The sequence below is a fragment of the Oncorhynchus gorbuscha genome, linkage group LG10 (genome assembly GCF_021184085.1).
Source record: "Oncorhynchus gorbuscha isolate QuinsamMale2020 ecotype Even-year linkage group LG10, OgorEven_v1.0, whole genome shotgun sequence".
NCBI lineage: Eukaryota > Metazoa > Chordata > Actinopteri > Salmoniformes > Salmonidae > Oncorhynchus > Oncorhynchus gorbuscha.
In genome coordinates this window covers 9942822-10011927 of record NC_060182.1, presented here as the reverse complement: position 1 = coordinate 10011927, position 69106 = coordinate 9942822, and the positions used below count along the sequence as shown (strand labels likewise).

The 69106-nt window shown below is 44.5% G+C and overlaps 3 protein-coding genes across 3 annotated transcripts; 2 read left to right on the top strand and 1 right to left on the bottom strand.

The window, feature by feature from the left end:
• The first annotated feature begins 34957 nt into the window (after window positions 1-34957).
• Window positions 34958-39586, top strand: LOC124045526 (troponin C, skeletal muscle-like). The gene is made up of 6 exons (XM_046364873.1): window positions 34958-35094; window positions 37446-37500; window positions 37744-37887; window positions 38006-38120; window positions 38347-38483; window positions 39270-39586. Exons 1-6 carry the CDS (start codon window positions 35092-35094, stop codon window positions 39299-39301), a joined length of 486 nt encoding a protein of 161 aa, XP_046220829.1. The 5' UTR covers window positions 34958-35091; the 3' UTR covers window positions 39302-39586.
• Window positions 39587-43595: 4009 nt separating this feature from the next.
• Window positions 43596-45957, top strand: LOC124045527 (troponin C, skeletal muscle-like). Its single transcript, XM_046364875.1, has 6 exons — window positions 43596-43705; window positions 44483-44534; window positions 44633-44776; window positions 44973-45087; window positions 45201-45337; window positions 45495-45957. Exons 1-6 carry the CDS (start codon window positions 43703-43705, stop codon window positions 45524-45526), a joined length of 483 nt encoding a protein of 160 aa, XP_046220831.1. The 5' UTR covers window positions 43596-43702; the 3' UTR covers window positions 45527-45957.
• A 466-nt stretch (window positions 45958-46423) lies between these two features.
• Window positions 46424-48132, bottom strand: LOC124045528 (transcription initiation factor TFIID subunit 13-like). The gene has a single exon (XM_046364876.1). The coding sequence runs from the start codon at window positions 47859-47861 to the stop codon at window positions 47487-47489; it is 375 nt and encodes a 124-aa protein (XP_046220832.1). The 5' UTR covers window positions 47862-48132; the 3' UTR covers window positions 46424-47486.
• Window positions 48133-69106: the final 20974 nt, after the last annotated feature.

The window sequence follows — 69106 nt, the reverse complement described above, 5'->3', positions numbered from 1 at the left end:
ATGCCGTGGAGAACCTGGCCGCTCAGGTTTCCGACCTCTCTGGACAGTTCCAGAGTCTACGCCTCGTGCCACCTGTTACTCCTCTGGCCTGCCGAGCCTCCAGAACCCAGGGTTAATAACCCACCTTGCTACTCCGAAGCAGCCCCACTGAGTGCCGCTCCTTTTCTCACGCAGTGTGAGATTGTGTTCTCTCTCCAACCCAACACATACTCTAGAGAGAGCCGGCTGCTTACGCCATTTCACTCCTTACTGGCCGGGTCGAGAATGGGGCACAGCTATCTGGGAGGCAAGGGCTGATTGCTCTAACAAATTCCAGAACTTTAAAGAGGAGATGATTCGGTTTTTGACCGTTCAGTTTTGGTGAGGGAGGCTTCTAGGCCCTGGCTTCCTTATGCCAAGGTGAACGGTCCATAACGGATTATTCCATTGAGTTTCAGTGACTCTTGCTGCCTCTAGTGAGTGGAACGAGCCGGCGCTGCTCGCTCGTTTTCTGAGGGACTCACGAGCGGTTAAGGATGTTCTTTCCCGGGAGGTTCCTTCAGATGTGGACTCTTTGATTGCTCTCGCCATCATAGAACGACGGGTAGATCTTCGTCACCGGGCTCGTGGAAGAGAGCTCGCATCAACGGTGTTTCCCTGCTCCGCATCGCAACCATCTCCCTCCTCTGGCTTTGAGACTGAGCCCATGCAGCTGGGAGGATTCGCATCTCGAATAAGGAGAGGGAACAGAGGGATTACCAACCGCCTGTGCCTCTATTGCGGAGTTGCTGGACATTTTGTTATTTCATGTCCAGTAAGAGGCCAGAGCCCATCAGTAAGCGGAGGGCTACTGGTGAGCGCTACTACTCAGGTCCCTTCATCTAGATCTTGTACTACTATGTCGGTCCATCGCTGGACCGGTTCGGTGCACTACATGCAGTGCTTTGATTGACTCTGGGGCTGAGGGTTGTTTCATGACGAAGCATGGGCTCGGAAACATAACATTCCTTTCAGACCGTTAGACAGGCCTACGCCCATGTTTGCCTTAGATGGTAGTCATCTTCCCAGTATCAAGTTTGAGACACTACCTTTAACTCTCACAGTATCTGGTAACCACAGTGAGACTATGTCTTTTTGATTTTCCGTTCACCGTTTACACCTGTTGTTTTGGGTCACCCCTGGCTTGTATGTCATAATCCTTCTATTAATTGGTCTAGTAATTCTATCCTATCCTGGAACGTTTCTTGTCATGTGAAGTGTTTAATGTCTGCCATCCCTCCCATTTCTTCTGTCCCTACTTCTCAGGAGGAACCTGGCGATTTGACAGGAGTGCCGGAGGAATATCATGATCTGCGCACGGTCTTCAGTCGGTCCCGAGCCAACTCCCTTCCTCCTCACCGGTCGTATGATTGTAGTATTGATCTCCTTCCGGGGACCACTCCTCCTCGAGGTAGACTATACTCTCTGTCGGCTCCCGAACGTAAGGCTCTCGAGGATTATTTGTCTGTGTCTCTTGACGCCGGCACCATAGTGCCTTCTTCCTCTCCGGCCGGGGCGGGGTTCTTTTGTTAAGAAGAAGGACGGTACTCTGCGCCCTGCGTGGATTATCGAGGCTGAATGACATAACGGTTAAGAATCGTTATCCGCTTCCCCTTATGTCATCAGCCTTCGAGATTCTGCAGGGAGCCAGGTGTTTACTAAGTTGGACCTTCGTAACGCTTACCATCTCGTGCGCATCAGAGAGGGGACGAGTGGAAAACGGCGTTTAATACTCCGTTAGGGCATTTTTGAGTACCGGGTTCTGCCGTTCGGTTCCGCCAATGCGCCAGCTGTTTTTCAGGCATTAGTTAATGATGTTCTGAGAGACATGCTGAACATTTTTGTTTTTGTCTATCTTGACGATATCCTGATTTTTCTCCGTCACTGAGATTCATGTTCAGCACGTTCGACGTGTTCTACAGCGCCTTTAGAGAATTGTCTCTACGTAAAGGCTGAGAAGTGCTCTTTTCATGTCTCCTCCGTTACTTTTCTCGGTTCTGTTATTTCCGCTGAAGGCATTCAGATGGATTCCGCTAAGGTCCAAGCTGTCAGTGATTGGCCCGTTCCAAGGTCACGTGTCGAGTTGCAGCGCTTTTTAGGTTTCGCTAATTTCTATCGGCGTTTCATTCGTAATTTCGGTCAAGTTGCTGCCCCTCTCCCAGCTCTTACTTCTGTCAAGACGTGTTTTAAGTGGTCCGGTTCCGCCCAGGAGCTTTTGATCTTCTAAAAGAACGTTTACGTCCGCTCCTATCCTCGTTACTCCTGACGTCACTAGACAATTCATTGTCGAGGTTGGCCTTCAGGAGGTAGGCGTGGGAGCCATTCTATCCCAGCGCTTCCAGTCTGACGATAAGGTTCATCCTTGCGCTTATTTTTCTCATCGCCTGTCGCCATCTGAGCGCAACTATGATGTGGGTAACCGTGAACTGCTCGCCATCCGCTTAGCCCTAGGCGAATGGCGACAGTGGTTGGAGGGGCGACTGTTCTTTTTGTCGTTTGGACAGACCATAAGAACCTTGAGTACATCCGTTCTGCCAAACGACTTAATGCCCGCCAGCTCGTTGGGCGTTGTTTTTCGCTCGTTTCGGAGTTTGTGATTTCTTACCGTCCGGGTAGCAAGAACACCAAGCCTGATGCCTTATCCCGTCTGTTTAGTTCTTCTGTGGCTTCTACTGATCCCGAGGGATTCTTCCTTATGGGCGTGTTGTCGGGTTAACAGTCTGGGGAATTGAAAGACAGGTTAAGCAAGCACTCACGCACACTCGTCGCCGCGCTGTCCTAGTAACCTCCTTTTCGTTCCTGTTTCCACTGTCTGGCTGTTCTTCAGTGGGCTCACTCTGCCAAGTTAGCTGGTCATCCCGGTGTTCGAGGCACTCTTGCGTCTATTCGCCAGCGCTTTTGGTGGCCGACTCAGGAGCGTGACACGCGCCCGTTTCAGCTGGCTGCCTGTTCGGACTGCGCGCAGACTAAGTCGGGTAACTCTCCCTCCTGCCGGTCGCCTCAGACCGCTCCCCATTCCTTTCGACCATGGTCTCACATTGCCTTAGACTTCATTACCGGTCTGCCTTTGTCTGCGGGGAAGACTGTGATTCTGACGGTTGTCGATAGGTTCTCTAAGGCGGCACATTTCATTCCCCTCGCTAAACTTCCTTCCGCTAAGGAGACGGCACAAATCATTATTGAGAATGTATTCAGAATTCATGGCCTCCCGTTAGACGCCGTTTCAGACAGAGGTCCGCAATTCACGTCACAGTTTTGGAGGGAGTTCTGTCGTTTGATTGGTGCGTCCGTCAGTCTCTCTTCCGGGTTTCATCCCCAGTCTAACGGTCAAGCAGAGAGGGCCAATCAGACGATTGGTCGCATACTACGCAGCCTTTCTTTCAGAAACCCTGCGTCTTGGGCAGAACAGCTCCCCTGGGCAGAATACGCTCACAATTCGCTTCCTTCGTCTGCTACCGGGTTATCTCCGTTTCAGAGTAGTCTGGGTTACCAGCCTCCTCTGTTCTCATCCCAGCTTGCCGAGTCCAGCGTTCCCTCCGCTCAAGCGTTTGTCCAACGTTGTGAGCGCACCTGGAGGAGGGTGAGGTCTGCACTTTGCCGTTACAGGGCACAGACGGTGAGAGCCGCCAATAAACGCAGGATTAAGAGTCCAAGGTATTGTTGCGGCCAGAGAGTGTGGCTTTCCACTCGCAACCTTCCTCTTACGACAGCTTCTCGTAAGCTGACTCCGCGGTTCATTGGTCCGTTCCGTGTCTCCCAGGTCGTCAATCCTGTCGCTGTGCGACTGCTTCTTCCGCGACATCTTCGTCGCGTCCATCCTGTCTTCCATGTCTCCTGTGTTAAGCCCTTTCTTCGCACCCGTTCGTCTTCCCCCCCCTCCCGTCCTTGTCGAGAGCGCACCTATTTACAAGGTACATAAAATTATGGACATGCGTTCTCGGGACGGGGTCACCAATACCTAGTGGATTGGGAGGGTTACGGTCCTGAGGAGAGAGGAGTTGGGTTCCGATCTCGGGACGTGCTGGACCGTTCGCTCATCGATGATTTCCTCCGTTGCCGCCAGGATTCCTCCTCGAGTGCGCCAGGAGGCGCTCGGTGAGTGGGGGGGTACTGTCATGTTTGTCATTTATTGTCATGTCTTGTCCCTGTGCTCCCCATGCTATTCGTTTCCCTCTGCTGGTCTTGTTTGGTTCTATCCCTCTCTCCCCCTCCCTCTCTCACTCTCTCGCTCTCTCTTCTCTCTGTCGTTCCGTTCCTGCTCCCAGCTGTTCCTATTCCCCTAATCATCATTTAGTCTTCCCACACCTGTTCCCGATCCTTTCCCCTGATTAGATTCCCTATTTATTCCTTTGTAATCCGTTCCTGTTCCGTCGGTTCCTTATATTGTATATTCCATGCTGTGATTGCGTTTCGCCCTGTCCTGTCGTGTTTTTTGCCGTGATTGTGTATCACCCTGTTCTGTCGTGTTTTGTGCCTTCATCAGACGCTGCGTGTGAGCAGGTGTCTCAGTCGACTACGGCCTGCGCCTACCCGGCGACCTGCAGTCTGTGGCCGCTTCTCCAGTTGTTTTCCCCTCTACAATTCTAGAGGATGTCAGTTATTCCGTTTTGAACATTATTAAACTCTGCTTCTGTTAAGTCGCTTTTGGGTCCTCTTTTACCAGCATGACACCCCCTTGAACTTTGCGACCTTTTGCCACATTTCAAGCTTCAAACATAAAGATATAAAACTGTATTTTTTTGTGAAGAATCAACAACAAGTGGGACACAATCATGAAGTGGAACGACATTTATTGGATATTTCAAACTTTTTTAACAAATCAAAAACTGAAAAATTGGGCGTGCAAAATTATTCAGCCCCCTTAAGTTAATACTTTGTAGCGCCACCTTTTGCTGCGATTACAGCTGTAAGTCGCTTGGGGTATGTCTCTATCAGTTTTGCACATCGAGAGACTGAAATTCTTTCCCATTCCTCCTTGCAAAACAGCTCGAGCTCAGTGAGGTTGGATGGAGAGCATTTGTGAACAGCAGTTTTCAGTTCTTTCCACAGATTCTCGATTGGATTCAGGTCTGGACTTTGACTTGACAATTCTAACACCTGGATATGTTTATTTTTTAACCATTCCATTGTAGATTTTGCTTTATGTTTTGGATCATTGTCTTGTTGGAAGACAAATCTCCATCCCAGTCTCAGGTCTTTTTGTTAGGCTGGTGAATGAATTATCAAAAGCGACTTAACGGAAACAGAGTCTTTATTCCAGTTTTAAACAAAAGCGATAATCCTGGATATTATCTAGGTAAAAGCAAAAACAGGAAAACTGAAATCCACTCGTTAGTAGAGAGGAATGACTGGAGACGCGACCACAGACTGCAGGTCGCTTCGGGAAGGCACCGGCCGTAGCTGACATTGACACCTGCTCACACGCAGCATCTGAAGAAGGTAAAACACGACAGGGCGGAACAAGGACACAGAACAGCGAACATCAAGCAAGGATCCGACAAGGACAGAAGCGGAAAACAGAGGGAGAAATAGGGACTCTAATCAGAGGGAAAAATAGGGGACAGGTGTGAAAAGAGTAAATGAGGTAGTTAGGAGAATGAGGAACAGCTGGGAGCAGGAACGGAACGATAGAGAGAGAGAGCGAGAGAGGGAGAGAGGGAGGGGGAGAGAGGGATAGAAAGAGGGAAAGAACCTAATAAGACCAGCAGAGGGAAACGAATAGAAGGGAAGCACAGAGACAAGACATGATAACCAATGACAAAACATGACAGTACCCCCCCACTCACCGAGCGCCTCCTGGCGCACTCGAGGAGGAACCCTGGCGGCAACGGAGGAAATCATCAATCAACGAACGGTCCAGCACATCCCGAGATGGAACCCAACTCCTCTCCTCAGGACCGTAACCCTCCCAATCCACTAAGTACTGGTGACCACGTCCCCGAGAATGCATGTCCATGATCCTACGTACCTTGTAAATAGGTGCGCCCTCGACAAGGACGGGGGGGGAGGGAAGACGAACGGGGGCGCGAAGAAAGGGCTTGACACAGGAGACATGGAAGACAGGATGGACGCGACGAAGATGTCGCGGAAGAAGCAGTCGCACAGCGACAGGATTGACGACCTGGGAGACACGGAACGGACCAATGAACCGCGGAGTCAACTTACGAGAAGCTGTCGTAAGGGGAAGGTTACGAGTGGAAAGCCACACTCTCTGGCCGCGACAATACCTAGGACTCTTAATCCTACGTTTATTGGCGGCTCTCACAGTCTGCGCCCTGTAACGGCAAAGTGCAGACCTCACCCTCCTCCAGGTGCGCTCACAACGTTGGACAAACGCCTGAGCGGAGGGAACGCTGGACTCGGCGAGCTGGGACGAGAACAGAGGAGGCTGGTAACCCAGACTACTCTGAAACGGAGATAGCCCGGTAGCAGACGAAGGAAGCGAGTTGTGAGCGTATTCTGCCCAGGGGAGCTGTTCTGCCCAAGACGCAGGGTTTGTAAAAGAAAGGCTGGCGTAATATGCGACCAATCGTCTGATTGGCCCTTTCTGCTTGACCGTTAGACTGGGGATGAAAACCGTAAGAGAGACTGACGGAAGCACCAATCAAACGACAGAACTCCCTCCAAAACTGTGACGTGAATTGCGGACCTCTGTCTGAAACGGCGTCTAATGGGAGGCCATGAATTCTGAACACATTCTCAATGATGATTTGTGCCGTCTCCTTAGCGGAAGGAAGCTTAGCGAGGGGAATGAAATGTGCCGCCTTAGAGAACCTATCGACAACCGTAAGAATCACAGTCTTCCCCGCAGACGAAGGCAGACCGGTAATAAAGTCTAAGGCGATGTGAGACCAGAGACCATGGTCGAGAAGGAATGGGAAGCGGTCTGAGACGACCGGCAGGAGGAGAGTTACCTGACTTAGTCTGCGCGCAGTCCGAACAAGCAGCCACGAAACGGCGCGTGTCACGCTCCTGAGTAGGCCACCAAAACCGCTGGCGAATAGAAGCAAGCGTACCCCGAACGCCGGGGTGGCCAGCTAATTTGGCAGAGTGAGCCCACTGAAGAACAGCCAGACGAGTAGAGACAGGAACGAAAAGGTTACTAGGACAAGCGCGCGGCGACGCAGTGTGAGTGAGTGCTTGCTTTACCTGTCTCTCAATTCCCCAGACAGTCAACCCGACAACACGCCCTTCAGGGAGAATCCCCTCGGGGTCGGTAGAAGCCACAGAAGAACTAAAGAGACGGGATAAGGCATCAGGCTTGGTGTTCTTATTACCCGGGCGATAAGAAATCACGAACTCGAAACGAGCGAAAAACAACGCCCAATGAGCTTGACGTGCATTAAGTCGTTTGGCAGAACGGATGTACTCAAGGTTCTTATGGTCAGTCCAAACGACAAAAGGAACGGTCGCCCCCTCCAACCACTGTCGCCATTCACCTAGGGCTAAGCGGATGGCGAGCAGTTCGCGGTTACCCACATCATAGTTGCGTTCCGATGGCGACAGGCGATGAGAAAAATAAGCGCAAGGATGGACCTTATCGTCAGAATGGAAGCGCTGGGATAGAATGGCTCCCACGCCCACCTCTGAAGCGTCAACCTCGACAATGAATTGTTTAGTGACGTCAGGAGTAACAAGGATAGGAGCGGATGTAAAACGCTTCTTGAGGAGATCAAAAGCTCCCTGGGCGGAACCGGACCACTTAAAGCACGTCTTGACAGAAGTAAGAGCTGTGAGAGGGGCAGCAACTTGACCGAAATTACGAATGAAACGCCGATAGAAATTAGCGAAACCTAGAAAGCGCTGCAACTCGACACGTGACTTAGGAACGGGCCAATCACTGACAGCCTGGACCTTAGCGGGATCCATCTGAATGCCTTCAGCGGAAATAACAGAACCGAGAAATGTGACAGAGGAGACATGAAAGGCGCACTTCTCAGCCTTCACGTAGAGACAATTCTCTAAAAGGCGCTGGAGTACACGTCGAACGTGCTGAACATGAATCTCGAATGACGGTGAAAAAATCAGGATATCGTCAAGGTAGACGAAAACAAAGATGTTCAGCATGTCTCTCAGTACATCATTAACTAATGCCTGAAAGACAGCTGGAGCATTAGCGAGACCGAACGGCAGAACCCGGTATTCAAAATGCCCTAACGGAGTGTTAAACACCGTTTTCCACTCGTCCCCCTCTCTGATGCGTACGAGATGGTAAGCGTTACGAAGGTCCAACTTAGTAAAGAACCTGGCTCCCTGCAGAATTTCGAAGGCTGACGACATAAGGGGAAGCGGATAACGATTCTTAACCGTTATGTCATTCAGCCCTCGATAATCCACGCAGGGGCGCAGAGTACCGTCCTTCTTCTTAACAAAAAAAAACCCAGCTCCGGCGGGAGAGGAAGAAGGCACCACGGTACCGGCGTCGAGAGAAACAGACAAATAATCCTCGAGAGCCTTACGTTCGGGAGCCGACAGAGAGTATAGTCTAGTATGGTCCCCGGAAGGAGATCAATACAACAATCATACGACCGGTGAGGAGGAAGGGAGTTGGCTCTGGACCGACTGAAGACCGTGCGCAGATCATGATATTCCTCCGGCACTCCTGTCAAATCACCAGGCTCCTCCTGAGAAGAGGGGACAGAAGAAACAGGAGGGATAGCAGACATTAAACACTTCGCATGACAAGAAACGTTCCAGGATAGGATAGAATTACTAGACCAATTAATAGAAGGATTATGACATACTAGCCAGGGATGACCCAAAACAACAGGTGTAAAAGGTGAACGAAAAATCAAAAAGGAAATGGTCTCACTGTGGTTACCAGATACTGTGAGGGTTAAAGGTAGTGTCTCACATCTGATACTGGGGAGAAGACTACCATCTAAGGCGAACATGGGCGTGGGCTTCCCTAACTGTCTGAGAGGAATGTCATGTTTCCGAGCCCATGCTTCGTCCATAAAACAACCCTCAGCCCCAGAGTCTATCAAGGCACTGCAGGAAGCAGCCGAACCGGTCCAGCGTAGATGGACCGACAAAGTAGTACAGGATCTTGATGGAGAGACCTGAGTAGTAGCGCTCACCAGTAGCCCTCCGCTTACTGATGAGCTCTGGCTTTTACTGGACATGAAATTACAAAATGTCCAGCAGAACCGCAATAGAGGCAAAGGCGGTTGGTGATCCTCCGTTCCCTCTCCTTAGTCGAGATGCGAATACCTCCCAGCTGCATGGGCTCAGTCTCTGAGCCGGAGGGAGGAGATGGTTGAGATGCGGAGCAGGGAACACCGTTAACGCGAGCTCTCTTCCACGAGCTCGGTGACGAAGATCTACCCGTCGTTCTATGCGGATGGCGAGTGATATCAAAGAGTCCACGCTGGAAGGAACCTCCCGGGAGAGAATCTCATCTTTAACCTCAGCGTGGAGTCCCTCCAGAAAACGAGCGAGCAACGCCGGCTCGTTCCAGTCACTGGAGGCAGCAAGAGTGCGAAACTCTATAGAGTAATCCGTTATGGATCGATCACCTTGACATAGGGAAGCCAGGGCCCTGGAAGCCTCCTTACCAAAAACTTAACGATCAAAAACCCGTATCATCTCCTCTTTAAAGTTCAGATAATTGTTAGAACACTCAGCCCTTGCCTCCCAGATAGCTGTGCCCCACTCCCGAGCCCGACCAGTAAGGAGTGAAATGACGTAAGCGATCCGAGCTCTCTCTTGAGTATGTGTTGGGTTGGAGAGAGAACACAATATCACACTGGGTGAGAAAGGAGCGGCACTCAGTGGGCTGCCCAGAGTAACATGGTGGGTTATTAACCCTAGGTTCCGGAGACTCGGAAGACCAGGAAGTAGCTGGTGGCACGAGACGAAGACTCTGAAACTGTCCTGAGAGGTCGGAAACCTGAGCGGCCAGGGTCTCAACGGCATGACGAGCAGCAGACAATTCCTGCTCGTGTCTGCCGAGCATAGCTCCCTGGATCTCGACGGCAGTGTTGCGAGAATCCGTAGTCGCTGGGTCCATTCTTGGTCGGATCCTTCTGTTATGCTGGTGAATGAGGACCCAAAAGCGACTTAACGGAAACAGAGTCTTTATTCCAGTTTTAAACAAAAGCGATAATCCTGGATATTATCTAGGTAAAAGCAAAAACAGGAAAACTGAAATCCACTCGTCAGTAGAGAGGAATGACTGGAGACGCGACCACAGACTGCAGGTCGCTTCGGGAAGGCACCGGCGTTAGCTGGCATTGACACCTGCTCACACGCAGCATCTGAAGAAGGTAAAACACGACAGGGCGGAACAAGGACACAGAACAGCGAACATCAAGCAAGGATCCGACAAGGACAGAAGCGGAAAACAGAGGGAGAAATAGGGACTCTAATCAGAGGGAAAAATAGGGGACAGGTGTGAAAAGAGTAAATGAGGTAGTTAGGAGAATGAGGAACAGCTGGGAGCAGGAACGGAACAATAGAGAGAGAGAGCGAGAGAGGGAGAGAGGGAGGGGGAGAGAGGGATAGAAAGAGGGAAAGAACCTAATAAGACCAGCAGAGGGAAACGAATAGAAGGGAAGCACAGAGACAAGACATGATAACCAATGACAAAACATGACACTTTTGCAGACTCCATCAGGTTTTCTTCCAGAATGGTCCTGTATTTGGCTCCATCCAACTTCCCATCAATTTTAACCATCTTCCCTGTCCCTGCTGAAGAAAAGCAGGCCCAAACCATGATGCTGCCACCACCATGTTTGACAGTGGGGATGGTGTGTTCAGGGTGATGAGCTGTGTTGCTTTTTCTTCCACATGTTTGGTGTGTCTCCCAGGTGGCTTGTGGCAATCTTTAAATGACACTTTTTATGGATATCTTTAAGAAATGGCTTTCTTCTTGCCACTCTTCCATAAAGGCCAGATTTGTGCAATATACAACTGATTGTTGTCCTATGGACAGAGTCTCCCACCTCAGCTGTAGATCTCTGCAGTTCATCCAGAGTGATCATGGGCCTCTTGGCTGCATCTCTGATCAGTCTTCTCCTTGTATGAGCTGAAAGTTTAGAGGGATGGCCAGGTCTTGGTAGATTTGCAGTGGTCTGATACTCCTTCCATTTCAATATTATTGCTTGCACAGTGCTCCTTGGGATGTTTAAAGCTTGGGAAATATTTTTGTATCCAAATCCGGCTTTAAACTTCTTCACAACAGTATCTCGGACCTGCCTGGTGTGTTCCTTGTTCTTCATGATGCTCTCTGCGCTTTTAACGGACCTCTGAGACTATCACAGTGCAGGTGCATTTATACGGAGACTTGATTACACACAGGTGGATTGTATTTATCATCATTAGTCATTTAGGTCTACATTGGATCATTCAGAGATCCTCACTGAACTTCTGGAGAGAGTTTGCTGCACTGAAAGCAAAGGGGCTGAATAATTTTGCACGCCCAATTTTTCAGTTTTTGATTTGTAATTTTTTTTTGAAATATCCAATAAATGTCGTTCCACTTCATGATTGTGTCCCACTTGTTGTTAATTCTTCACAAAAAAAATATAGTTTTATATCTTTATGTTTGAAGCCTGAAATGTGGCAAAATATATAATATAATAATAATAATAATATATGCCATTTAGCAGACGCTTTTATCCAAAGCGACTTACAGTCATGTGTGCATACATTCTACGTATGGGTGGTCCTGGGGATCGAACCCACTACCCTGGCGTTACAAGCGCCATGCTCTACCAACTGAGCTACAGAAGGACCAAGGTTGCAAAGTTCAAGGGGGGCCAAATACTTTCGCAAGGCACTGTAAGTGCCAACACAGTTGATTGTAACAGTGTTGATGATTTGCTCTTGAATAGCTATAAATACCCATGTGCTTTGCTAGCACTGATTGGAATATGTTTCGAAATGCCACCGATAACATTGATGAGTGAACCACCTCCGTCACCGGCTTCATTAGAAAATGTATTGGCGATGTTGTGCACGTTTGCTGTTTTCCCAATCAAAAGCCCTGGATTAACATCGAGGTTGGCGCTTAACTAAAAGACAGGGCTACCGCAGACAAGGCTGAGGCTACGGCAGAGGACAGGAATAAGTACAAGAAGTCCAGCTACGACCTCCGCAAAGTCATCAAACAGGCAAAAGGACAATATAGAAGTAAGGTGGAATCATATTACACAGGCTCCGATGGCCACCACATGTAGCAGGGGCTACAGTCCCATTACAAAGGAAGACCCAGCTGTAATCTGCCCAACGACACCAGATGAAGACAATGCATTTTATGCACTCTTTGACAACAACAACATCGTTACAGGTGAGAGGGCCGTCACCAACTCAGAGGTTTGGGTGATCTCGCTCTCTGAGGGGCCCGGCACTGGGTCTTTAATCAGGTCAACATCCGCAAGGCCGCTGGGCCCCACAGTGTTCCAGGGCTCGTTCTCAGAGCAGAACAGCTAGCAGGCGTATTCATGGTAATGTTCAACGTCTGCTTGTCCCAGTCTGTCATCCCCACATGTTTTAAGATGACCACCATCATCACTGTCCCCAAGAACTCTAAGGCTTCATGCCACAATGACTACTGCCCTGTAGCACTCAGTTCTGTAATCATGAAGTGCTTTGAGAGGATGGTTATGGAAAACATTAACTCCATCATCCCAGACCCACTCCAATTTGCATAACGCCACAACAGATGACGCAATCTCGACACTGCCCTCACCCATCGAGATAAGTTTATTTTTTATTTATTTTACCTTTAGGCAAGTCAGTTAAGAACAAATTCTTATTTCCCCCTAGGAACAGTGGGTTAACTGCCTGTTCAGGGGCAGAACGACAGATTTGTACCTTGTCAGGTCGGGGAGTTGAACTTGCAACCTTCCGGTTACTAGTCCAACGCTCTAACCACTAGGCTACCCTGCCGATGTGAGAATGCTGTTCATTCAATACAGCTCAGGGTTCAACATCATTGTCCCCTCGAAGCTCATCATCAAGCTTCAATCATCAACTGGATCCTGGACTTCCTGACGGGCCAACCCCAGGTGGTGAGGGTAGACAATATCACCTCCGCCACGCTGACCCTCAACACGGGGACTCCTCAGGGGTGCGTGCTCAGTCCCATCCTGTACTCCTTGTTCACCCACGAGCAGGTCGAGAGGTCGAGAGCTTCCTCGGTGTACAAATCACTAAAGACTTGAAATAGTCCAAACACACGCACACAGTCATGAAGAAGGCACTACAGCACCCCTTCCCCCTCAGGAGGTTGAAAACGTTTGGCATGAAACCTCAAATCCTCAAAAAGTGATACAGCTGTGCCATTGAAAGCATCTTGACTGGCTGCATCACTGCCTGGTATGGCAATAGCACCGCCCTCCATTGCATTGCGATACAGAGGGTGGTGCGGACAGCCCAGTACATCACTGGGGCTGAGCTCCCTGCCTTCCAGGACATCTGTATCAGGCGGTGTGGTAGGAAAGCCCTGAAAATTGTTAAAGACTCCAACCACCCAAGCTAGAGACTGTTCTCTCTGCTTCCGCACGGCAAGTGGTACCGGTGCATCAAGTCTGGCCCAACAGGCTCTTGAACATCTTCTATCCCCAAGACTGATAAATAGCTAACAAAATACCTACACGGATTATCTGAATAAACCTTGAATCTTTATTGACCTTTTGCACTCTCTCTATACACAGTCACAGGCCCTTACAAACTCACAGGGCCCTACAAACTCACAGTGCCCTACAAACTCACAGGGCCTTACATAGTTATAAGGCCCTACAAACACACAGGACCCTGCAAACTCACAGGGCCTTACACACTCCCAGGGCCCTACAAACTCACAGGACCTTACATAGTCACAGGGCCATACACACTCACAGGGCCCTACACACTCACAGGACCCTAAACACTCACAGAGCCTTACACAGTCACAGGGCCTTGCACAGTCACAGGGCCCCACACACTCACAGGGCCCTACACAGTCACGGGCCCTACACAGTCACAGGGCCTTACACACTCACAGGGCCCTACAAACTCACAGGGCCCTACAAACTCACAGGGCCTTACAAACTCACAGGGCCCTACAAACTCACAGGGCCTTACAAACTCACAGGGCCCTACAAACTCACAGGGCCTTACACACTCACAGGGCCCTACACACGAACACAGGGCCATACACACTCACACACACTCACTCCATCATCTTCTCACTCACACATAATGTGCCCATACATTTATACTGACACAAACACACCCACTCACATACCCACTCAGAGGAAGGCCCTAAAAATTGTCAAAGACCCCGGCCACCCCAGTCATAGACTGCTCTCTCTACTACCGCATGGCAAGCGGCACCGGAGTGCCAAGTCTAGGACAAAAACGCTTCTCAACAGTTTTTACCCCCAAGCCATAAGACTCCTGAACAGGTAATCAAATGGCTACCTGGACTATTTGCATTGTGTGTCCCACCCCCCCCAACCCCTCTTTTATGCTGCTGCTGCTACTCTCTGTTTATCTTATATAAATAGTCACTTTAACTATACTTTCATGTACATACTACCTCAATTGGGCCGACCAACCAGTGCACATTGGCTAACCAGAGTATCTGCATTGTGTCCCACCGCCCACCAACCCCTCTTTTACGCTACTGCTACTCTCTGTTCATCATATATGCATAGTCACTTTAACCATATCTACATGTACATACTACCTCAATCAGCCTGACTAACCGGTGTCTGTGTATAGCCTCGCTACTGTTATAGCCTCGGTACTGTTATAGCCTCGCTACTGTTATAGCCTCTCTACTGTATATAGCCTCACTACTGTATATAGCCTCGCTACTGTTATAGCCTCTCTACTGTATATAGTCTCACTACTGTTATTTTTCACTGTCTTTTTTACTGTTGTTTTATTTCGTTACTTACCTATTGTTCACCTAATACCTTTTTTGCACTATTGGTTAGAGCATTTCACTGTACCTGTGGTATTTCGGCACACGTGACAAATACACTTTGATTTGATTTATACTGACTCCACACACAAACACACTCAAATACAAGCTGCTGCTACTCTGGTCATCTTATATCCTGTTGCCTAGTCCCCCCTATACATATCTACATCCATCACATCACTAGCATCCCTGCACATTGTTAATATGGTATTAACTGACCCTGTATATAGTATTGAACTGACACAGTATATAGTATGGTATCGAACTGACCCTGTATATAGTGTGGTATTAACTGACCCTGTATATAGTATGGTATTAACTGACCCTGTATATAGTATGGTATTAACTAACCCTGTATATAGTATGGTATTGACTGACCCTGTATATAGTATGGTATTAACTGACCCTGTATATAGTATGGTATTAACTATCCCTGTATATAGTATGGTATTAACTGACCCTGTATATAGTATTGAACTGACACTGTATATAGTATGGTATTAACTGACCCTGTATATAGTATGGTATTAACTGACCCTGTATATAGTATGGTATTAACTGACCCTGTATATAGTATGGTATTAACTATCCCTGTATATAGTATGGTAACAACTGAACCTGTATATAGTATTAAACTGACCCTGTATATAGTATGGTATTAACTAACCGTGTATATAGTATGGTATTAACTGACCCTGTATATAGTATGGTATTAACTGACCCTGTATATAGTATGGTATTAACTATCCCTGTATATAGTATGGTATTAACTGACCCTGTATATAGTATGGTACTAACTGACCCTGTATATAGTATGGTATTAACTGACCCTGTATATAGTATGGTATTAACTGACCCTGTATATAGTATGGTATTAACTGACCCTGTATATAGTATGGTACAATAGTGCATCTAAAACCTGTATATAGTATTAACCTGACCCTGTATATAGTATGGTATTAACTGACCCTGTATATAGTATGGTATTAACTGACCCTGTATATAGTATGGTATTAACTGACCCTGTATATAGTATGGTACTAACTGACCCTGTATATGAGAGAACTTGGGAAGGTTGAACACCAGACGGGCTGCGGCGTTCTGGATGAGTTGAAGGTTTTTAATGGCACAGGCAGGAGCCCAGGAGTAGGATCCTGTGTGAGCAGTATGGTATTAACTGACCCTGTATATAGTATGGTACTAACTGACCCTGTATATAGTATGGTATTAACTGACCCTGTATATAGTATTGTATTAACTATACCTGTATATAGTATGGTATTAACTGACCCTGTATATAATATGGTATTAACTGACCCTGTATATAGTATGGTATTAACTGACCCTGTATATAGTATGGTACTAACTGACCCTGTATATAGGATGGTATTAACTGACCCTGTATATAGTATGGTATTAACTAACACCGTATATAGTATGGTATTGACTGACCCTGTATATAGTATGGTATTAACTGACCCTGATTTATATAGTATGGTATTAACTGACCCTGTATATAGGGATATGGTATTAACTGACCCTGTATATAATATGGTATTAACTGACCCTGTATATAGTATGGTATTAACTGACCCTGTATATAATATGGTATTAACTGACCCTGTATATAGTATGGTATTGAACTGACGCTGTATATAGTATGGTATTAAGTTTTCCTCCATTTCTGACCCTGTATATAGTATGGTATTGAACTGAGGTGGCTGTATATAGTATGGTATTTTAACTGACCCTGTATATAGTATGGTATTGAACTGAGCCGCCTGTATATAGTATGGTATTAACTCAGGAGATCCCTGGGAGAAGGTTTGAGCGGAGGGAAGAGATATAGTATTAACTGACCCTGTATATAGTATTGTATTAACTATCCCTGTATATAGTATGGTACTAACTGACCCTGTATATAGTATGGTATTAACTAACCCTGTATATAGTATGGTGGAAAGAAGGAGGCAGAGAGGAAAGAGTTAGACTATCCCTGTATATAGTATGGTATTAACTATCCCTGTATATAGTATGGTATTAACTGACCCTGTATATAGTATGGTATTGACTGACCCTGTATATAGTATGGTATTGACTGACCCTGTATATAGTATTAACCTGACCCTGTATATAGTATGGTATTAACTGACCCTGTATATAGTATGGTATTAACTGACCCTGTATATAGTATGGTACTAACTGACCCTGTATATAGTATGGTATTAACTGACCCTGTATATAGCACGTAGCAAGAATCTTATTGACTAAAATGATTAAAATGATAAAATGATTCATGGTACTACCTGACCCTGTATATAGTATGGTATTAACTGACCCTGTAAATAGTATGGTATTAACTGACCCTGTATATAGTATGGTACTACCTGACCTTGTATATAGTATGGTATTAACTGACCCTGTATATAGTATGGTATTAACTGACCCTGTATATAGTATGGTATTAACTGACCCTGTATATAGTATGGTACTAACTGACCCTGTATATAGTATGGTATTAACTGACCCTGTATATAGTATGGTATTAACTGACCCTGTATATAGTATGGTATTAACTGACCCTGTATATAGTATGGTATTGACTGACCCTGTATATAGTATGGTATTGACTGACCCTGTATATAGTATTAACCTGACCCTGTATATAGTATGGTATTAACTGACCCTGTATATAGTATGGTATTAACTGACCCTGTATATAGTATGGTACTAACTGACCCTGTATATAGTATGGTATTAACTGACCCTGTATATAGTATGGTACTACCTGACCCTGTATATAGTATTAACCTGACCCTGTATATAGTATGGTTTTGAACTGACCCTGTATATAGTATGGTTTTGAACTGACCCTGTATGTAGTATGGTATTAACTGACCCTGTATATAGTATGGTATTAACTGACCCTGTATATAGTATGGTATTAAATGACCCTTAAATGTAATGTAAATGTAACTATCCCTGTATATAGTATGGTATTAACTGACCCTGTATATAGTATGATATTAACCTGACCCTGTATATAGTATGGTATTAACTGACCCTGTATATAGTATGGTATTAACTATCCCTGTATATAGTATGGTATTAACTGACCCTGTATATAGTATGATATTAACCTGACCCTGTATATAGTATGGTATTAACTGACCCTGTATATAGTATGGTATTAACTGACCCTGTATATAGTATGGTATTAACTATATCTGTATATAGTATGGTATTAACTGACACTGTATATAGTATGGTATTAACTATCCCTGTATATAGTATGGTATTAACTGAACCTGTATATCGTATGGTATTAACTGACCCTGTATATAGTATGGTATTAACTATACCTGTATATAGTATGGTATTAACTGACCCTGTATATAGTATGGTATTAACTATCCCTGTATATAGTATTAACCTGACCCTGTATATAGTATGGTATTGAACTGACCCTGTATATAGTATGGTATTAACTATCCCTGTATATAGTATGGTATTAACTGACCCTGTATATAGTATGGTATTAACTATCCCTGTATATAGTATGGTATTAACTGACCCTGTATATAGTATGGTATTAACTGACCCTGTATATAGTATGGTATTGAACTGACCCTGTATATAGTATGGTATTAACTATCCCTGTATATAGTATGGTATTAACTGACCCTGTATATAGTATGGTATTAACTATCCCTGTATATAGTATGGTATTAACTGACCCTGTATATAGTATGGTATTAACCTGACCCTGTATATAGTATGGTTTTAACTGACCCTGTATATAGTATGATATTGACCCTGTATATAGTATGGTTTTGAACTGACCCTGTATATAGTATGGTATTAACTGACCCTGTATATAGTATGGTATTAACTGACCCTGTATATAGTATGGTATTAACTGACCCTGTATGTAGTATGGTATTGAAACCTGACACTGTATATAGTATGGTTTTGAACTGACCCTGTATATAGTATGGTATTAACTGACCCTGTATATAGTATGGTATTAACTGACCCTGTATATAGTATGGTATTAACTATCCCTGTATATAGTATGGTATTAACTATCCCTGTATATAGTATGGTATTAACTGACCCTGTATATAGTATGGTATTGAACTGACCCTGTATGTAGTATGGTTTTGAACTGACCCTGTATATAGTATGGTTTTGAACTGACCCTGTATGTAGTATGGTATTAACTGACCCTGTATATAGTATGGTATTAACTGACCCTGTATATAGTATGGCATTAACTGACCCTGTATATAGTATGGTATTAACTGACCCTGTATATAGTATGGTATTAACTGACCCTGTATATAGTATGGTATTGAACTGACCCTGTATGTAGTATGGTTTTGAACTGACCCTGTATATAGTATGGTTTTGAACTGACCCTGTATGTAGTATGGTATTAACTGACCCTGTATATAGTATGGCATTAACTGACCCTGTATATAGTATGGTATTAACTGACCCTGTATATAGTATGGTATTAACTGACCCTGTATGTAGTATGGCATTAACTGACCCTGTATATAGTATGGTATTGAACTGACCCTGTATATAGTATGGTATTGAACTGACCCTGTATGTAGTATTCTTACTTACTTAGTTATTATGTTCTTCATATGTCTTCTTATTTCGCATGTGTTTTGTCTAGTATTACATTGTCATTGATTATTGCATTGTTGGGTTTTGAGTTTGCAAGAGAAGCATTTTACCCTACTTGCGCATGTGATATTAAAAATGTAAACTCGTTCAATGTTTCTTTGGAATAAAAAATAAAAAGTGATATTTAAACAAGAGTTCAGTTCATGTTTACCTTAAAATGAGGGACAAATGTACATGAATCACTGATCACGTTGTCACGCCCTGGCAATAGAGAGGTTTTTATTCTCTATTTTAGGCCAGGGTGTGACTCGGGTGGGCATTCTAGTTTCTTTAGTTCTATGTTTTCTATTTCTGTTTGTTTGGCCGGTGTAACGGTTCTCTTGTGGTGAAGGAGAGTCGGAACAAAATGCATGCAGCGATCCATGTTTAATAAACAAACGTAAAACACAAATCATTTACAAACACTACAAAACAAAGAACGTAGCGAAAACCGAAACAGCCTATACTAGTGTAAACTAACACAGAGACAGGAACAAGGACACTAAGGACAATCACCCACGAAACACACAAAGAATATGGCTGTCTAAATATGGTTCCCAATCAGGGACAACAATAAACACCTGCCTCTGATTGAAAACCACTTCAGACAGCCATAGACTTAACTAGAACACCCCACTAAGCTACAATCCCAATACCAACACACCACATACAAAAACCCCATGCCACACCCTGGCCTGACCAAATAAATGAAGATAAACACAAACTACCTCGACCAGGGCGTGACAGCCGGGTGTGGTTCTCAATGAGAGGCAGCTGTCTATCGTTGTCTCTGATTGGGAATCATATTAGGCATCTGTTTCCCCACCTGTGTTTTGTGGGTAGTTGTTTTGTGTCTGCACCAGACAGAACTGGTTCGGTTTTTGTTCTACTTTGTTTCAGTGTTCAGTTTGAATAAATGATCATGAACACGCGCTGCGCTTTGGTCCTCTTCTTCAGACGAGTGTTACACACGATAACATAATGAATCATCTTCAAAGCAACAGAAATAACTAGGGCTTTGCAATGATGGTGAAAACCTTTTGGGGTTAAGAGGGTTCAAACCTCCATGTCCCACATGACATGGGGCATTTTAACACACATGACATGGGGCATTTTAACACACATGACATGGGGCATTTTAACACACATGACATGGGGCATTTTAACACACATGACATGGGGCATTTTAACACACATGACATGGGGCATTTTAACACACATGACTTGGGACATTTTAACACACATGATACTTTATCAAGTCTTTATTCATGTAAAAAAAAAAATCTGATTTATAGAATTTCCCATGTGATTTATTTTAAAGGGCATTTCATTTAATGTAACAGGCTTTTTTTAAATGCAGTATTGGTGAACAATTTCAACATATCAAAGGAACGTAAAAAAGCATTCTATTCGTGGAACGATCCAATTCATATAAACGTTTTTTCTCTCTGGGATTTGCGGCAGCACCAATATTGATTTCTTCCAACATTAAAATCGGTAAAGAATGCCTAGATGGCACCTTTTAACCACAAAGGAGATGTTATCAGCATCCATTCAACAGTGACCACTAGAAAAATATATCCATCCCAATCTGTGCCCCAAATTCTCAGTTCGCTAATTGGGTCCAATTCCAAATGAACCTCTGTGTCCTTCCTACAGGACTATTTGTCTCCAGGACTATACCTTGGTGGCTCAGACCAGTCATTGCAATGCAGGGATCAGGCTGGCCCCAGCCTGCTTGCCCTGATGAGGTCATGTTGGCTCAGAGGGTTATGGGTAGGTTAGGTAGGCTACTACCCTGGTTTTACATCACACTTTACATCCTATCCAAATCAGGAATGAACGTTATGCAAATGTGACATGACATTTTTTATTTTTTATAAAAGCTGATATATTGAACAGAATTTCAGGAAAAAATGTAAACGTATTCCTCTACAGAGAATATTCGACACGTTTTCTTCACGCTGATCTGTAAATCCATCCACTTATCCTACCAATACATGGATCGGCTTTTCTCGCAAAGAAACATATGGTGAGCGTCTCGACAAGATAGAAACCCAGCTGTAGGCACAAAAACAACTCCTCCACACATTATAATAATGGATTTGGTACAGTATATTGCCTCTTGTAGTCCTACTCTTTGCCCTCCTGCATATAAATACAACAGAGACCCCTGTGGTGGTGGGGGGGGGGTCTATGCGTAAGTCCACTAAACCATCTCCTGTAGGGAAGTGAGAAATGGATGGATGGGAGGAGTACACATGCCTCCTCTAGCCTTATTTAGTTTGTAACTTCATGTGACAGGACTGGCGGAGCTTCCAGCTGCTTTTCTTGGGAATGTCCAAGAATAGAGTGAGGAAAAGAGGAGAAGGTGGAGGGGGAGGGGTTAAGGGAAGGAGAGAAAGAGTGAAGCATAGGCAGGGTGAAGGCCGAGAGATCAGCTGGTTCCGTCTGTCAAGGATAGATTAGACATTTGGACTAGCAGAGGTGACATCAGTGGTCCAAAGGGAGGCAGAGAGAGGAAGGAGAGAGGAATGAGAGAGGGAGAGAGAATGGAGAGAGGAATGAGAGAGGAGGGAGAGAGGAAGGAGAGAGAACGGAGAGAGGAATGAGAGAGGAAGGAGAGAGGAAAGATAGAGGAGGGAGAGAGGGGAGAGCAGGAAGAAGAGAGGAAGGAGAGAGGAAGGAGAGAGGAGGGGATGTGTTAGCTGAGCCCTCTCCTTGGTATGAGAGGAAGGGGAGATAGATTGACTGCTACTTACGAGGTGCAACTGCAGTTGGGGTGAATGATTAGGGGCCAGCCAGAATGGTGTGTTGTTACACTTTGGGTAGCTCAAAGTCCGTGATGACAGATAACTGAATCTGCATTGAGTACGCCAAGACCTTGGTTTCCCTAACTATGTTATACAGTAGTATAATGCATACTTGTGAACCGCACTGCGCAGGCAAGAGAAACGGAGATAAAGACTTATTAACATTCCCTGACTTCCCCTTTCATGCACAGATTAAGAGAATTTGCCCAATATTAAGGCATTCCTATGCAACGCAAAAAAATAATTTCTGGACAAATTGGCTTATTTTAATGGATGGTGATTGAACAGCCTAATTTTTTACATGATGATGCTGTTCAAATGTGTTACTGGATTCAGCCAGGGACCCTCTTGTGTCTGCACTGAACTCTGACTGACGCAATGGATAAGGTTATGGAGTGCTTACAGTTACTGTAATGTACGTCTGTGGTTGAATCACGTCGAGCTCAGGATATTATGTCCATTTAAGGCATGTGCAAATTAACTTATCTCTGTAATAAAAATAGGACTCACAGATTTAAGTTTAGACTGAAGTCCTTATTTTAAATTATTAGACTTGGCCTCAAATTCAGTTGTGGTTCTCTGTACTATGCATTCATTTTGTGATGTAAATCACGTTTTTTTATACTTTAAAGTTCTAGACTGAAAACAATATACACACACCATGTGTAGTGCTGGTCCCATGTTTCATGAGCTGAAATAAAATATGCACAAAAAAGATCATCTCTCGCAAATGTTGTGCACAAAATTTGTTTACATCCTGTCACGCCTTGGTCATAGTATTTTGTGTTTTCGTTATATATTTGGTCAGGCCAAGGTGTGACATGGGTTTATTTTGTTGTGTTTCGTATTGGGGTTTTGTAGTTATTGGGATTGCGGCTGAGTAGGGGTGTAGCTTAGGTTTGGCTGCCTGAGGCGGTTCTCAATCAGAGTCAGGTGATTCTCGTTGTCTCTGATTGGGAACCATATTTAGGTAGCCGGGGTTTCACTTTGTATTTCGTGGGTGATTGTTCCTGTCTCTGTGTTAGTGTTCACCAGACAGGCTGTATAGGTTTTCACGTTTCGTTTTGTTGTTTTTGTATAACCACCACGCTGCATATCGGTCCGACTCTCTTTCGACAAACGAACGCCGTTACACATCCCTGTTAGTGAGCATTTCTCTGGCATATCAAGAAGCTGATTAAACAGCATGATCATTACACAGATGCACCTTGTGCTGGGGACAATAAGAGGCCACTCTAAGATGTGCAGTTTTGTCACACAACACAATGCCACAGCGGTCAGGTTTTTAAGGAGCGTGTAATTAGCACTCTGACTGCAGGAATGTCCACCAGAGATATTTCCAGATAATTGAATGTACTTTTCTCTGTCAGAAACCGCCTCCAACATCGTTTTAGAGAATCTGGCAGTACGTCCAACCGTGTGGGTGAGCAGTTTACTGATTTCAACGTGAACCGAGTGCCCCATGGTGGCGGTGGGGTTATGGTATGGGCATGAATAAGCTACCCCATGGTCTGGATCGACGTGTACGAACGAGTGTGTTCCAGTTCACTCAAATATCCACCAACTTCGCATAGCCATTGAAAAGGAGTGGGACAACATTCCACAGGCCATAATCAGCCTGATCAACTCTATGCGAAGGACAACTGTCGCACTGTATGAGGCAAATGGTGGTCACACCAGATACTGACTGGTTTTCTGGTCCACGCACCTACCTTTTTTTAAGGCATCGGTGACCAACACATGCATATCTAGGAAGGAACGCGAAGCGAGGCGGCCATCTCTGTCGGCGCCAGTGTACAAGCATTTCGCTACACTCGCATTAACATCTGCTAACCATGTGTATGTGACAAATCAAATTTGATTTGATTTGATATCTGTATTTCCAATCATGTGAAATCCATAGATTAGGGCTTCATGAATTTATTTCAATTGACTGATTTCCTCATATGATTTCCTTGACAGTCTTGCATGTTGAGTTTGTATTTTGGTTCAGTATTACTTACATTCTTAAAGAAAATAATGTACTTTTTTCTCCATACATTTTCCCTTAAAAAGTACTCATTACATTTTAAATGCTTAGCAGGACAGGAAAATAGTCCAATTCATGCACTTATCAGGAGAACATCCCTAGTAATCCCTACTGCCTCTGATCTGGTGGACTCACTAAACAGAAAACATCCCTGGTCATCCCTACTGTCTCTGATCTGACGGACTCACTAAACAGAGAACATCCCTGGTCATCCCCTCTATCTGATCAGGTGGACACACTAAACAGAGAACATCCCTGGTCATCCCCTCTATCTGATCAGGTGGACTCACTAAACAGAGAACATCCCTGGTCATCCCCTCTATCTGATCAGGTGGACTCACTAAACAGAGAACATCCCTGGTCATCCCTACTGTCTCTGATCTGACGGACTCACTAAACAGAGAACATCCCTGGTCATCCCTACTGACTCTGATCTGACGGACTCACTAAACAGAGAACATCCCTGGTCATCCCCTCTATCTGATCAGGTGGACTCACTAAACACAAACTTAGTTTCTAAAGTGTTAGAGTTTGCCCCTAGATATCCATAAAAATGATATACACTGCTCGAAAAACTAAAGGGAACACTAAAATAACATATCCTAGATCTGAATGACTGAAATATTCTTATTAAATACTTTTTTCTTTACATAGTTGAATGTGTTGACAAAACAATCACACAAAAATTATCAATGGAAATGAAATTTATCAACCCATGGAGGTCTGGATTTGGAGTCACACTCAAAATTAAAGTGGAAAACCACACTACAGGCTGATCCAACTTTGATGTAATGTCCTTAAAACAAGTCAAAATGAGGCTCAGTAATGTGTGTGGCCTCCACGTGCCTGTATGACATCCCTACAACGCCTAGGCATGCTCCTGAGGAGGTGGCGGATGGTCTCCTGAGGGATCTCCTCCCAGACCTGGACTAAAGCATCCGCCAACTCCTGGACAGTCTGTGGTGCAACGTTGCGTTGGTGTATGGAGCGAGACATGATGTCCCAGATGTGCTCAATTGGATTCAGGTCTGGAGAACGGGCGGGCCTGTCCATAGCATCAATGCCTTCCTCTTGCAGGAACTGCTGACACAGTCCAGCCACATGAGGTCTAGCATTGTCTTGCATTAGGAGGAACCCAGGGCCAACTGCACCAGCATATGGTCTCACAAGGGGTCTGAGGATCTCATCTCGGTACCTAATGGCAGTCAGGCTACCTCTGGCGAGCACATGGAGGGCTGTGCGGCCCCCCAAAGAAATGCCACCCCACACCATGACTGGCCCACCTCCAAACTGGTCATGCTGGAGGATGTTGCAGGCAGAAGAACGTTCTCCACAGCGTCTCCAGACTCTGTCACGTCTGTCACGTGCTCAGTGTGAACCTGCTTTCATCTGTGACGAGCACAGGGCGCCAGTGGGGAATTTGAGCAGCTACCTGAGCAGACACATGCACATTTGTGGCCTGCTGGAGGTCATTTTGCAGGGCTCTGGCAGTGCTCCTCCTGCTCCTCCTTGCACAAAGGCGGAGGTAGCGGTCCTGCTGCTGGGTTGTTGCCCTGATACGGCCTCCTCCACGTCTCCTGATGTACTGGCCTGTCTCCTGGTAGCGCCTCCATACTCTGGACACTACGCTGACAGACACAGCAAACCTTCTTGCCACAGCTCGTATTGATGTGCCATACTGAATGAGATGCACTACCTGAGCCACTTGTGTGGGTTGTAGACTCCGTCTCATACTACCACTGGAGTGAAAGCACCGCCAGCATTCAAAAGTGACCAAAACATCAGCCAGGAAGCATAGGAACTGAGAAGTGGTCTGTGGTCACCCCCAGCCGAACCACTCCTTTATTGGGGGTGTCTTGCTAATTGCCTAGGATTTCCACCTGTTGTCTATTCCATTTGCACAACAGCATGTGAAATGTATTGTCAATCAGTGTTGCTTCCTAAGTGGACAGTTTGATTTCACAGAAGTGTGATTGACTTGGAGTTGCATTGTGTTGTTTAAGTGTTCCCTTTATTTTTTTGAGCAGTGTATATCAAAAAACGTGCCGGTTGCATAATATCATGAATTTGAAATTATTTATACTTTTACTTTCATACTTAAGCAAAGTTTAGCAATTACATATACTTTGGGATACATAAGTACATTTAAAACCATACCTACTGTACTGCAGCGCCAGCTGTACCATCAGAGACTCTGGGTTCGTGCCCAGGCTCTGTCGTAACCGGCCGCGACCGGGAGTTCCGTGGGGTGACGCACAATTGGCCTATCGTCGTCCGGGCTAGGGAGGGTTTGTCCGGTAGGGAAATCCTTGTCTCGTCGCGCACTAGCGACTCCTGTGGCGGGCCGGGCGCAGTGTGCGCTAACCAAGATTGCCAGGTGCATGGTGTTTCCTCAGACACATTGGTGCGACTGGCTTCCGGGTTGGATAGCGCTGTGTTAAGAAGCAGTGCGGCTTGGTTGGGTTGGGTTGTGTATCGGAGGACGCATGACTTTCAACCTTCGTCTCTCCCGAGCCCGTACAGGAGTAGTAGCGAGACAAGATAGTAGCTACTAAACAATTGGATACCACGAAATTGGGGAGATAAAGGGGTACAATTTAAAAAATGTAAAACCTTTCAAAAAACTATACCTGTAGACTTTTACTCAAGTCTGACAAATGGCTACTTTTTTCATCATTGTTTTTAGTTGCACTGCAGCGTGTTCCAGTGTACTAGGATGTACTAGGATGTATTGGGAGGAGTAGTATTATGGTCATGATTATATATCATCTCCTATCCCCATCATAAAATAGTCTTCCTAAATTTAGTTAATCTATTTAAGGTCTGATTATTACCTTAAAGAGATACTGTGAGATTCATTTTTCAATACCATGTCTATGTATCAGCGTGCAGAATGAAGAAAGTCAGAGGTTGTTTTTGTGAACCAATGCTAACTAGCGCAGTCACGCAAGTTAGCGTTTTCTCGCCTAACTATCGCTAACAGAGCATCACACTATACAGGCGGCACTCGTCTAGCCACGCTAACCTTGTGCTAGCAAGCAAGCAAGCTAGCTAGGTAGTGCTACGTTTCAACAGCCATTGTCAGACAATTCAGTAAGGGTTGGAAGCTATGGTGAGCTTTGATTGGTTATCACAGAGGATATGCATACAGTTCAGCGTTCCCCAAGTTCCCCCTTGCCCATGCTCACGTCACTCAATGGTCCCTGCTTCTCTTGCATTCCTTCTATTAAAAGTGAATGGCTTCTGATGTTTCACCGCACGATGTGTTTGTACAGTGTGAATGCACTAACGACCTGAATTGACTAGGGATGACGTTGTGCGAAGAAACATTGGAACCCATTCATTTTCAATGGAAGGAAAGCAATGAGAGGTAGAACGGGCAGGGGACTGTTGGGCGAATCCAGCACGGGCGAGAGCATGTGAACAGGGTGGGACTAAAGAGCTTTATGCAAATGGGTGCAATATTGTGGCTTGATTGACCAATTGAAGCTCACCATAGCTTCCAGACCCTACTGGATTGGCTGTTCATACCTAACACACTACCAAGCATGCTGTCGGCTTGCTAGCACCCACATGATGAGCAAAGCTAGCGTGGTTGGGCAAAGTATCGCTGTATAGTCAATCATGGTCGTAAGGTTGCGTTTACACAGGTAGCCTACATCAGATCGTTTGCCAATTGTTTGCATATCTGATACCTATCTGATCTTTTCCCTAATGTGTGAACAGAAAAAAAAATCAGATATGGATCACATGTAAAACTGAGTGACGACAGTAAGACAAAAAGGGATCTAGAAAGGAAATCGAATTTGGGTTCTTAGGGCAGTTGTGTAAACACAGCCTTCTGTCCTTCATACTGCAAGCAGACACATGGAAATGGTATGCACGAGTTCACCTGACTGAGAAAAATGTCAAATAAAATACAGCTTAAAGGGACAGCTGAACCCAATTACAAAATGACAAATTGGTTTCCTTACCCTCACATTTTCACTTCATTTCATTACAGTACAACGATTTGATTTGTTTGATCGTAGCTAGCTACATAGCTAGCTACATAGCCGTCTTTGTATCAAAGATAATTGTGTAGTCTAGAGCGACTTTCTAGGTTAGCTAGCCAGCTATTGTCGTTCTTTTAACGCAACGTAACGTAAACAACACTGCTAGCTAGCCAGCTAGCCCCCGAATAGCAGCACTGTAGAAACTATTACACTCAACGGAACGACTTGATTAGTGTAGTGTCAACAACGCAGCCACTGCCAGCTAGCCTACAAAGTCAACAACGCAGCCACTGCCAGCTAGCCTATTTCAGCAGTACTGTATCATTTTAATTATTTTAGTCAATAAGATTCTTGCTACGTAAGCTTAACTTTCTGAACATTCGAGACGTGTAGTCCACTTGTCATTCCAATCTCCTTTGCATTAGCGTAGCCTCTTCTGTAGCCTGTCAACTATGTGTCTGTCTATCCCTGTTCTCTCCTCTCTGCACAGACCATACAAACGCTCCACACCGCGTGGCCGCGGCCACCCTAATCTGGTGGTCCCAGCGCGCACGACCCACGTGGAGTTCCAGGTCTCCGGTAGCCTCTGGAACTGTCGATCTGCGGCCAACAAGGCAGAGTTCATCTCAGCCTATGCTTCCCTCCAGTCCCTCGACTTCTTGGCACTGACGGAAACATGGATCACCACAGATAACACTGCCACTCCTACTGCTCTCTCTTCGTCCGCCCACGTGTTCTCGCACACCCCGAGAGCTTCTGGTCAGCGGGGTGGTGGCACCGGGATCCTCATCTCTCCCAAGTGGTCATTCTCTCTTTCTCCCCTTACCCATCTGTCTATTGCCTCCTTTGAATTCCATGCTGTCACAGTTACCAGCCCTTTCAAGCTTAACAGCCTTATCATTTATCGCCCTCCAGGTTCCCTCGGAGAGTTCATCAATGAGCTTGATGCCTTGATAAGCTCCTTTCCTGAGGACGGCTCACCTCTCACAGTTCTGGGCGACTTTAACCTCCCCACGTCTACCTTTGACTCATTCCTCTCTGCCTCCTTCTTTCCACTCCTCTCCTCTTTTGACCTCACCCTCTCACCTTTCCCCCCTACTCACAAGGCAGGCAATACGCTCGACCTCATCTTTACTAGATGCTGTTCTTCCACTAACCTCATTGCAACTCCCCTCCAAGTCTCCGACCACTACCTTGTATCCTTTTCCCTCTCGCTCTCATCCAACACTTCCCACACTGCCCCTACTCGGATGGTATCGCGCCGTCCCAACCTTCGCTCTCTCTCCCCGCTACTCTCTCCTCTTCCATCCTATCATCTCTTCCCTCTGCTCAAACCTTCTCCAACCTATCTCCTGATTCTGCCTCCTCAACCCTCCTCTCCTCCCTTTCTGCATCCTTTGACTCTTGCCCCCTATCCTCCAGGCCGGCTCGGTCCTCCCCTCCCGCTCCGTGGCTCGAAGACTCATTGCGAGCTCACAGAACAGGGCTCCGGGCAGCCGAGCGGAAATGAGGGAAAACTCGCCTCCCTGCGGACCTGGCATCCTTTCGCTCCCTCCTCTCTACATTTTCCTCTTCTGTCTCTGCTGCTAAAGCCACTTTCTACCACTCTAAATTCCAAGCTTCTGCCTCTAACCCTAGGAAGCTCTTTGCCACCTTCTCCTCCCTCCTGAATCCTTCCCCCCCCCCTCCTCCTCCCTCTCTGCAGATGACTTCATCAACCATTTTGAAAAGAAGGTCGACGACATCCGATCCTAGTTTGCTAAATCAAACGACACCGCTGGTTCTGCTCACACTGCCCTACCCTGTGCTCTGACCTCTTTCTCCCCTCTCTCTCCAGATGAAATCTCGCGCCTTGTGACGGCCGGCCGCCCAACAACCTGCCCGCTTGACCCTATCCCCTCCTCTCTTCTCCAGACCATTTCCGGAGACCTTCTCCCTTACCTCATCTCGCTCATCAACTCATCCCTGACCGCTGGCTACGTCCCTTCCGTCTTCAAGAGAGCGAGAGTTGCACCCCTTCTGAAAAAACCTACACTCGATCCCTCCGATGTCAACAACTACAGACCAGTATCCCTTCTTTCTTTTCTCTCCAAAACTCTTGAACGTGCCGTCCTTGGCCAGCTCTCCCGCTATCTCTCTCAGAATGACCTTCTTGATCCAAATCAGTCAGGTTTCAAGACTAGTCATTCAACTGAGACTGCTCTCCTCTGTATCACGGAGGCGCTCCGCACCGCTAAAGCTAACTCTCTCTCCTCTGCTCTCATCCTTCTAGACCTATCGGCTGCCTTCGATACTGTGAACCATCAGATCCTCCTCTCCACCCTCTCCGAGTTGGGCATCTCCGGCGCGGCCCACGCTTGGATTGCGTCCTACCTGACAGGTCGCTCCTACCAGGTGGCGTGGCGAGAATCTGTCTCCTCACCACGCACTCTCACCACTGGTGTCCCCAGGGCTCTGTTCTAGGCCCTCTCCTATTCTCGCTATACACCAAGTCACTTGGCTCTGTCATAACCTCACATGGTCTCTCCTATCATTGCTATGCAGACGACACACAATTAATCTTCTCCTTTCCCCCTTCTGATGACCAGGTGGCGAATCGCATCTCTGCATGTCTGGTAGACATATCAGTGTGGATGACGGATCACCACCTCAAGCTGAACCTCGGCAAGACGGAGCTGCTCTTCCTCCCGGGAAGGACTGCCCGTTCCATGATCTCGCCATCACGGTTGACAACTCCATTGTGTCCTCCTCCCAGAGCGCTAAGAACCTTGGCGTGATCCTGGACAACACCCTGTCGTTCTCAACTAACATCAAGGCGGTGGCCCGTTCCTGTAGGTTCATGCTCTACAACATCCGCAGAGTACGACCCTGCCTCACACAGGAAGCGGCGCAGGTCCTAATCCAGGCACTTGTCATCTCCCGTCTGGATTACTGCAACTCGCTGTTGGCTGGGCTCCCTGCCTGTGCCATTAAACCCCTACAACTCATCCAGAACGCCGCAGCCCGTCTGGTGTTCAACCTTCCCAAGTTCTCTCACGTCACCCCGCTCCTCCGCTCTCTCCACTGGCTTCCAGTTGAAGCTCGCATCCGCTACAAGACCATGGTGCTTGCCTACGGAGCTGTGAGGGGAACGGCACCTCAGTACCTCCAGGCTCTGATCAGGCCCTTACACCCAAACAAGGGCACTGCGTTCATCCACCTCTGGCCTGCTCACCTCCCTACCACTGAGGAAGTACAGTTCCCGCTCAGCCCAGTCTAAACTGTTCGCTGCTCTGGCCCCCCCAATGGTGGAACAAACTCCCTCACGACGCCAGGACAGCGGAGTCAATCACCACCTTCCGGAGACACCTGAAACCCCACCTCTTTAAGGAATACCTAGGATAGGATAAGTAATCCCCCCCCCCCTTTAAGATTTAGATGCACTATTGTAAAGTGACTGTTCCACTGGATGTCATAAGGTGAATGCACCAATTTGTAAGTCGCTTTGGATAAGAGCGTCTGCTAAATGACTTAAATGTAAATGTATGTAAATGTAAGCAATCTATAATGACAAGGTATGACATCACTCCATGCTTTGGTTTAGTTTCCCTGGCACTGTTTCCACATGCTAACGGTTTAGCATTTGTGGTACAAATCCCATTCCAAGTCATGGGATAGATATTAGCAATTTTCGCACATCATGTCCAAATCACATGAAAGTATTTAACATTGATTGTGAAGCTCAACAAAGTCACCTGTAGATGAAGTGAACATAATCGTACAGTATCCCATGACCAACTACAGAAAACGGATTTATTGTTAAATGAATGCTAGTCTGTGTCACTGTGTTACATGTCATCAGTGAAATTGATCTGACAGGTGGATCAGATTTGTTCCTCACTTCCCACTGTGTTTCTCTGTTTGACAGTGAGCTCTGCATTGGTCTGTTTACAGGAAGTCTTGACATCTAAAGAGACAGTAATAATGCCTGGGACATTCCATGAAATAAAGTCGATTTTATAGTGCAAAATTGTTTTTAAAAAAGAAAAAAAAGAAAAAAAGAACAAAAAAGATTTCATTCACCTAATTGTAACATTCTGCCATAAAGAGCACATGTTCAATTAAATTTAAAAAATCAGTTTTTCAAACTCAAGGGGACTAGACTCAGGACCTCTGCCTTGCTAGCACACATGACTGCCCTCCTGAAGCACCTTACCAGTCTGCGCCAAGCAAAAAGCTAATCTATTCACTGGCTATTCGCCGGCGTAAATGGGGACCCTTCAGGCTGAGGAGTAAGTTTCACACATCCCCCCCATGGCGATACACACGATGAACAAACACAATGTAACTGTTAAAACCCTTCTAGCCTAGCTATCTCTGGGTAACAGGGTTGACGTGTTAAGCTCCACCTGCTCAGCTTCCCCCCACAAAACACCAGAAAATGGCCAAAAAGACGAGAACCAGTTTAGCTGCTTTCACACTTTGATTTGACTAGTAGATGTTCAATTTACTTTTAATTAATAATTTCACCATATTAAAACAAGAGTTCAGTTCACATAACAGGGTTAAAATTAATTAATTACCTTAAAATCAGGGGCAGATGTAAATGAATCACATGACATAAATAATAATGTTCAGAAATGAGCAAAAATAAAGCTTGTGCTTTACAATGATGATGAAAAGATGAAGACATTTTGGGGCTGAGTCATTTAAAATCTTCCTGGAAGTTGGAAATACTTGATGAGGGTCATGCTGATTTTTGACACTTAGCAAGTTTTTATTCACATGAAAAAAAAAGAAAGAAAAAAATAATAATATATATATATATATATTTCTTTTCATGTGAATAAAAACTTGCTAAGTGTCAAGAATCAGCATGACCCTCAAAGTATTTCCAACTTCCAGGAAGATTTTAAATGACTAAAATACATGAATAAAATTATACATGAATAGAATACATATATAATTAATTTTCAATGTGGTCTATATTAAATGGCACTTCATTTAATATAGACAGACTTTTAAAATTCAATATTGGCGCACAATTTCTGTATTCTACTCGTGGAATGACCTGTCTGTGTGTAAGAGTGTGTGTGTGTGTGTGCATCTGGAAACTTTAGTAGTGTATTTTGTGTGAGTGCCTTAGTGTGACTGTCGGTAGCATTGTATGTTCAGTGTTTTATGTCAAATGAAATCAAATCTAAATGTTATTGGTCTCATACACATATTTAGCAGATGGTATTGTGGGTGTAGCGAAATGCTTGTGCTTCTAGCTCCGACAGTGCAGTAATATCTATGTGTATGTGTACATGCATATGTGTGTGTGTGTGTGTGTGTGTGTGTGTGTGTGTGTGTGTGTGTGTGTGTGTGTGTGTGTGTGTGTGTGTGTGTGTGTGTGTGTGTGTGTGTGTGTGTGTGTGTGTGTGTGTGTGTGTGTGTGTGTGTGTGTGTGTGTGTGTGTGTGTGTGTGTGTGTGTGTGTGTGTGTGTGTGTGTGTGTGTAAGTCTGATTATGATTGCCAGTCTATAACACACACCGATGGGCCTTGAGAACAGATACTGTATATTTGCAAAGCCAACGAAACTCAAGATCTTGAAGGATTACCATGAGAGAAACCTGATCGGGCATGGAAGACCAATGAAGTGGATCGGGAGATTAGTGGCTGACAAGGTCACTCCTTGTGATTGGTCTGTAAGAACAGCCAAAGAGCAAGCAGCGAGAGAAAGATAGAACACAAACACACAGACATGAAACTGATATCTACAGTTACATTTAAAATTTCAAGATATAACAGTCTTCAAAGTAGTTGTCGACTTCTAAGTTCTTGTATAATTAGATGATTAGATGGGTTTGTTATCCTTGTTGAGACCTCTGATCTGTCGGCGTTTGGCGATTCTCAATGAGGAGAAAAAGAGATCGTTGGGATGATGTCACCGTTGTTCGATGAGAGATCATAACTTCATGTGCATGTCGTTTACAGATGTCACAAGTGCAAGGCCGTGAGTATCGTGAAGAGTGCAGACTGAGTGAAGACAGAAAATCCTTCCCCCTCATGTCCAGCCCATCCCACATACAACACAAGGCTAGTGCTTGTGTGTGTGTGTGCGTGTGTGTGCGTGTGTGTGTGTGTGTGTGTGTGTGTGTGTGTGTGTGTGTGTGTGTGTGTGTGTGTGTGTGTGTGTGTGTGTGTGTGTGTGTGTGTGTGTGTGTGTGTGTGTGTGTGTGTGTGTGTGTGTGTGTGTGTGTGTGTGTGTGTGTGTGTGTGTGTGTACATGCTGTGTGTGTGTGTGTATGTGTGTGTGACAGACAGTGTCCATCTGCTGTTAGATGGTCAATTGAACACTTGCCATAATAAATGTCATTGAGACTGGCTACTCTTGTCCTTTAGCTAAATATGGAGGGAGCTTAAGGAGAGGGGGGGGGGTATGAGTGAGGTGGAGGTTTTGTGGCGTTGCAAAGTAAGCAGCAAGACGATTGGTTGATGCTAGTCCAGGCAAAGGGCTTCTTGCCCAATCCTGATCATATTCAGACAAAAGTGACCTAGATAAGGGGTACTTATTGGGTAGTCATAGTACTGTGTCTATCAACGGTGTATCAGAAAGACACTCTTTCCCTGGACTTCCCTCTTTCTCTCTGTTGTCTGTTGCAGCGGAGACAGCCACCATGGTAAGATTCTGTAGAGGGAGAAACCGAGAGCGAACGAAGATAAGAATCTTTCATGAACAGATGTTTCAGGACTGTTTGGTTCATTCTGCTTTTTTTTCGACAGATGATGTCGGATTTCTTTTTTTCTTTAAAAAAAAAAAAAGGTTTTGCTGATATTTTTTTCCATTGTGGGGAATAGAGTGGAATTGCTGAAGATGGATATTACTGATTGATTAGAAAATGGACTAGTCCTGCCTGTGATCAAACACACACACACACACACGAGCTGGCCCAGCTGTGGAGTACAGCTAGACCAAACAATTTACGTAAAGAGAGCGACGGATTTTACCGTTTGAAGGCTCTAGTTTTGTTCTTGTAGCATGTTTTCTATTTGCTTGTATGATATTAAGTTGCATGTACCATAGAGCAAACATCATACGGTATTATATCGGCTGTATGTACTTCAATTCACGTGGTAGTGTATGCCGTTGTTAAGGTTTTTCCTAGGTCACCATGGTCACCAAAGGTTACTGAGACAGTGGTGCTGGCTAGACAGAACACGGTGACAAAGTGATTGATAGTGACAAAGTGATTGATAGTGACAAAGTGAGTGATTGACAGGTGGATGGCCAGCATATCTGTGTCACAGTGTAGACATAGACACTAGTAATGACTCTGGCATAATCTTTTGACATGCCAGAGGGAGGCAGGATAATGAATGTGAGGGATTGGGTTGCGGGGGGGCTGCTCAGAGTACAAGGAGTTGTTAAAGAGGATGAATGAATCAGAGTAGGGGCAGAATGGTGGGACATGACTGTGATTGACTATCAACTCTCCCTGGAGGTGTACCAAGTGGCTGTCATATGTTTTTGCTCTTGAACCCATATGGTTCAAGGAGCAAAGACAGACAGGCAGTCCTATATTGCTTCATTACTTTTCTTGGAAATAATCTATATTGCTTTTCTGCTGCTTCTTAACAGTTATACAATATGTTCTTTAATGACATTGAAAGGAAATAAATAATGTTGTTAGATTCTTATTTTCTACCATGAACCTGTACAAATATGTGCAACACTGTTGGGTTCTGTTTATGGACTGTTGGGTTCTGTTTATGGACTGTTGGGTTCTGTTTATGGACTGTTGGGTTCTGTTTATGGACTGTTGGGTTCTGTTTATGGACTGTTGGGTTCTGTTTATGGACTGTTGGTTCTGTTTATGGACTGTGGGTTCTGTTTATGGACTGTTGGTTCTGTTTATGGACTGTTGGGTCTGTTTATGGACTGTTGGTTCTGTTTATGGACTGTTGGGTTCTGTTTATGGACTGTTGGTTCTGTTTATGGACTGTGGGTTCTGTTTATGGACTGTTGGGTTCTGTTTATGGACTGTTGGGTTCTGTTTATGGACTGTTGGGTTCTGTTTATGGACTGTGGGTTCTGTTTATGGACTGTTGGTTCTGTTTATGGACTGTTGGGTCTGTTTATGGACTGTTGGGTTCTGTTTATGGACTGTTGGTTCTGTTTATGGGCCATTTGTTCGAGACTGAAATGATAAATGAAAATAAGATGCTAAAAGTGGAAAGTTTGTGAACATGTAATATTTAATATTTAATATTTTGTTAAATAATGTAGCTGGTCATTTAGCTTGATGTAGATGTGTGAGGAGTTGCTGCCAGTCAATGGTAGGTAGGTGGAGGTGATGATAGATATATGGGGGAAATAAGTGGCACAGAGATTTAAGGCATTGCATCTCGGTGCTAGAGGCATCACTACAGACATTCTGGCTCAAATCCAGGCTGTACCACAACTGGCTGTGATTGGGAGTCCCATAGGGCGGCGCACAATTGGCCCAGTGTCGTCTGGGTTTGGCCGTTGTAGGCCGTCAATGTAAATAAGAATTTGTTCTTAACTGACTTGCCTAGTTAAATAAAGTATGTTCTTTATTAAAATGTACTAAATGACCCATCCCATACAGTGTGATAGCAGCTGTCTGTAGCTATAGGGTGTCCAGACTGTGGTCTGAATCCTACACGCTCTCTTCAATGACAGCTCTACGGCACAGTTGCAGTCAATTAGAATTGAAGGCAGTCAATTCAGGAAATAAACTGAAATTCCAATTCGATAATTGAAAAAAAGGGAATCTGTTTTAAATTACTTCTCAAAAAACTAAAAAGTATTTCCATTTTTTAAAGTTTCAATTCAAATCACTTTATCGAATTGACTCCAACCCTGCTCTACAATGCTTGTATTAATATTCTCAGAAAGGTTTCTTTTAATATAGAATATATAATTATATAACACCACAGGCACAGTGAACTAGTACATGAGAGAAAACATATCTATATGAATACAACCTCCCCTGTCCTCCCCCTCTAGCCTACTGAAACACAGAGTGATGCCCGCTCCTTCCTGAGCGAGGACATGATTGCCGGTAAGCCACGTGTGTAATAAATAACCTATCCACACGTCTGCTTGTTCCTAACTTTATTGAGATACATGATTCACAACCATGCTGTGTGTATCACTTCACATTCAGCTATTTGGGTCGTGCTTATGTAGTCATAGTCCTAATGTCAACTAAATGTGTCACTTTAAAATGCTCTGATTGTACCAAGAGGACATTAAGGTCAACAGGTGAGAATTTGTCTCAGTAAACACCAACTTTCCCCTCCAGAGTTCCAGGCTGCCTTCAACCTGTTCGACAGTGACGGTGGAGGTGACATCAGCACCAGGGAGTTGGGTCAGGTGATGAGGATGTTGGGCCAGAACCCGACCAGAGAGGAGTTGGCCCTGATCATCGAGGAGGTCGATGAGGATGGTAAAATAACTGACTGGGTCAAATGTCTGGCCAGGGTATTTCTACTATTATTCATACATCTCATGTCCCTGCTTCATCTCATGAGCCCCTGGTTGTCTTCCCCTCCTCCCAACACCAGGTAGCGGCAGCATCGACTTCGAGGAGTTCTTGGTCATGATGGTGAGGCTCCTGAAGGAGGACCAGGCCGGCAAGTCCGAGGAAGAGTTATCAGAGGTCTTCCGTATTTTCGACAAGTACGTCGTCCCCGGAATCATAACTCCTGGAGTCTCGTCCTTATTGACATGACACAAAGGTTTCTCACCCGCGGTTCACCATAACCAACCAGGGATACCACACGGTATCTGATGGATGGATAATCACAGGACCTCGTTCGGAAGCTCTAATGACAACTACAGCAGCTATGTGTTCCATTATTCTCATGTATCTCAAACTGATCTTATCCTCTGCCCAATACAACAGAAACGGCGACGGTTTTATTGACCGTGAGGAGTTAAATGACATCTTGGCCGCCACTGGAGAGCCAGTCACAGAGGAGGAATGTATGGAGTTAATGACAGACGCAGACCTAAACAAAGACAACAGGCTTGATTTTGATGGTAAGACATTCACTCCCACACACACAGGCTTCATTTGCTGCAATGGAAATATCATTCACATTCATGTGTTGTGCTAACTGAACATAAACATGTAGATGCCTAATAGTCAATGGTAAACGATAGCATAGTAACTTTGACTAGTGATTGGTTTGGGAATAACAGGGGCAATTTGGGTGCACGGTCTGTGGGTAAATATAGACTGGAATGCACACACACACACACACACACACACACACACACACACACACACACACACACACACACACACACACACACACACACACACACACACACACACACACACACACACACACACACACACACACACACACACACACACACACACACACACACACACACACACACACACACACACACTTGACTGTTTAAACTATGGTAATTTGTGTAGGCAAGTTTATTTCTTTTAATTAATATTAATGACCACAAGTCTTGACTAAACTCAACTCCCACTGTTCTGGGTTTCTCTACAACAAATATTCACAACAGAATAGAACGTTGAGGTCTGGGATCACGGAAGTACCACATCCACATGACATAAACTTTAACATAAAAGGGCTCATATATAACATTGATCCTCTGGTGACTGGACACATACAGGGTTATAGGGGGATACTATATATTGTGCTTGGGGTAGAAGGTTGTAGTTTGATGATTACAGTAAGGTGTTTTCATATCCCACAGAGAGGGAGGTGGATAGGGATAAAAGTATTCTCAGTAGTAGTTGGTGGGAGAGGAACCAATGAACCCCTTTCTTCTGTGTTCCAGAATTTCTGAAAATGATGGAGAATGTACAGTAACAAGACCAACATTCCTTTGTGACCCTTTCCATGTGTCACTTCTCCTGCTTGAAGAAAAGAACAACTGTTTCTGAATGGAAAAAAATCAAATACAAAAATGAAAGCCACATTTTCTTTTTGAGTCTTCCCGACTACTTACAGTAAAGAGTCTACTCAAAAACACTACAAATCAAATCAAAGTTTATTGATGGCGTACACAGATTTGCAGATGTTATTGCAGGTGCAATGAAATGCTTGTGTTAATATCAGTAATATCTAGCAATACAATAAAAAATACAGACTATACAAAAAGGTTTTTTTTAATAGAAATGAAGAAATATTTTTAAAAAGTCAAAGTCTAGAATATATACTGAACAAAAATATGAACGCAACATGGAAGGTGTTGGTCCCATTTTTCATGAGCTGTAATAAAATATCCCAGATATTTTTCATATGCACAAAAAGCTTAATTTCTCTCAAATTTTGTGCTAAAATTTGTTTACATCCCTGTTAGTGAGCATTTCTCCTCCACCAAGATAATCGATCCAGGTGTGGCATATCAAGAATCTGATTAACGAGCATGATCATTACACAGGGCAACAGGTAGCGGTTAGAGCTTTGAGCCAATAACCCAAAGGTTGCTGGATTGAATACCTGAGCTGACAAGGTAAAAAACTGTCATTCTGCCCCTGAACAAGGCAGTTAACCCACTGTTCCTAGAACAATGTTGAAAATAAGGATTTGTTCTTAACTGACTTGCATAGTTAAATAAACACAGCTGCACCTTGTGCTGGGGACAATAAAAGGACACTGCAATTGGCACGCTGACTGCAGGAATGTCCACCAGAGCTGTTGCCAGAGAATGTAATGTTAATTTCTCTACCATAAGCCCAGGACCTCCACATCCGGCTTCTTTCACTGTGGCATCGTCTGAGACCAGCCAACCGGACAGCTGAGGAAACGGAGGAGTATTTATGTCTATAAGAAAGCCCTTTTGTGGGGGAAAACTCATTCTGATTGGCTGTGCCTGGTTCCCCAGTGGGTGGGCCTGGCTCCAAAGTGGGTGGGCCTATGCCCACCCATGGCAGCGCCCCTGCCTAATCATATACATAGGGTATAGATATATATATATAATATATATATATATATATATATATATATATATATATATATATATATATATATATATTGTAAGGAGTCTGCCCAAAACAACTACAGTAATGATTCCACCCCAAAACACTACAGTAAAGATAAAATAGGGTTTGAGAAAAGACAATAACGGAAGGTTATTTACCCCCTCCTCGATGCTGCCGATCTCAGTCATGTTGACTCTGTGGCTATAAATATACGTCCAACCCTTTTAAGACGAAGGGTCTTTCAGCTCCCCGCAACCTAACACTTCCCACCCAGCTGTCTCTTTACACCTGCTCCCTCTCAAGAAATGCTACACCCCTCTGTGTCTCGCCACTCGCACCCCTCCCCTCGCAGTCTCTCCCCTCGCCCCTCTCCCCTCTCCTCTCTGCGTCTCGCCCCTCCTCCTATCCTCTCCTCTCCTCTCTCTGTCTCACCCCTCCCACTCTCCTCTCTGCGTCTCGCCACTCTCCTTTCTGCGTCTCACCCCTCCTCCTATCCTCTCCTCTCCTCTCTCTGTCTCACCCCTCCCACTCTCCTCTCTGCGTCTCGCCACTCTCCTTTCTGCGTCTCACCCCTCCTCCTATCCTCTCCTCTCTCTGTCTCACCCCTCCCACTCTCCTCTCTGCGTCTCGCCACTCTCCTTTCTGCGTCTCGCCCCTCCTCCTATCCTCTCCGCGTCTCGCCACTCTCCTTTCTGCGTCTCACCCCTCTTCCTCTCCTCTCCTCCCTGTCTCACCTCTCCTCTCTGCGTCTCGCCCCTCTCCTCTCTGCGTCTCACCCCTCTCCTTCCGTGACTCGCCAACTGGCTCCTCTCCTCTCTGCGTCTCTCCCCTGTTGCAGTCTCAACCCTGTACAGAGTACTTTCAAAATAAATCTGCTTTCATCTTTAACATATGTTTCCATCTCCTTGTTGTCATGTTGATCCAGTAGACTGGATCATTGTCTGCTCCTTCTGTATGACTCCACTCTACCGTTTCTCCCATAATGCAACACTATCAGCCCTACTCTAATGAAACAGAATGCTCCAGTACCACTACCCCTCCCCCACCACAGCTACTTGTACCCCTCCCCCACCACAGTTACTTGTACCCCTCCCCCACCACAGCTACTTGTACCCCTCCCCCCACCACAGCTACTTCTACCCCTCCCCCACCACAGCTACTTCTAACCCTCCCCCACCACAGCTACTTCTACCCCGTCCCTTGCCACTCTCCCCCACCCTGACTTATGACTGCAACATCTCAGGTATCCTAGCCCCCACCTACCTTGCCTTGCCACTCTCCCCCACCCTGATTTATGACTGCAATATTTCAGGTATCCTAGCCCTCCCTCACCCCGTATATTCCACGTTCTCCTCCTCTCTCCTATTCCCATATAATAACTATTCCCACTAGTCAGTGTCCTTGGTTTCTGAAAACATCTTTGTTCCAAAGTCCACAGAGAAAAAAAACAGTCATCCTGATTGGCTCTGCCTAATCCTTCTGAGGTCCTTTGTTGTCATTTTTCGTGTGATGAATCTTGAAAGATTCATGAAAACGGATGAAAGAGAAATAAGCCTACAACATTAGGTTAAGGAGCAAAGTCCAAGACAGTTAACTAAAATAAAAAGACTGTACCGATGAAGAAAACTTTCAGAAGCTTCTAATTGAGCAGCTAAATGCAACTTGCAAAATCAATGATCTTTTCATCACTTGAGAGATGTCATCCAAGATGATCAAAAAACGAGACTGCAGCAGTTAACAGTGACAAGAATGCTCTGACACCGCTCTGTCTCCATGAAGAGGTTACAAATACCATATCAGTATTGTAAGATGCCATCCCCGGAGGCTCTGACACCGCTACCAGATGCAACAGCGTACCTTGAAGATGTCTGGAATAAGAACCTAGAGGAGGTTTGTAATGTGTCGTAGCAGCACCCCACCAAATCCTTATTTTGGTGGATATCCTCTGTTCCCTGAGTATATAGCCATTAACCCCCCTCCTCGCCACCACCACTAACAACATCCCACCCCTTTCTTCCCCATAATACCCCAGTATCCCACCGCTCCTCCTCCTCGCCACCACCACTAACAACATCCCACCCCTTTCTTCCCCATAATACCCCAGTATCCCACCGCTCCTCCTCCCTCGAAGACATCAGGCCTTATTATCTCTGCTCAGGAAACTACCACCATACAAGGAGAGTCAAATATTGAGTGGTTGGCCTGTTTATTGGATACGATACTGTGATTAAGGGCGTGCTCCGTCTCTGTCCTGTCCCCATACAAACATAAATCGTCTGCTATTCAAGGCATAGCACTGCCAGCTTCCAGCTTCTGCAGCCCTTTTCCACAGGGTAGGGTTTCACGCCCAGAAGGAAACGCCATCCCACAGTCACAAACCACTCTGGGCCTACCCTTCTTTATCAGCAATGCAGAGGCCTACCTTGGTTTAAAGTATGGTAACAGCAATCACCATGTTTGCTTGAAATCACAAGTGCATGCTTGGACATAAGCTACACCTTGTTTCAGAATGCAATCATTTCAGAGATTGCTTAAAAGGGCAGTGTTCATTCCCTTCTGGAAATCTGCAAAAAAGGTTTCAACTTGGAGAGTGGGTCCGGAGAGGGAATTTGTTTAGGTTGATGAGCTAAAACATTGTGTCTGACAGGGAATAGATAGGCATACTGTTACATTCAGGCACCTCAAACCTGCTGCACTTACAACAGGGGTGTCCAGCTCATTGCCTGGGGGGGCCTAGTCTCTGCTGGTTTTTGTTTTTTCCTTTCAATTAAGACCTCGACAACCAGGTGAAGGGAGTTATTTAATCACTATTGACCTTAATTCATCAATCAATTACAAGGGAATAGCAAAAACCAGCAAACACTCAGCCCTTCGTGGAATGAGTTTGACACTTGACTTACAATAAAAAGAAACAACTGGTAGATGGATACTAATAAAAAAGTCTTACTTCAATGCCCAGAAATGTTGTGCGCCTTTCAATAGTGACATGTACCTGAAAACTTCCCAAAACTTCCTAATAGCTAAGTTTACCCCATCAATTAAATGTTTGCAGATTCAAGACCACCACTCTCCACTTTTATTGGCTGGTGGGGGGCCTCAGAACCCTAAAAAGTTCAAGATTCTAAATCTGGAGTCCTGTGAGCATCAGTGGGCGTGTCTTAGGTGACCGGTTTAAAGTGTGTCTAAACTCACTTGACGTCTAGTCTTTCTGTTGAGGTGCACGCGGATTGACCACTCCTTTGGGCTATATTTCCGTGGATATTTAGGGGAAAGCTAATCAGCAACCATGGTAAGAACAATGACTTGAACACATGCAACCAATTACACGAATAAAAGCATAATGAATAGCGAGTTTGTACAGGTTAAATGTGCAATGTTACATTTGGATGGGTAAAGAAATTAGGGCAATTAAAATTAAATTAGCCTAATTTTGAAATTATTTATTTGAGAATAATTTCAACAATGTATTGTCTCAATATAAAGTGTAAGGTATAAAACATCCGATTGAAATAGTACAGTAATTAGCTTAGCTCATGATTTCTCAATCATCTTGATAACAATCACTAAATTGCTTAACCAAAAAATATAAAGTGTCATATGTTTACAGTGTATAGATAGATATCTACTTTTATATATATCTAAGTTTATAGTGTGTATAGATATATAAAGTAGATATCTATCTATATCTGGAACATGAAAGTTGTGGGGGCGCAGGGTAGATATGGGTACTTCTCAGGCACGCAACCTAAAAGGGAGTCCGACAGCAAGGCTGCGGATAGTGCTTATGCGACAAATTCTGTCGGATTGTATGTCAGTATGGCCATATACGGAGGGGGGGGGTGTAATGTGTTGAGCCTAAAATAGCATGGCACACTTTCACTTGGCCTAAGAGCTGTCCGTAGGTCGTATAGGCCTAACCTACCCTTTTTGGGCAGGGCACGTGTGACTGTCAATACAAAACACACGAATGCTAATAGCCAATAACTTTTGCTTCAAAAAAAATATATGTTGTCTTGGAGAGATGGTCACTACAATGACTTGACACGTGGCGCTGTTTTTCCTCTAGACTGACGCGCAACAGGAGGCCCGCTCATACTTGAGCGAGGAGATGCTTAACGGTGAGTAGGCCCATAGCAAACCATGTTGCCGTTAATTCACGTCAGGTCTAATGAATATAATAATTCGTTTCCCGATACTTATGGCCTAATCATTCTAGAGTTCAAGGCTGCCTTCGACATGTTTGACACCGACGGTGGCGGTGATATCAGCACCAAGGAATTGGGTCAGGTCATGAGGATGTTGGGCCAGAATCCGACAAGAGAGGAGTTGGATGAAATCATTGAGGAGGTCGATGAGGATGGTGAGAAACTGCTGAATCTAAAATTGACTAATGTTAGCCTACATGAATGTGTGTGTATATATAAACCTAAATGGAACGCTTGCGTTTTGGGAAACCAATGCCCGTGTTGTGACCAGTGTTTCATAAGTACCTGTTAACATTTTCTGTTATAGTTTTTTTATTCGAGCATGATGCGTAATCTGGCCCTTCACCTCAGGTAGCGGAACCATCGACTTCGAGGAGTTCTTGGTCATGATGGTGAGGCTCCTAAAGGAGGACCAGGCCGGAAAGTCCGAGGGAGAGTTAGCGGAATGTTTCCGTGTGTTCGACAAGTACGTTACAGGCTTGGGGAGAAGAGGTTACCGTTTACATGTGTGCAATTACAGTCAGCTTTCAAATGATGTCGAAAGGCTCGTAAACTCCTTCCAATGTGTTACTTATGCAGGAATGCCGACGGCTATATCGACAGAGAAGAGTTCGCCATCATCATCCGCAGCTCTGGCGAACAAATCTCAGAGGAGGAAATTGATGAGCTGCTGAAGGATGGAGACAAGAACGCTGATGGCATGCTGGACTTTGACGGTAGGACATAGGGATGATGCCTTTGATTATAACTGTGGTGCTGATTGGCTAATTAGCCTACATATTGACCTGCCTTTTCATAATGGATACTGAGGGACTTTTTAATTGACCCTGAAATACATTTACATGTTTTGTTCATAATGGATTAATTTTTCAGAATTCCTCAAGATGATGGAAAATGTGCAGTAAAACGGAGACTCATGGACATTCCTCCTTCCTTTGACCCCTGCTGACCTATTCCGATCCTCTATTGACCCACTCCAACTCACCCTCCCTATCTGGTCCATTGCCCCCATTCATCCACCTCGAAAAACAACTAGACCTGTTCGACAGGCACATGGTGGAAGTTACCAGAGCTTTTGAGCCCTTCCTGCTTGTGATTATGACGCCAAGCTGCTGCTGTTCCCCAAATCAGGTGGGCAAGGCCCGGGATGTGAAAATAACTGCAACTCTACAGAATGGCTCAGTGCATCAAAGGCACTCAGCACAACAGCCTGAAGCTGGGAGCTTAGTCAGAACGTAGTCTAATGGGCTGCTTGTGATCGCTGCTTAGACCAATCACGTCACTGTAATAACAAATGGTTTGAAAGGAGATATTAATAAACACATGCTCACTGGAAGTTGGTCTGTAGGCTATTATTGAGGAATGTCAAAATGTTTTAGTTTTACTTTGATTCATACATCCATCTTGTCTTTGATGCCGTTGTTACTGTTTTGGACCAAAATAACAAGCCAGATTAAAAAGCAGTGAAGCTAGGCCTACTTACTCATTGCAAAATACAAATAAATATATACCACCAGGGGGAAATCCTGGCAAGTTTTTAATATATTGATTATGCAAACTAAGTAGCCAAAGGAGTCCCACTTAAGATAGAGTACTGATACAGTGGGTTAAGGCAGGGTTTCCTAAAGTTGGTCCTGCCCCCAGGGGTGCACCTTTTGCCCTAGCACTACACAGCTGATTCAAAGCTTGATGAGACGGTTGTTTGAATCAGCTGTGTAGTCCTTGGGTAAAAAAACAAAAGGTGCACCTAGGGAGGGCTCCAGGACAGAGTTTGGGGAAATCCAGGGTTAAGAGACAAAGGATAAACTCAGTCCTGCAGTTTTATTGCGTGCACAGTTAGGTTCATGTGCATTCATTTGCAAACATTTAATAACAGAACAGGCCAAATAGTTAATTCAACGATAACACTATCCACTGTCTAAAGGTGTAGGAGCAAGTTAAATGGTTCTGGAACAAAAACCCATCCATGGATTCATATAGAAAGTCTACATTGACCTCCCCTCTGGGCCATGTCCTGAAATATCTCAGTAAAGGATGGAAGACTGTGTCAAAAGGTGTAAGTTACTGTTCATTCCACTATGCCTATCCTTAGTGATGAATGGGACAATCCTCTCACAAGAGCAAAGTTGGCTCACATGACATGATTTATACTGCAAAGCAATATCCTTCAGCAGACAGACTTTAGTGAGAACTTTCCAGTATTAGGTTCACATACACCGGTTGTTGCAGTGAAATGGGATGTTTTACAGGGTAAGCCATAGTAGGCAGCCCACTAAAACAAATTAGGGTTAAGTGCCTTGCTCAAGGGTACAAACCATTTCTTTCAGTGTCAGCTCGGGTATTCGAAACAGCAAAACACTCCGCTACCTGCCATCCTGTTCGTCTACGCTGTTAGATTGAGAAATTATTTGTGAACAAACGTGCAATTCCCAACTGAAAGGCAGCAACATAGCATATAGTCCGCCAGAAAGCCACACAAATATGATTTTGATAAAGATATGTAAGGCATGGCATTTGACATGAGCACAAACATATCTGAAGTCACAAGTGGATGGTCAATTAACATCTCTATGGCCACATGGTCAATTAACATCTCTATGGCCACATGGTCAATTAACATCTCTATGGCCACATGGTCAATTAACATCTCTATGGCCACATGGTCAATTAACATCTCTATGGCCACATGGTCAATTAACATCTCTATGGCCACATGGTCAATTAACATCTCTATGGCCACATCTGCTACAAAATAAACGTTAAATCCTTATAAAAACATGTTTAATAATCATAGAATAAACAGCATGGACAATGCGAAAAAAAAAAAAACATGTTGAAGCCCATATCTCTCTACAATCACAGGACCTAAGAACCATAGTTTGCTTCATCAAAGGCCTTGCGGGCTCTCTTCAACTCCTCGTTCATCGTCAAGAGGTCCTTCACTCTGGCAAACTTCCTTGGATCTTTCCGGATGAGGAAAACAATGTCTTCCACCTGGACACGGCCCTGGCGTCCGATGGACATGGCTTTGTGTGTCATCTCCGTGACGAACTCGATCACAAGGTCCTCCAGGATGTCCACTGATTCAGTGTAGGGATTCTGGTCGTCTCCAAACCCATACATCATACACCGAAGCTCTTTAGAAAACAACCGTTTTCGCTTGCCGTGGCTCCCATCTGTTCCACCCGCCCCGTCATCCAAATCCTCGTCGAAATTGGTTTCGTCTTCCTCCTCCGCCATTCTACCAGCGCCAAACGGTGTACTAGAGCTAGCAATTGTAGCTAGCGTTAGCTACCTAGCTAATTAATAACGTGGCAAACTTAGCTGGCTAGTTACAAATCCCAGTGTCCAAAGGTGTTTCGCAAACGTTTCAGGAAGATGCAATTGGAATCCTGAAACGGTTTGTGTCGAGGTGTTTATATTTATTTTAGCTTAATATCAATGATAAAAACCTAGGAGCACAACAACCAAACCTCCGAATTAGCGATTTCTTCTTCGCTGTAGTTGCCACCGGAAGTACTTACAGCACTTGTCTTGGCATTATTTTGCTTGGAAAAATAATATTACTGCCACCTAGATGCGATGAGTGGGCCTCAAATCAAATGTTATTTGTCACATGCGCCGAATACAACAAGATTAGACCTTACAGTGAAATGCTTAACCAACAATGCAGTTAAGAAAAATAAGTGTTAAGTTAAAAATAAAAACATAATTAAAGAGCAGCAGTAAAATTGCAGCAGCGAGGCTATATACAGGGGGTACCGGTACAGCGTCAATCAATGTGCGGGGGACCGGTAAGTCAAGGTAAATGAGGTAATATCTAATAATATAATAATAATATCCATGTAGGTAGAGTTAAAGTGACAATTTATAGATGATAAAGAGAGAGTAGCAGCAGTGTAAGAGTGGGGGAGAGGGGGACAATGCAAATAGTCTGGGTAGCCATTTGATTAGCTGTTCAGGAGTCTTATGGCTTGGGGGCTAGAAGCTGTTAAGAAGCCTTTTGGACCTAGACTTGGTGCTCCGGTACTGCTTGCCGTGCAGTAGCAGAGAGAACAAGGGTGGCTGGAGTCTTTTTGACAATATTTAGGACCCTCCTCTGACACTGCCTGGTATAGAGGTCCTGGATGGCAGGAAGCTTGGCCCCAGTGGTCTTCTGTAGCTCAGTTGGTAGAGCATGGCGCTTGTAACGCCAGGGTAGTGGGTTCGATCCCCGGGACCACCCATACGTAGAATGTATGCACACATGACTGTAAGTCGCTTTGGATAAAAGCGTCTGCTAAATGGCATATGTTATATTATTATTATATTATTATGTACTGGGCCATACGCACTACCCTCTGTAGTGCCTTGCAGTCGGAGGCCGAGCAGTTGCCATACCAGGCGGTGATGCAACCAGTCGGGATGCTCTCGATGGTACAGCTGTATAACTTTGAGGATCTGAGGACCCATGCTAGTTTGTTGGTGATGTGGACACCAGCTCAGTTGGTAGAGCAAGGCGCTTGTAACGCCAGGGTAGTGGGTTCGATTCCCGGGACCACCCATACGTAGAATGTATGCACACATGACTGTAAGTCGCTTTGGATAAAAGCGTCTGCTAAATGGCATATATATATATATAAGGAACTTGAAGCTCTCAACCTGCTTCTCTACAGCCCCGTCGATAAGAATGGGGACGTGCTCGGTCCTCCTTGTCCTGTAGTCCACAATCATCTCCTTTGTCTTGATTTCATTGAGGGAGTGGTTGTGCTCTGCCGTAATTGAATGGGGCGCACTTGATTCAGGTCATCCTGGACCAGGTAGGGAGAGTGATCCATCGCCTCTACCTCTCGCACTGTGATTCTTTCCATTGGACCAAGATCCCAAAATCCAACATGCATAAGTGCATAGGTTAATTTGCTTGCACACATATCCAGATGATGCTGAGTACCATTTTGTGTAATGATGCTGTCGGTGTGATCAATGTGTCGGTCCACATACAGTGAGCTGATGGTTTGTGCTGCAAAGTGAGGTTTTCTGAAAGCTTCAGGGCTTTTTCACCCGGAAAACGGTTCACTACACAGAGCTCCATTATCTTTTCACAATGTACATTAGTGATATCTGTTGGTCAGCAAATCAATAGCAGCATGTGATTATCAGATTTAAAAAACGTCAATCAAAACTCCGTGGTGCAGCTTTGAGTCGTTGCTTTATTTAGGATGCTTAAGACAGAAGCTTATATTATACAAAATAAAACAAATTATTTGAACAACAACGCAGAAAGTGTGGTTTCACAGACAAAAAAATGTATAAATAGTGTGCCTTCAAAGGGATTGGATGTTGCCTCATACATACCTACTTATTTTAAAAGTTTTTTTTAATTATTCATAAATATTATCCTGAAAACCGTGAAGAAGTGTGAAAAAAGGCATACATTAAAATTGTACCTTTTTGTAACGACCACCCAGAAACGCCGTTGCATCTTTTGACACTGTATTCATGTAAAGAATCTGCGGTAAGACACCGAGGTAAAGTTGGTTTTATATTCACACATTACACATTCAACAGACATTCGCCAAACGTCATTTTAAAATGGTAAAATTGTCACAGAAACGTAAAAACAGATGTTTTTTTCCTATAAATGTCTAGCATACTTTTACAACCTTTGTTTTGAATAAAATTTCCAGTTTTGATTTGTTGGAATACATACAAAGTTTCAAATGCTATTTAAAGCTGTATAAATCAGTAACTAATTCAGTTGGTCACAAAACATCAAACTAGGTGTGATTTATTCTATAAATGTCTAGCATACTTTTGCAGCTTTTGTTTTGAGTAACAATTCCAGTCTTGATTTGACAGAGGACATGTAGTCTGTCTTGAGGGTGTGTGGTCAAAGATCTAACGAGTCTGTTTTACCCTATTAGAAGGGGCCTGGCATAAAATTCTGCATCTTCAGCCATATTACATGACATTACAGGAATAAACTACGTGATGAAGGCGTCAGGCCTGACGAACAAAGAAGACAGGTGGATGGATCAAGAGAACCAAGACGATCAACATGGACATTCCTTAGTGGCGATAAGGAAAACTAAGAGTGAACCTTAACATACACTACCATTCAAAAGTTTGGGGTCACTTAGAAACGTCCTTGTTTTTGAAAGAAAAGCAGCGTAGACATTGTTAATGTTGTAAATGACTATTGCAGCTGGAAACGGCAGATTTTTTAAATGGAATATCTACATAGGCGTACAGAGGCCCATTATCAGCAACCATCACTCCTGTGTTCCAATGGTACGTTGTGTTAGCTAATTCAAGTTTATCATTTTAAAAGGCAAATTGATCATTAGAAAACCCTTTTGTAATTCTGTAAGCAATGTGATAATAAATGTGTATTTTGTGATTGTGACCCAGAGACTCTTGACCATTTATTTTGGGACTACTCTTTTGTCAGAAGCTTTTTGTGTGAGTTAGAAGATTTTATTTTAAAAGAAACAACTATTAATGTTAATTTGAAAGACTCTGATATTATGTTTTATTGTGATCTAAATGATATGGACCCTGATTTAACTTTCATTGTTCATTTGTTTATCTTTCATGGAAGATTATTTGTCCATAAAATGAAGTGGGCAAAGAACAAACCCCCTTTCACATTGTTTAAGATAGAAGTTCAAAAATAATATTAAACTTTATCAGTAAATGTAAAAACAAAAAAGCAATATGCACCATAAAAGTATTTAACAATTTGAAAATGAATCTTGATATGTCATACTGTTAGGTTTATGTACTCTTGTTTTGTATATTTCTGTTATTTTTAATAATAAATAAAACACAAATACAAAAAGACAGTAGATTTATAGTTGAACATATTTATTAAGATTTTACCCTATTATGGAGAGACGTACTGCTAGGATTATATACCTACGATATAAATAATTGTAAACAATTTAATGTAATAAATTTCATTATTTTTGCCAAATTTCATATTCACAAGAGTACATTTACAATTAAATTAGACCTAGCTTTACTGCAGCCGACGGGAGCAAAGTATACGGGAGTTGTCGTGTAGGTGGCGGTAATGCAACATGTTGGATGCCAACCGCTGTTAAACCTCATCGAATAAGAAGCAGGCAACCGGGACCTGCCAAACTTTGTTTACGTTACCGCCGCCGTTCGCAAGTTGAGCTGGTGAGTTCAACCAGATGGTAGCCACAGTTTTATAAGATCTCTGGTGCAGCTAGCGCCAAACCGGAGCTAACTAGTATCGACTACTAGCCCGGTGGTTTGCCCATACATACTGCTTTCCGGTGTCAGCAGCAATTCAATCGATTTCGTTTGGCCACTGGGTTTTCTAGTGACATCGCTGCTACAGTGTTTAATCATTCAATTTTTTTGTAAAATCTGCATGCTCATGTATAGTATTACTACCACACACATTTAAACCTATGCCTGTGCCAATATAAACATTGGAGTATGCTTACTGATAAGACTGGTCAGACAGATTGTTCAACTCAGTAGTCTGTCACATGCTCGCTGCAACCTGGTCTCGGAGCATTTCATACTATTCTGTATTTTAAACCTGAACTCCATCTTGTATGATATGTTATGAATTACAAATTGTATTATTTGTTATGATTTTGCCAAATGAACAATATGTTATGAATCTGCTAAATGTATGTTATGTTACAAATTGTGGCTAATGTTAGTTATCTCGGTAACGTTAACTAGACTAAGGGTTAAGTTTAGGAGTTAGGGGAAGGGTTATCTAACATGCTAAGTAGTTGCAAAGTAGCTAAAAAGTAGTAAGTACTTAAAGTTGCTAAACGAATGAAGTTGTCCGTAAGCGTTATACACTTACCCCAACAAATCACCCAATGTTTGTCTTTAACCATCTGTTGTATGTAAACCATACCAGAGATATTAGAGAAAGGAGGAGATAGGAATCCCATTGGGCAATGAATGGAGGAACGTATAACGCCCCACCCAGCATACAAGACAAATCGCATTCACTTTGTCTTGCTGCATCACGCAGTTGCTAAACTGATAGTCACGCAATCCCTTCTCAAAGTCAGGTTATGATTAGAGAGACACTGCGATTTTCCACGGAAGTACGTAATTTCACATTTCCAAAACTATACAATATTACAGATAGAAAGTTCATTATCTCACATCTTGGAAAAGATTTGTAATATTGTACTAATTGTTGACAAAATTAATGCTAGTGTTGGGTTTTTGAGCTAGTGCCCAATTGACTCTTGTTCACTGCTTGAAGGAGAACACTCCTTAGTCCCAGAATCACCCAGAATGCACCGCGCTGCCCATTGACATAGCATGGGCAACGTACACAATGGGCGTTAATACGATTCCAATGGAGTTTCCCCATCTCCTCAAATGTATCATATCATACTAATGGAGCTTCTCGGATTTACATACAGAATAATACAAAATGCGCTGAGACCAGGTTTCATGCTCAGCTAGCAGCAAATGATATCAGTAATTGGATTATATTGTCAACTACTCCCATCTTTCTCTCTCTCCCCCTCTTCCCTCCCTTCTAACTGTCCAACCTTCATCACAGCACAGCGTGGTACATTGCTCCCGTTTGAAGATGGTGCCCCTGCAGTAGTTTTTGTGGGGAAGAGTGAACCTGCACCATGACTTGTCCTGTCCAGATCCTATGCCGGACAGACCGGTCTGTGAGCCTGGTCCTCTTTTTCTGTCTTCTCCATCGGCATTACTTTTTTTAAACAAGTGGCTAATGAAGGTGAGTCTGAGGCTGGCTCACACTCCTCAAGAGACATAGCATGGTATTTTAGGGCAGGTAGCCTGTTGGATTAGTAACTGAAAGGTAACTGGTAAGAATACTCAAGGTGAAAAATCACACCTAATTCAAGGGTTTTTCTTTATTTTTACTATTTTCTACATTGTGGAATAATAGTGAAGATGTCACAACTATGAAATAACACATATGGAATTATGTAGTAACCAGAAAATGTTAAATCAACATTTATTTAATATTTTAGATTCTTCAAAGCCAACCTTTGCCTTGATGACAGCTTTGCACACTCTTGGCATTCTCTCAACCAGCTTCACGAGGAATGCTTTTCCAACAGTCTTGAAGGAGTTCCCACATATGCTGAGCACTTTTTGGCTGCTTTTCCTTCACTCTGTGGTCCAACTCATCCCAAACCATCTCAATTGGGTTGAGGTCCCCAATCCCCAAAGCCAACACCTACTTTGGCCGCCATTCCTTCCAGTTCTCTGCCGCCAATGACTGGAACGAATTGCAAAAATCGCTGAAGTTGGAGACTTCTATCTCCCTCACAAACTTTAAGCATCAGCTATCTGAGCAGCTTACTGATCGCTGCAGCTGTACATAGCCCATCTGAAAATAGCCCATCCAACTACCTACCTCATCCCCATATTGTTTTTATTGACTTTTTTGCCCTTTTGCACACCAGTATTTCTACTTGCACATCATCTGCTCATCTATCACTCCAGTGTTAATTTGCTAAATTGTAATTAATTCGCTACTGTGGCCTATATAATGTCTTACCTCCGTACTCCATTTGCACACACTGTATATAGATTTTTCTATTGTGTTATTGACTGTACTTTTGTTTATCCCATGTGTAACTCTGTGTTGTTTTTTGTCGCTTTGCTTTATCTTGGCCAGGTCACAGTTGTAAATGAGAACTTGTTCTCAACTGGCCTACCTGGTTAAATAAAGGTGAAATAAAAAAATAAATAAAAAAGTTTGGGTGATTGTGGAGGCCAGGTTATCTGATGCAGCCCTCCATCACTCTCCTTCTTGGTCAAATAGCCCTTACACAGCCTGGAGGTGTGATTTGGGTCATTGTCCTTGGAAAAACAAATGATAGTCTCACTAAGCGCAAACCGGATGGGATGGCATATCACTGCCATGCTGGTTAAGTCTGCCTTGAATTCTAAATAAATCACAGACGGTGTCACCAGCAAAGCACCATCACACCTCCTCCTCCATGCTTCCTCTGAACAGTTGATGTTGAGATGTCTGTTACTTGTACTCTGTGAAGCAGTTATTTGGGCTGCAACCTGAGGTGCAGTTAACTCTAATGAACTTATCCTTTGCAGCAGAGGTAACTGTGGGTCTTCCTGTTCTGTGGCGGTCCTCATGAGAGCCAGTTTCATCATAGCGCTTGATGGTTTTTGTGACTGCACTAAAATTAAAATAAAGTTATTGAAATTTTCCAGATTGACTGAGCTTCATGTCTTAAAGTAATGATGGATTGTTGTTTCTCTTTGCTTATTTGAACTGTTCTTGCCATAATATGGACTTGGGTCTTTTACCAAATAGGACTATCTTCTGTATACCACCCCTACCTTGTCACAACACAACTGATTGGCTCAAGAAGGAAATAAATACCTCAAATTAACTTTTTAACAAGGCACACCTTTTAATTTAAATGTATTCCAGTTGGTTGAGAGAATGCCAAGAGTATGCAAAGCTGTCATCAAGGCAAAGTGGGGAGAGGAATAATTTCAAATATAAAATACATTTTGATTTGTTTAACACTTTTGGTTACTACAGTACACGGTTCCGTATGTGTTATTTAATAGTTTTGATGTCTTCACTATCATTCAGTTAAAGAACAACTTCTTATTCACAATGACGGCCAAAGAACAGTGTGTTAACTAACTTGTTCAGGGGCGGAACGACAGCGTTTTACCTAGCAACCTTTCGGTTACTGGTCCAATGCTGTAATGCTCTAACCACTAGGCTACCTGCTGCCCCAATATATTTATTAAATTGCATACATACACACATGTTTACTTAATTGTATACATACACATGTGTATATATATTTGTTTAATTGCATACATACACACATGTTTACTTAATTGTATACATACACGTGTATATATATTTATTCAATTGCATACATACATACACACATATTTATTCAATTGCATACATACATACACACATATTTATTCAATTGCATACATACATACACACGTACAGTTGAAGTCGGAAGTTTACATACACTTAGGTTGCAGTCATTAAAACTCGTTTTTCAACCACTCCACAAATTTCTTGTTAACAAACTATAGTTTTGGCACGTCGGTTAGGACATCTACTTTGTGCATGACACAAGTCATTTTTCCAAAAATTGTTTACAGAGATTATTTTACTTATAATTCACTGTATCACAATTCCAGTGGGTCAGATGTTTACATACACAAAGTTGACTGTGCCTTTAAACAGCTTGGAAAATTCCAGAAAATGATGTCATGGCTTTAGAAGCTTCTGATAGGCTAATTGACATCATTCGAGTCAATTGGAGGTATACCTGCGGATGTATTTCAGTGCCTACCTTTGAACTCTGTTCCTCTTTGCTTGGCATCATGGGAAAATCAAAATAAATCAGCCAAGACCTCAGAAAAATGTGTAGACCTCCACAAGTCTGGTTCATCCTTGGGAGCAATTTCCAAACGCCTGAAGGTACCACATTCATCTGTACAAACAATAGTACGCAAGTATAAACACCATGGGTCCACGCAGCCGTCATACCGCTCAGGAAGGAGACGCACTCTGTCTCCTAGAGATGAACGTACTTTGGTGCGAAAAGTGCAAATCAATCTCAGAACAACAGCAAAGGAGCTTGTGAAGATGCTGGAGGAAACAGGTACAAAAGTATCTATATTCACAGTAAAACAAGTCCTAAATCGACATAACCTGAAAGGCCGTTCAGCAAGGAAGAAGCCACTGCTCCAAAACCGCCATAAAAATGCCAGACTACAGTTTGCAACTGCACATGGGGACGATTGTACTTTAAAGATTGTACTTTATGGAGAAATGTCCCCTGGTCTGATGAAACAAAAATAGAACTGTTTGGCCATAATGACCATTGTTATGTTTGGAGGAAAAGGAGGAGGCTTGCAAGCCAAAGAACACCATCCCAACCGTGAAACACGTGGGTGGCAGCATCATGTTGTGGGGGTGCTGTGCTGCAGGAGGGACTGGTGCAATTCACAAAATAGATGGCATCGTGAGGGAGGAAAATTATGTGGATATATAGAAGCAACATATCAAGACATCAGTCAGGAAGTTAAAGTTTGGTCGCAAATGGGTCTTCCAAATGGACAATGACCCCAAGCATACTTCCAACGTTGTGGCAAAATGACTTAAGGACAACAAAGTCAAGGTATTGGAGTGGCCATCATACACAATTTAAAGGCAATGCTACCAAATACTAATTGAGGTTATGTAAATGTCTGACCCACTGGGAATGTGATGAAAGAAATAAAAACGGAAATAAATCATTCTCTCTACTATTATTCTGACATTTCACATTCTTAAAATAAAGTGGTGATCTTAAAACAGGGAATTTTTACTACGATTAAATGTCAGGAATCGTGAAAAACGGAGTTTAATTGTACTTGGCTAAGGTGTATGCAAACTTCTGACTTAAACTGGATATACACTAGCGTTCAGAAGTTTGGAGTCACTTAGAAATATCCTTGTTTTTGAAAAAGCACATTTTCTGTCCATCAAAATAACATCAAATTGATCAGAAATACAGTGTCGACATTGTTAATGTTGTAAATGACGATTGTAGCTGGAAACGGCAGATTTTCTTTTGATGGAATATCCACATAGGCGTAAAGAGACCAATTATCAGCAACCATCACTCCTGTGTTCCAATGGCACGCTGTGTTAGCTAATCCAAGTTTATTCTTTTAAAAGGCTAATTGATCATTAGAAAACCCTTTTGCAATTATGTTAGCACAGCTGAAAACTGTTGTGCTGATTTAAAGAAGCAATAAAACTGGCCTTTGTGAAAAAATGCCCCTTGATGTTGCTGAATTTTGAAGGAAATAAGTACAATGATCTGAACTTATGTTAAAAATAGAACAGGTATTGAAGGCTAATAATGAGTCACCCCCCACCACCACCAGTCATTATTGTTCTCATGCAGCTCTTAGGTGTATAGTTGGAATGGTCTACACATGGCCATTCTCATTAAATGCTTTACCCCCCCACACACCCTCCAATATTAATCTTTGCGACTTCCTTTTCAATGTTAAGAGGTATATGATTAAGTGAATGGATTATATATATATTATAAGCATGCCTTAGACCACTGCGCCACCCGTGAGGCAACACTCCCTTTTCAATGTTAAGAGCTATATGATTAAGTGAATGGATTATATTTTTAATCTGTAGGAGGAAGTTAAATTTCCTTTGTGTATTTAAAGGGACGGTTTGGGATTTTTCAATAATAATTTAGCAAAGGTAGTTTTGCCAGTCCCATTACCTTTATGTTCCATTACCTTTATGTAAACAATGAAAGGCAACTGCATCTATTTGAGTTTGTTTCTACGCACTTTGTGAAATGTCTGCATGTGGACAAAAGCAAGGCTTCTGTCCTGACCCCCCCCTCCCTCAAGTCCCCCTGTTTCTCCAGAACCCATGTTAATGTTGATGGCATATTCAATGAACTGATGAAAACTAACCAAGCGCTCCAGGACAAATTGTCTGGAAATAAAGGAACTTAAAATCAAGAATTTCAACCAAGACAATAAAAGACAAGGCCGAGGATAAAGTCTACTTCTGGAGAAACCCTGATAAAAGAGGTCCTCCTCTCCATGACAGAAGCAGGAGGGAGGCTGCTTACTTCTATCTACCTCGTCTGATCAACGTTCTACAACCAGCGCCTCATCCGCTTCCTGTGCCAGTTTTTTATCCAACGAGAGACTGGGCCGACGGAAGGGCGGAGGTGGCCGCGGACACGCGCACCGACGAGATGTCACACCCGACGGTGTAACGACTATCAGAGGCAGAGGGGACCTTTCACACGGTCCCAGAACCCACCGGACTGAGTGGTATTAATTTATCAAGCAAGATATTGAGCCCTGCCCATGTCTCCTTGCTTAATAAAGGGTTATCCGATACGTCAGTCCTTACCCATCCTGTTGATAAGGGTGGGTCGGTTGTACAATCCGATACGTCAGTCCTTACCCATCCTGTTGATAAGGGTGGGTCGGTTGTACAATCCGATACGTCAGTCCTTTCCGTTGTACTCATGGATAGGACAGTTTATGTACATGAGTGTCATAGACAACTGTTTGACAACACCTTTTACAAGAAACTCAGAAGTGACCCCACTGGCCAATCTCAGAACATGATCTTTACTGCCCTAGATGGGTATTTAAGTTCTGGTCAGATAACCAAAAAGTCTAGTTCTTTTTTTGGTTATTTTAACACCCTAAAATTGCCACTTTGTATACTTTGCCAAAATGACACAAGAATGTTACAAAGCCTCCAGGGCGCCCTATTGTAGTGGGCATTGATGCAGTAACAGCCTCTCTCTCGACTTTTGTTGACTTTTGTATTGTACCACTCGCAGAACAGCTCCCCTCCTTTGTAAAGAACACCAGCAGTATGATCTCTATTATTGAATCTCTTGATCCTTCCTCTCCCTGATAATACTTTGTTAGTTACTTTTGATGTTCAAATTGTATTTATATAGCCCTTCGTACATCAGCTGATATCTCAAAGTGCTGTACAGAAACCCAGCCTAAAACCCCAAACAGCAAGCAATGCAGGTGTAGAAGCACGGTGGCTAGGAAAAACTCCCTAGAAAGGCCAAAACCTAGGAAGAAACCTAGAGAGGAACCAGGCTATGTGGGGTGGCCAGTCCTCTTCTGGCTGTGCCGGTGGAGATTATAACAGAACATGTTCAAATGTTCATAGATGACCAGCATGGTCAAAAAATAATCATCACAGGCAGAACAGTTTAAACTGGAGCAGCAGCACGGCCAGGTGGACTGGGGACATCAAGGAGTCATCATGTCAGGTAGTCCTGACACTTCAGAGAGTTGGCTTAACGTTGGGCTAGCTAGCTAGCTAACAAGCTTGAAGCTTGTGTGTGTGCAGAGCGGCACCAGAATTCAAATAAAACACATCTTACCTTTCTGTAGTTAATAATTCCAATGTGAAACGGGATAACTATAGTATCCTTAGCTAGCATTGAAAAGGTTAATCCATCTCTTTCCCTAATTTCTGAATCAAGCTTTTAAAGTCAGTAGGATACTTGACAATGCTTCGGAGGGGGGAGGGGCATGTTACCTACACATGAACACACACTGGTAAAGATTTCCATCTGGCAGACAGACGGTGGAAAACATTTGAGTAACAGGGTGAGAGCTTTGCATAAGCACTGATTTCATTTTTTATTTTTGTGTGTGGACTGGAAAAAATGCCCAGAAAGTAAAATAATGTTATTACCCGGGTCCCATGTTTTTAATATAAGGTTTCTGTTTCCAGAACAATATAGATCACTTTTGATTCTGATTCTGTTCCTTGAAACATTTACTTGTTTTTTGTTATGTTCCCTGAACTGGTTCCAAACCCTGCTCTGCACACACCTGCTCCAAACCCTGCTCTGCACACACCTGCTCCAGCGACCCAAGGAAACGACTCCGAAAAAGAGGGAAACGCGGCGGTGTTCTGGTCAGACTCCGAAAAAGGGCACATCGCGCACCACTTCCCAGTATTCTTCTTGCCAATGTCCAGTCTCTCGACAACAAGGTTGATGAAATCCGAGCAAGGGTGGCATTCCAGAGGGATATCAGAGACTGCAACGTTCTCTGCTTTACGGAGACATGGCTTACTAGGAAAACGCTATCCAGGGCGGTACAGCCAACGGGTTTCTCCACGCATCGCGCCGACAGAAACAAACATCTCTCTGGTAAGAAGAGTGGAGGGGCGTATGCCTCATGACTAACGGGACATGGTGTGATGAAGGAAACATACAGGAACTCAAATCCTTCTGTTCACCTGATTTAGAATTCCTCACAATCAAATGTAGACCGCATTATCTTCCAAGAGAATTCTCTTCGATTATAATCACAGCCGTATATATCCCCCCAAGCAGACACATCGATGGCTCTGAACGAACTTTATTTAACTCTTTGCAAACTGGAAAACATTTATCCGGAGGCTGCATTCATTGTAGCTGGGGATTTTAACAAAGCCAATCTGAAAACAAGACTCCCTAAATTTTATCAGCATATCGATTGCGCAACCAGGGGTGGTAAAACCTTGGATCACTGTTACTCTAACTTCCGCGACGCATATAAGGCCCTGCCCCGCCCCCTTTCGGAAAAGCTGACCACGACTCCATTTTGCTGATCCCTGCCTACAGGCAGAAATTAAAACAAGAGGCTCCCACGCTGAGGTCTGTCCAACGCTGGTCAGACCAAGCTGACTCTACACTCCAAGACTGCTTCCATCACGTGGACTGGGACATGTTTCGTATTGCGTCAGATGGGAATATTGACGAATACGCTGATTCGGTGTGCGAGTTCATTAGAACGTGCGTCGAAGATGTCGTTCCCATAGCAACGATAAAAACATTCCCTAACCAGAAACCGTGGATTGATGGCAGCATTCGCGTGAAACTGAAAGAACCACTGCTTTTAATCAGGGCAAGGTGTCTGGCAACATGACTGAATACAAACAGTGCAGCTATTCCCTCCGTAAGGCTATCAAACAAGCTAAGCGTCAGTACAGAGACAAAGTGGAATCTCAATTCAATGGCTCAGACACAAGAGGCATGTGGCAGGGTCTACAGTCAATCACGGACTACAAGATGAAATCCAGCCCAGTCACGGACCAGGATGTCTTGCTCCCAGGCAGACTAAATAACTTTTTTGCCCGCTTTGAGGACAATACAGTGCCACTGACACGGCCTGCAACGGAAACATGCAGTCTCTCCTTCACTGCAGCCGAGGTGATTAAGACATTTAAACGTGTTAACCCTCGCAAGGCTGCAGGCCCAGACGGCATCCCCAGCCGCGCCCTCCGAGCATGCGCAGACCAGCTGGCCGGTGTGTTTACGGACATATTCAATCAATCCCTATACCAGTCTGCTGTTCCCACATGCTTCAAGAGGGCCACCATTGTTCCTGTTCCCAAGAAAGCTAAGGTAACTGAGCTAAACGACTACCGCCCCGTAGCACTCACTTCCGTCATCATGAAGTGCTTTGAGAGACTAGTCAAGGACCATATCACCTCCACCCTACCTGACACCCTAGACCCACTCCAATTTGCTTACCGCCCAAATAGGTCCACAGACGATGCAATCTCAACCACACTGCACACTGCCCTAACCCACCTGGACAAGAGGAATACCTATGTGAGAATGCTGTTCATCGACTACAGCTCGGCATTCAACACCATAGTACCCTCCAAGCTCGTCATCAAGCTCGAGACCCTGGGTCTCGACCCCGCCCTGTGCAACTGGGTACTGGACTTCCTGACGGGCCGCCCCCAGGTGGTGAGGGTAGGCAACAACATCTCCTCCCCGCTGATCCTCAACACGGGGCCCCACAAGGGTGCGTTCTGAGCCCTCTCCTGTACTCCCTGTTCACCCACGACTGCGTGGCCACGCACGCCTCCAACTCAATCATCAAGTTTGCGGACGACACAACAGTGGTAGGCTTGATTACCAACAACGACGAGACGGCCTACAGGGAGGAGGTGAGGGCCCTTGGAGTGTGGTGTCAGGAAAATAACCTCACACTCAACGTCAACAAAACTAAGGAGATGATTGTGGACTTCAGGAAACAGCAGAGGGAACACCCCCTATCCACATCGATGGAACAGTAGTGGAGAGGGTAGCTAGTTTTAAGTTCCTCGGCATACACATCACAGACAAACTGAATTGGTCCACTCACACTGACAGCGTCGTGAAGAAAGGCGCAGCAGCGCCTATTCAACCTCAGGAGGCTGAAGAAATTCGGCTTGTCACCAAAAGCACTCACAAACTTCTACAGATGCACAATCGAGAGCATCCTGGCGGGCTGTATCACCGCCTGGTACGGCAACTGCTCCGCCCTCAACCGTAAGGCTCTCCAGAGGGTAGTGAGGACTGCACAACGCATCACCGGGGCAAACTACCTGCCCTCCAGGACACCTACACCACCCGTTGTTACAGGAAGGCCATAAAGATCATCAAGGACATCAACCACCCGAACCACTGCCTGTTCACCCCGCTATCATCCAGAAGGCGAGGTCAGTACAGGTGCATCAAAGCTGGGACCGAGAGACTGAAAAACAGCTTCTATCTCAAGGCCATCAGACTGTTAAATAGCCACCACTAACATTGAGTGGCTGCTGCCAACACACTGTCATTGACACTGACCCAACTCCAGCCATTTTAATAATGGGAATTGATGGGAAATGATGTAAATATATCACTAGCCACTTTAAACAATGCTACCTTATATAATGTTACTTACCCTACATTATTCATCTCATATACATATGTATATACTGTACTCTACAACATCGACTGCATCCTTATGTAACACATGTATCACTAGCCACTTTAACTATGCCACTTTGTTTACTTTGTCTACATACTCATCTCATATGTATATACTGTACTCGATACCATCTACTGTATGCTGCTCTGTACCATCACTCATTCATATATCCTTATGTACATGTTCCTTATCCCCTTACACTGTGTATAAGACAGTAGTTTTGGAATTGTTAGTTAGATTACTTGTTGGTTATCACTGCATTGTCGGAACTAGAAGCACAAGCATTTCGCTACACTCGCATTAACATCTGCTAACCATGTGTATGTGACAATTTGTAAGTCGCTCTGGATAAGAGCGTCTGCTAAATGACTTAAATGTAAATGTAAATAAAATTTGATTTGATTTGATTTTGATTTGCTCTGCACACACCTGCTCCAGACCCTGCTCTGCACACACCTGCTCCCTCACTTGAATTGGTTATTTTCACATGCACCATCTCTCCCTCTGTCTCACAAACACTCCTGGTTTCACCTCTGCTACTCTCTTTAGTCAATGTGTGTTTTCCATCTCTCCCTAATGTACCTCCCTGTAGGAGGTGTGTACCCTGCTGCTGGCAGAAGGCCTGATGGGGGACAGGATGAGTGGACTGAACTGGATGAGTTTTGCTGTCTGTGTGTCTGGTATCGCCTTACACCTGGGACTGAAAACCTGCTATTCCATAAGTAAGCTGTATGTGGTACCATGTAAAATGAAGCAAATTGTTGTTAATCTGTTCCTGGTGTAGTTGGTATATGAGGTATGTTGTAATTGCTTGTTAACGAAGCCAGCTCTGCCGACGGTTCCGAGGTACAGTATTTCAACTAGCTAGCCTTTACATACAGTAATTCTGTATTCTTTTTCTAATGAGTTCCAGGTAAAATTCACTCTATGAGACTGCTGCCCATCGAAAACAGCCCAGACCTGGAACTACCGTTATTACGTCAGAAGGAAGACGAGGGGGAGGAGACAGTTACTGAGGACAATGACGAAGAGCAGGAGATTCTACTCTGACTCAAACAAAATGTTGGACTGACTGTCATGTTTCAGGGAGGCCAGAAGAACAGAAGGGAAGGATTCTTACGCTCTTCTTCAGCCAACATTCTCTACAGCCAACATTCTCTTCAGCCAACATTCTCTACAGCCAACATTCTCTACAGCCAACATTCTCTTCAGCCAACATTCTCTTCAGCCATCATTCTCTTCAGCCAACATTCTCTACAGCCAACATTCTCTTCAGCCAACATTCTCTTCAGCCAACATTCTCTTCAGCCAACATTCTCTACAGCCAACATTCTCTTCAGCCAACATTCTCTTCAGCCAACATTCTCTACAGCCAACATTCTCTTCAGCTCTTCAGCCAACATTCTCTTCAACCAACATTCTCTACAGCCAACATTCTCTACAGCCAACATTCTCTTCAGCCAACATTCTCTACAGCCAACATTCTCTTCAGCCAACATTCTCTTCAGCCAACATTCTCTACAGCCAACATTCTCTACAGCCAACATTCTCTACAGCCAACATTCTCTTCAGCCAACATTCTCTTCAGCTTTTGTTCAAAACCTATCGCAGAGTTTAACCAGTGGTAAACGGACAGACACCCTAAACTGTATCAAATGCATATACTGTTGCTGTCAGTGATGTGAAACAGGAGTTTTAACCTTATAATATGGGAAGTGACCAAACCTCAGGTAACCTTAATAATGATGGAAAAGTTTACTAGGAATGAAGGATTACTGATGTTCAATAATTCTTTTTTTCAAATGCAAATGATTGATTGATTGAATTACTGAGTTAAAACAAATTGGTTGTAATCTGCAATGTAGGAAGGGGTGATTTGAGATTGAATAAATTTGTTGCTGCTACAATGTGCTGGATGATCGTACTTTAAGTTTTAAAAAATTTGCACAATTATTTAGACCATTATAAATCATTTCTTCACCAAAATCTTTCACATAGCGGCACTCAGCGTGTGCTAAGTGGTGCTCACACTGGCTGGCCGAACATGTAATCACATTTAACATCTCTTTCTCATGATGTGCACTGCTAGGCGCCAGCCCTTTACCTACTTTTGTTTGATTTTCTCATTTGGAATCTAATTTCATGTGGAGATACCTCGCTCTCATATACCTGATTTAGTTGGCGTAACTTATAAAACCTGTGGAGAGACCTCCCTCTGAAAACCTGATTTAGTTTAACTTATAAAACTTGTGGTCATGTGAGCACTTCCTCAATTCCACTAGGTGGACGGAGACACGACCAGTCACTGAGTTTGGATATGTGGTGACACTAACAACGGGCAGACTGGGACGAGAAATCGGCCCCGGGCATTTCTAACTCAAAGGCCCATTATTAGCTAAATAATGAGCATTCTGTACAAAGCCAAAGATAGCAAAGATGGACCAACCCATCTTTTATTTCCCTGAACTACCCTATGGCCAGTCTGCCTCTGACTGACCAAATGGAAATGTGGTAACACTGACATCTGTATTGGGTTTGTAACTAGAGAACATGAATAAACATGTGTTTAGCTCTAAAAAATAAATAATACACTTTTTATTTGACTATTCACTTCAGCTTTTGCCATTTACTGCTGTCATTGGTGGTTTGGGTTTTGGTCCAGTAAATGTTAATTTACTTTGACTAGGCAATGTAAGAAAGTGCAGCTCTAGTTTCTACACAATTCATATTTTGTGGAAGAGATATTATTCAAGCTTATTCAGAAAACAAAACTTATTTACATTTACTTTCCTGGCTTTCATTATACTGATCTGACAGACATTGTTTCCCAGGTAACTTGTTACATGCATTCTGTCTGAAAAGGGGAACTGTGCTTCCTAATCTGCCGTGCGTAGTACTACTGCTTCAACTAGTTAATTCACTGATGGCAATATTCACCGGTAATGACAATAATGAGGAACTATGCTATTAACTACTGTCATAACCTTTGTTTTCTGGTCTCCAGGTTTATCATGCCTCTTAATTGCCTCTGACCTGGCTTCCCAGTGCTGATTGGGGCTTTACCTGGTGCTGCTGCTCACCTCTTCCCAGTGCTGATGGGGCTTTACCTGGTGCTGCTGCTCACCTCTTCCCAGTGCTAATGGGGCTTTACCTGGTGCTGCTGGTCACCACTTCCCAGTGCTGATGGGGCTTTACCTGGTGCTGCTGCTCACCTCTTCCCAGTGCTGATGGGGCTTTACCTGGTGCTGCTGCTCACCTCTTCCCAGTGCTGATGGGGCTTTACCTGGTGATGGGGCTTTACCTGGTGCTGCTACTCACCTCTTCCCAGTGCTAATGGGGCTTTACCTGGTGATGGGGCTTTACCTGGTGCTGCTACTCACCTCTTCCCAGTGCTAATGGGGCTTTACCTGGTGATGGGGCTTTACCTGGTGATGGGGCTCACCTCTTCCCAGTGCTAATGGGGCTTTACCTGGTGATGGGGCTTTACCTGGTGCTGCTGGTCACCTCTTCCCAGTGCTAATGGGGCTTTACCTGGTGCTGCTGGTCACATTCCAGTTCCCTCATTGATAGCAGTTTGATATAATGTAGGTCTAGATGTGCTGACTAGACCCCCTGGGCTTTAGACCCCCTGGGCTTTAGACCCCCTGGGCTTTAGACACCCTGGGCTTTAGCTGTAGAAGCATACAGAGCCCCTGGCGTTGTGCATTCTCTCCAGACTGACATGTAGATGTCTGTCTGACATGCAGACTCATGTCAGCAAAATGAATTCCTCATGTAAGCAAAATGCACAAACTTTGTGTGCTGTTTTGATGTGTTATTATCAGTATGCAACAGTGCAGTGATGGCTGATGCTTTCTGGGTCTTTGGCAGCGCGTGGGTTGTTGTTGTTATTCATGGGAGTGTGGGGCCTTGACCCTCAGTCTCCCGCTCCACTCTGATCCTCTGCCAGAACAAGAAACAGGGACACTACTTTAGCGTTTCCATATGAACAGAGACCTTTGCCCCTTACCCCTGTCTGTTATGCAGGTGAATGAGGACCCAAAAGCGACTTAACGGAAACAGAGTCTTTATTCCAGTCTTAAACAAAAGCGATAATCCTGGATATTATCTAGGTAAATGCAAAAACAGGAAAACTGAAATCCACTCGTCAGTAGAGAGGAACGACTGGAGACGCGACCACAGACTGCAGGTCGCTTCGGGAAGGCACAGGCCGTAGCTGACATAGACACCTGCTCACATGCAGCATCTGAAGAAGGTAAAAACACGACAGGGCGGAACAAGGACACAGAACAGCGAACATCAAACAAGGATCCGACAAGGACAGAAGCGAGGAGGAACCCTGGCGGCAACGGAGGAAATCATCAATCAACGAACGGTCCAGCACGTCCCGAGATGGAACCCAACTCCTCTCCTCAGGACCGTAACCCTCCCAATCCACTAAGTACTGGTGACCACGTCCCCGAGAACGCATGTCCATGATCTTCCGTACCTTGTAAATAGGTGCGCCCTCGACAAGGACGGGGGGGGGGGAGGGAAGACGAACAGGGGTGCGAAGAAAAGGCTTGACACAGGAGACATGGAAGACAGGGTGGACGCGACGAAGATGTCGCGGAAGAAGCAGTCGCACAGCGACAGGATTGACGACCTGAGAGACACGGAACGGACCAATGAACCGCGGAGTCAACTTGCGAGAAGCTGTCGTAAGGGGAAGATTACGAGTGGAAAGCCACACTCTCTGACCGCGACAATACCTAGGACTCTTAATCCTACGTGTATTGGCGGCTCTCACAGTCTGCGCCCTGTAACGGCAAAGTGCAGACCTGACCCTCCTCCAGGTGCGCTCACAACGTTGGACAAAAGCCTGAGCGGAGGGAACGCTGGACTCGGCGAGCTGGGACGAGAACAGAGGAGGCTGGTACCCAAGACTACTCTGAAACGGAGATAGCCCGGTAGCAGACGAAGGGAGCGAGTTGTGAGCGTATTCTGCCCAGGGGAGCTGTTCTGCCCAAGACGCAGGGTTTCGAAAAGAAAGGCTGCGTAATATGCGACCAATCGTCTGATTGGCCCTTTCTGCTTGACCGTTAGACTGGGGATGAAAACCGGAAGAGAGACTGACGGAAGCACCAATCAAACGACAGAACTCCCTCCAAAACTGTGACGTGAATTGCGGGCCTCTGTCTGAAACGGCGTCTAACGGGAGGCCATGAATTCTGAACACATTCTCAATGATGATTTGTGCCGTCTCCTTAGCGGAAGGAAGCTTAGCGAGGGGAATGAAATGTGCCGCCTTAGAGAACCTATCGACAACCGTAAGAATCACAGTCTTCCCCGCAGACGAAGGCAGACCGGTAAAAAAGTCTAAGGCGATGTGAGACCATGGTCGAGAAGGAATGGGAAGCGGTCTGAGACGACCGGCAGGAGGAGAGTTACCTGACTTAGTCTGCGCGCAGTCCGAACAAGCAGCCACGAAACGGCGCGTGTCACGCTCCTGAGTAGGCCACCAAAACCGCTGGCGAATAGAAGCAAGCATACCCCGAACGCCGGGGTGGCCAGCTAACTTGGCAGAGTGAGCCCACTGAAGAACAGCCAGACGAGTAGAGACAGGAACGAAAAGAAGGTTACTAGGACAAGCGCGCGGCGACGCAGTGTGAGTGAGTGCTTGCTTTACCTGTCTCTCAATTCCCCAGACAGTCAACCCGACAACACGCCCTTCAGGGAGAATCCCCTCTGGGTCGGTAGAAGCCACAGAAGAACTAAAGAGACGGGATAAGGCATCAGGCTTGGTGTTCTTATTACCCGGGCGATAAGAAATCACGAACTCGAAACGAGCGAAAAACAACGCCCAACGAGCTTGACGTGCATTAAGTCGTTTGGCAGAACGGATGTACTCAAGGTTCTTATGGTCAGTCCAAACGACAAAAGGAACGGTCGCCCCCTCCAACCACTGTCGCCATTCGCCTAGGGCTAAGCGGATGGCGAGCAGTTCGCGGTTACCCACATCATAGTTGCGTTCCGATGGCGACAGGCGATGAGAAAAATAAGCGCAAGGATGGACCTTATCGTCAGAATGGAAGCGCTGGGATAGAATGGCTCCCACGCCCACCTCTGAAGCGTCAACCTCGACAATGAATTGTTTAGTGACGTCAGGAGTAACAAGGATAGGAGTGGATGTAAAACGCTTCTTGAGGAGA

Coding starts and splice junctions, on each gene's coding strand:
- LOC124045527 (XM_046364875.1), top strand. Junction 44,777..44,972: donor TGAGGAGGTCGATGAGGATG/GTGAGAAACTGC, acceptor CCTTCACCTCAG/GTAGCGGAACCATCGACTTC. Junction 45,338..45,494: donor TGGCATGCTGGACTTTGACG/GTAGGACATAGG, acceptor TTAATTTTTCAG/AATTCCTCAAGATGATGGAA.
- LOC124045526 (XM_046364873.1), top strand. Junction 37,888..38,005: donor CGAGGAGGTCGATGAGGATG/GTAAAATAACTG, acceptor TCCCAACACCAG/GTAGCGGCAGCATCGACTTC. Junction 38,484..39,269: donor CAACAGGCTTGATTTTGATG/GTAAGACATTCA, acceptor TCTGTGTTCCAG/AATTTCTGAAAATGATGGAG.
- LOC124045528 (XM_046364876.1), bottom strand. CDS start 47,861: ATGGCGGAGGAGGAAGACGAAACCAATTTCGACGAGGATTTGGATGAC.